This window comes from Cryptomeria japonica, chromosome 1 (genome assembly GCF_030272615.1).
Source record: "Cryptomeria japonica chromosome 1, Sugi_1.0, whole genome shotgun sequence".
Lineage (NCBI taxonomy): Eukaryota > Viridiplantae > Streptophyta > Pinopsida > Cupressales > Cupressaceae > Cryptomeria > Cryptomeria japonica.
In genome coordinates this window covers 608,300,018-608,372,106 of record NC_081405.1, presented here as the reverse complement: position 1 = coordinate 608,372,106, position 72,089 = coordinate 608,300,018, and the positions used below count along the sequence as shown (strand labels likewise).

The following is a 72,089-nucleotide window of genomic DNA, read 5'->3' as shown; positions in this document are numbered from 1 at the left end:
TTCTATTTAGTTCTTCATTCTCTGCTTGTGTCAACCAGTGTGTAACTTTGTTAGGCAAACTAGTTCTAGGAGCCAAGTCCATGCAATGACTAATACTTCTCACAGGTGGAAATCCATCAGTTACATTATCTGAAATGGTGTCCTCATATTCTGTTAGCAAATCTTTTCTCTTTTGGGTGTTCTCCTTCCAGTTCTGGTTTATCAGTTTCTTAGGAATTAAGGAAAAACACACATTCTCATGTCTCAGTCCATCCAGGAATTTCCTTCCATTTACCAAATAGATTCTAGCATTTGTACAGACTTCATTCTTCAAAGTTTCCTCCAAGGGTAAAAAGGATGGCTTCATCCCATTGGCCACAATAGTGTATGTATTCTCCCTCCCATCATGTATTGCCTATCTATCAAACTACCAAGGTCTAGCCAACAAAAGGTGACAAATATCCATAGGCATAATATCACATAAGACTTGATCATGATAATTCCCAATTTTTAATTTCACCAAACATTGTTCACTTACTAACAACTTATGTTCATCCTAAATCCATGATATCTGATAAGGCTTAGGGCATTTCAATCTCTCCAATTTGAACTTATTTACCTCTTCTTCTCAAACAAGATTATCGAAACTACCACTATCAATAACAAATTTACAACACTTATCAGATACCTTACATCTAGTCTTGAAAAGATTCTTCCTCTACAAGGTTTCTTAATCTCCTTCGGTATGACACAAATCTCTCCTCATCACCAATAGTTCTCCATCGTCTAGTTTATTATCTGATCTGGTGGGGTTTTCTTCCACCACTATTGCTCTTCCAGTAGTTTCTGACTTCTTACACTCAAATGCACGATGTTCTTCTCCTCAATACTTGAAGTAGGTTCTTCTAAATGTCTTTTTGTCCTGTCATCCAAAATTCTCATTTTGATAAGCATCCAGTTCTCTCCTTTGGTAGAAATTTCTATCATCCTTTCGGTATGAATTAGCTTCTTTTTTCACTTTCTTGTCCTTGTTTTGATATTTACTAGTTCCTCTTCCTCCTTTGCCTCTCTACCTCTACTCGTGTCTTTTGTTTAGCTTTTCTTCTACCTTTAGGGCATACTGGTAAGCCTCTTCAACACTCTCTAATTTGATCAAACTAAGTTCATCTTGTATAGGCATCCGCAATCCATTCAAATATGTTGCAACTTGTTTAACTTTATCAACAATATGTCTGGATCTGATATTCAACTTGTAAAATGCTTCGGTGTACTCCTTCACACTAGATTCCTTCTATCTCAAATTCTGCAATTTTCGCAACAGATTCAATCGATAATCTGCTGGCATAAACATCAATTTGAACTTAGAAATCATCTAATCCCATGTCTTAATCTTCTCTTTACCTCTTCTCTATTTATTAACTTGCAAATTCTCCCACCAAAGAGATGCATGACCTTTCAACCGAGTACAAGCATATTTCACTTTCCTCTCTTCTGCAGTGTTTTCAAAATAAAAATACTTCTCCATCTTTGAGATCAAATCCATCAATTCATCTGAATCTAATTTCCCATCATATCCAAGTGGGGTAAAATGAGGTCTAGTATTCACCCTACTCAAAACCCTCAAAAACCTTTCCTCATCTAGATCAACCGTTGATACGTTTGCCTGTTCTTTAGGGGATTATTCTCCTTCATCTTCACTTACATCTTCGATATGTCAGCCTCTTCTCTGGGCTATCTCCATGAATTCCAACTGGGCTGCTATACCTTGCAACATCTCCATCACAATAGGGTCTACATTCCGACACGCTCCACCATTCCTAGCTCCTCTTTGTGCCATCATTCATGCTAGTCCTCTGTAGTTGTAGGTTGGATCCGCAATCTTCCACCATACAACAAAATTTTAGTACATGCAACCTCAAAAATGAAACTTTTCTTTGATACCACTTAATGTAGTCGCCAGTGAGGAGGGACCTCAAAGAGATCAATCCGGACCGGTCAGTAAGAGTAAACACAACATAAGCACAAAGATATGATGGAGGCAATGCAGAATAGATTGTTTTATTGCATGAAAATTGATTACAACCAACCAGTAACAACCAAGTTACAACATATCGGATCATAGGCCTAGTAGAATATACATACTAGGTCACAACTGGGACCTTGAATCTCAAGATTTATCTTCTACGCATAGTATAGCTACTTGATTCTCTGATTTATTTCATTCTAATATGCAATTACAATTGTATATCAATCCAAAGGATCCAATTGGCCCAAAAGGGATCAAAACCTAAAGAACAAGACCTAACATGTAAAATAAACAAGGTCGGCCTCTGCCAAGAGATTCTTCTAAAAAATCCAAAGGATGAAATGAAGAATGTAGGAAAAGCTCGGCCACACACTAAGTAACATCAAAATCAATGCCTAAGGCTCCACAAGCTTTGGAAGGGGTTCCAAAAGATCACCAAAATAGGTTCAGGCAACCGGTAACAAGAGCTACCAACCGGTAATAGGAAACTATCAAGGAAACCGATAGTGATATTCTACTAGAAAATGATCTAAAAGTGATGCAGTTTGGAACCAAGAAATATGATCGAGTCTTCAAATAGAATCCAACTCCATAGGATCCGGTGAGCCAAAATTGGGACACATAGAAAGGAAAACTGAAAATGTAAACATAAAGAAAAACATAAAGGAAAATGTTTCTGGTTAATGCAAGATTGCTATGAACCGAGGTTGCTCCTGCATCACATTCTCTTACCTAATATTATTTATAGGTGATCATATAATGGTCTTCTTTTACCTTGTCTAACAAAAGGTGAAATAGCCCTTGCCCTTCAAGAGGCCCATTCTAGCTCTGAAGGTAGACATTTTGGAGGAAGATATTTGATCCATAAATTAATCTATATGGGGTACTACTAGCAAACAATGAAACAAGATTCCTTTTCTTTTGTCAAGAAGTGCCCCCAATGTCAACAACAGAATAATCTGATTCAAGCTCCTCCGCAGGAGCTCCATAGTCAGGTTTCTCCATTGCCTTTCTAGACATGGGGGTTGGATATCATCGGTAAAATATTTCCCCCTTCATCTAAGGGTCATGTCTTCATCATTACCACTATAGATTATTTCATGAAGTGGGTCGAAGTTGTACCACTAAGATCAACTACTGCAGATATGATCTATGGATTTATTATGGACTCTATTATTTCTCACTTTGGTCTACCATTTAAGAACAAATAAGTTATGAAGTTTATTGAAAAAATCCATATCCAAAATCTAACAATACCATTGAGAAAATCTTATGTACAACCATTACTAAACAAGGTAAGGACTGACATGTTCAATTAGTGTATGCATTATGGGCCTATTGCACGAGTGTTTTCTACGACCACTAGAACAATGCCCTACAACCTCATGCATGGTGTTGACACTATCATGCCCCTCGAATTGGGGATTTCATCCTTACGCATCTCCTTAAAAGGGGTTATCGATGACCACCCTTATCACACTCTTCATCTAAATCAGCTTGAGTTGTTAGATGAGCACCAGCTAAAGGCCCTTCAACACCTCCAAGCTTACTAGAAGTATCTCTCTAGACAGTATAACCAAAGTGTGTTACCCTGAACCTTTAAAATAGGTGATCTGGATCTTTATGAGAATCGGAGAAACATCAATGTGGCAATTGATCAAAGAGGGAAGTTTAGCCCAAACTCGTTAGGTTTGTACATCTTTACCTCTGCTTATGGTTCAAGTGCCTATGGTTTATCCTCAATGGATGGTACTCCTCTAAAAATACCTATCAATGTGGCACACCTACATAGGTACTATGCATACAAAATGTGTAGTATGTGTCATACACATGATGCCTAGATCTCTATGGGAGTCATGCCATGATAAATATATCTTCATTAACATGGCATTCATTTTTGTGTTATGTGGTGACTATAAATTTTTACATCCACGTGGCTGTGTGTGCACAAGCATGTGTTCTATCTATGCAAATATAATCATAACATTTAATCATGCATGTGTATATAACAATATGTAACTTAAGTCATGATCTACATCTAATCTATATCATCCATCACATGAGCATACATAATGAACATATAAAATAGCAAAAACATACATTCATGATAACACAAGGAAAAATTAAAAATGGCGAATCTCATGTATATGTAAAATGTACAATATCAATATCAGTGTACATGTATCACATCACTACAAAAACACATGATGTTGTCATATGTGTCTCTAAACTACATAAATGCATCCATGTATATATACATCAAAATAATGCTATACATAAGGTAGATCAAAAATGTCCCATGACCCCTTTGGTGGGTGGGTCCCTGAGGTTGTTGGTGCTAGAGGATCCTTACCTTGGTGAGGGATCTATCTCACTGAGGTGGACTGTGACCCCATGACAGTGGTGCTCTATGATCACATGCCCCTCTACTCCACATGTAGCTCTATTGTGGTCTCTTGTTGCATCATGAGCTACTCTCATACAACCATATCTCACTAACATGACACCTTTAGATCGATCATCAACTGATGCACTCGGGTTTGGTTCAAGTGACCTACGGTACCCTTTTGGGTGGTATCTAGTTGTCGACAAAGGTCATCGACTTGGCTCTCTAGAGTGTCATGTGCCCTCTTAGCACTCTCAGCTCACGTCACTACCTCGTCTCTCTCTCTTTGAGGATAGCACGAACCTCCATCAAGACCTGGTCCCGCTACCCCATCATGGTGATTAGCTACACTACTCCCTACACTAGCTCCACTTAGCCCTCCTTATATGTTGTACACAACCATGCTATAGGCTCAAACAACTGAGCATGTCTCCCTACCATCTGAAGGGGCCAATAGTTGTCCATCATGGGAGCTCGGGTCTGTACATCGAGAACAATCTCTATGAGTGGCTAGTGTATAAAACTTTGCCACTCAATGATCCCCTCTACAAAAAAAAAGTATTTCTACATCAATATCCATAGTATCAAAAATATCTATATCTATACAAGTAGTGTAAATGTATGAGCAAAGAATAAGAAAAAGTACATCAATTAAAATAAAAGCATATATCAGGATCATGTTGATATGTGGTGACTAATCATGCAATTATTGTACACTTGTTATGTATCCTCATCGGGGTTCAGGGGCACATCCCTCGAGGAAAAAAAATTCATTTTTTGTTGAAAAAAAAACATTGAAAAAACCCTAAAATTGTCGACTTTGTATGTTCCCCTAAACCTTGCATGTTATAAACGGCTGGAATGAAATAAGGCATTATAATGGTGTTCTACATGATTTACTGGATAACAATAAAAGATTAAACAACTATGTTCTGTGGATGTAGTCCATCTTGGGTGAACATTAAGTATCTGTGTTATATGTGTTATGCAGTTTTTTTCATCTTTTGTGTTTGTATTTGCATATAATTGTTAATTTGCATTTTCTCTTGGTCTTCCTAAACCCTAACAATTAATATTAGAGCCGTGTATTTCTGTAAATTGTCAAGAACTTTCAAATTTGAGTAGGGAGCAATGAAAGAAACCAAATTAAAGGTTGAGAAGTTCAATGGGTAGAATTATCAGTTATGGAAAATTCCAATGGAGGATTACTTGTATCAAAAGGATCTATGGTGGCCATTGGAAGGAAAGACAAAGAAACTAACCATGATGTTAGATGAAGATTGGGATATTCTGGACATAAAGGCATTGAGAACCATGCAGTTGTTCCTTGCAGCATCTGTAGCATTCAATATATCAAAAGCAACAATGAATGTAGATTTGATGTTGGCACTAGCTAAATTGTATGAGAAACCCTCAGCTTCAAATAAGGTATTTATTATGAAGCATTTTTTTAATATGAAAATGAGCGAGGGAGGATCTGTAGCAGATCATTTAAATGAATTTAATATAGTTACTAGCCAATTATATTTTTTTAAAGTTAACTTTGATGAAGAGGTTAGGACTCTATTAATTTTATGTTCTTTGCCAAAAAGTTGTAATAGCTTGGTTATGGTTGTAACTCTATCTCTGGTACAAACACTTTGAAAGTTAATGATGTTGTTGGTGTTATCCTAAGCAAGGAAATGCAATGGAAAAGCACAAGCTAGACTTCAACATCATCAGGTACTATTTTGAATGTAGAGAACAAGGGAAGATCAAATGAAAGAGGAAAAGACTTTGGGCATGAGAAGTCACGAGGGAAGCCAAACAAAGGATTCTCTCAATGTCGGTAATACAGAAAGCTAGGACATTTATAGAAAGATTACTAGTCTCAGAAAAACAAACAAGGAGATGGAAATGAAGATGACAGTAAGGAAGATAATGTTGCAATTAACACTTTACAAGATTCCTTGATTTGGTGATTAGATAATGTTAATTATTCTTGGGTAATAGATTCAAGCGCTTCATTTGATGCCACACCCCATAAAAATATTTTCTAGATTATGTTCAAGGTTATTTTGGACAGGTATATTTGGGTGATAATGAGCCCTGCTAGATTGTTGGAAAAGGAAAGATAAAGATCAAGTTGCAGAATGGAAATGACTAGTTGTTGTAGGAGGTAAGTCATGTTCCTAATTTAAGAAGGAATTTAATTTTTGCAAGACAACTAGGGAGTGAAGGCTGTATAGTTACCTTTACAAACAATGTCTCGAAGGTCACTAAAGGTGCATTAGTAGTAGCTAAAGGTGCAAAGATCGACACATTGTATTTGTGTACTGATAATACTTATTCTACCTTAGTTGCTACATAAAAATTTGTTGTAGTTATAGCTATAATAGATGTTGTAAGGATAGATTCAAAATTGTGGCACCATACACTTGGGCACATGAGTGAGAAAAGGATGGAAACCATTCACTCTAAAAATTTGTTACCACGATTAAAGCAGATTGATTTAGAATTTTGTGAAAATTGTGTTTATGGTAAACATTAGAAGAGTCAAATTTCTCAAGGTTGGGAAAGAGAAGAAGAGTGAAAAATTAGAGCTTGTGCATTTAGATGTATGGGGAATGGCTCAAGTATCATCTCTTGGTGGCTCTTGTTATTATGTTATTTTTATAGATGATGCAACCTGGAAAACATGGGTATATTTTGGAAAAAAAAATCAAATGTTTTTGAAACTTTTAAGAAATAGAAAGCTTTGGTTGAGAATGAGACAAGAAAAAAGTTGAAGTGTCTTAGATCTAATAATGGAGGCGAGTATTGCAGCAAAGCATTTGAATATTACTGTTCTTTCAATGGAATCTGAAGGCAAAAAACAGTTCCAGGAATCCCACAAGAAAATGGTGTGTCTCACTGAATGAATGGGACCATCATGGAGCATGCAAGGAGCATGAGATTGTATGATGGATTGCCCCTAAAATTTTGGGCAAATGTTGTACATACTATTATTTATTTGATAAATAGAGGAGCTTCAAATACTTTGGATGGTGGGATTTCAAAGGAGGCGTGGACTAGTAAAAAAGTAAACTATTATTTTCTAAAAACCTTTGGTTTTGAAGCTTTTGTCCATGTTGATAAAGAAAACAGAACCAAACTTCATGCTAAATCTAAAAAATGTACCTTCATTGGATGTGGAATGGATGACTTTGGTTATTGGTTATGGGATTTTGAAAATTGGAAAATAATTAGAAGTAAAGATGGTATATTCAATGAGAAGGTCATGTATAAAGAACAAATGCAAGAAAAGAAGCATGAACATGTCAAAAAGGAATATGTGGTGATGGATGAGATTCTTGAAAAATAAAATGCCATTGGTACCTGATGCTCAACAACAACAAAATATCCCACAAAGTCTTGCAAGTGTTAGATATTCTATGCGGTTAAGTAGCCCCCTTGAAATATTCTCTCCTTCTTTGTATTCTATTTCATTAATTGATTCTAGTGAACCAGAAGGATATGAAGAAGCAATGTAGTTGGATGCCAAACAATAATGGGAGCTAGGAATGAAAGAGGAAATGGATTCCTTGATGAAGAATCATACTTGGGACTTAGTCCCATTACCTATAGGAAAAAGAGTCTCACCAAGTAAACGGGTTTATAGGTTGAAGGAGGAGGATGGAGGACATAAAAGATACAAGGACATACTCATGGTTAAAGGTTTTGCACAAAAAAAGGGTATAGATTTTGATGAAATATTTTCTCTAGTTGTAAAAATGACTTCGATTAGAACTATTCTAAGTCTTGTGGCTACATAAGACTTGCATCTTGAACAACTAGATGTTAAAAAAAAATTTATCCATGGGGATTTGGAGGAAGAAATCTATATGCAGCAACCACAGGGATATGAGGTCAAAGGTAAGCAGGAGATAGTGTGCAGGTTGAAGAAGAGTCTATATGGCCTAAAGCAAGCACCCTAATAGTGGTATTTAAAATTTGATAGTTTCATGGCTAGACAAGGTTACCACATATGTCATTCTGATCATTGTGTTTATTTTAAGAGATTGAATAATTCCAGTTATATTATCCTATTACTTTATGTTGATGGCATTCTTATTGCTCCTACTAATTTGCAACATATAAATGAACTTAAATAGAAATTAGGAAAGTCATTTACTATGAAGGATTTTGGGGTAGCTAAATAAATCCTTTGTATGAGGATTTCACAGGATAAAAAGTTACAACATTAACTTTGTCCCAAAGTGATTATATAAAGAAGGTGTTGAAAAGATTCAACATGCAAAATGCAAAAGCAGTTGGTACACCTTTGGCTAGTCATTTCAAAGTGACTAAGGAGATGTTTCCAAAGACACAAGAAGAGGTAAATAAAATATATAACGTCCTATATTCATTAGTTGTTGGCAGTCTGATGTATGTGATGGTATGCACACAACTGGATATTGCACATGCATTAGGAGTTGTGAGCAGGTACATGAGAATTCAGGAATGGAACATTGGAATGTTGTCAAATGGATTCTCAAGTATTTGAGAGGTAATTATATCAAGGCATTATGTTTCAAAGGATCAAAATTTTCTCTACAAGGATATGTTGACTCTAATCTAGTAGGTGATATTAATACAAGGAGGAGTACTACAAGGTATGTTTTTTACATTAGGTGGAACTATAGTTAGTTGGATTTCTCGACTATAAAAGGTTGTTGGAATTTCAATCACTGAGGCTGAGTATGTAGCTGCTACTAAAGCTAGCAAGGAGATGATTTTGTTGCAATATTTTGTAGAGGAACTAGGCCAGATGTAGGAGGATTGCCCATTGTATATTGATAGTTAGACTGCCATTCATCTTGCATAGAATTTTTCTCTTCATTCAAGGATAAAACACATTCGTCTCAGGTACCACTTCATACGGTCTATTTTAGAGGATGGCTAGTTAGGGCTTGAGAAGATTCACACAAGTGAAAATCCTATAGATATATTCACGAAGGTAGTCCCATAGGAGAAGCTGATTTCGTCCTCAGTTTCTCTCAGCCTTCTTGACTAAAAATTGTGGAATTAAAGAACAGTTGTGTCAAGTATTTTTATCTAGTGTGAGCTACAAGTTCAGTAGTGTCATATAGGATTAGTCTCCAAGTGGGAGAATATTGATATGTGGTGATTGATCATACAAGTGTTGTACACTTATTATGTATCCTCACCAAATTTTGGGGATGATAGCCCGTGAGAAAGCTGGGGTTAGGGGGTGCAACCCCCAAGGAAATTTTTTTGCCATTTTTTGTTGAAAAAATCTGACATTAAAAAAACCCTAAGATTGCTGACATTATATGTTTTGCTAAAAATTACAGGTTATAAGTGGCTAAAATAAAAAAGGCATTGTAATCGTGTTGTACTAATTTATTGGATAATAATAAAATATTGGACGACTGTGTTTTGTGGATGTAGCCCATCTTGGGTGAACCACGTTAAATCTCCGTGTTATCTATGTTATGCATTTTCTTCATCTTTTGTATTTTTATCTGCATCTAATTGTTAATTTGTATTTGCTTCAAATATGCCTAAATCCTAACAGACCGCCCCTCTTCTAGTCTGGATCTCACGGAGGCACCATTCTAGTGGGTCCCTCCATGGCCTCTGCTACTATTGTTGGTTGCACTGGTGGCATAAAAAGGTGGTGCAACTGGTGATGGTGGGATCCTCCTAGTAGTAGGAATGGGTCTGTCTAGACTTGGGCTCCCCACCCGCTGTCTCCACCCTAGCCTCTCACCCTCATCTCTCAAGAAGGCTTGATCATCACTATCACCTCTCAAAGCTCCAACATCTCCTCCTACTATGCCCAATAGGAAGATCAATGTCAGACCTACTCTGCCCCACCAGCTTGCAAAACTTACTGTGACACTAACATTGTCAATGTCCAACTGTAGAGCAATGTCATCAGTGTTTCTACCCTTAGGACTACCTTTTTCATCTTCTAGGGTAGGGCGATGCATGCTCTTTGTATGTAGTGCACTCCTGGTAGATCATGCGTATGTGGGTGCGATAGGTAGGATAGTTTGAACCTATCCAAACGGTCGCATGCATCACTACCAATAGTAAGGGATCACAACATGATCCAAGTGGTAGAGTAAGAAGTTGTCCCACTACATCTGAGGGAGCTTTGTATGGTCTATTACCTAAACCCCCATGTCTCAAAATGGTTGGCAGATGATGTCTTTGATCTCGAGATGGTCTAGAGTGACCCTCCAGTATGTTAGGTTTCCTTTTCGCCATCCGCCACACCATAATGGGTATGCATGTGCCTGTGGCATGTCAAATGGCATGGGCACTGGATATCCAACTAGTGATGTAAAAGTGATGTGCTCAAACACCCAAACCTATAAGAGGGTGCTTGCTATGAGACTCTGGTACTTGTAGGGCACGTACCTGGAAAGCTCACAGTAGAGGTGGCTCAACATGCTATGACGCCATGCATACACTATCTATTTGTATTGAGTTGTCATTGATGTCAACTAGTATTGCAGGTAGGCTACCAGTAGAGGTATGTCATTCGGTATGAAGGAGAGTGTAACAGTATGGTGAAAGACAAATAAGGTATTGAGAAGATTAACATGAAGACCTATCAAACTAGTGTGGTGGAAGACAAGTAGTTATTGAGACTATTAGTAACTTCACCGATATGTGGTGAGGTGCATGTGTGTGTTGGCATGTTGAGTGATAACAGGTAGAGCTTAAATCGGTCTAGAGTTTGGCTGCCTAGTTATGATGAAGAGGCAGAATGTTAAAGTAATCACAAATCAATGGAGGTGAAGATGTGCTACCAGTATAGTGTGAACTACCGGTTAGCAAGGGGAGAAGGTCTCACCGTTAAAGGAATGTACTGGTATGAGTTTGTTGAATATTCATGTATGAATTGACTGTGTGTTGGCGAGCTAAGTAATTGACCATTGTGATGCCATGTGGAGCTGAGGTGGCAAACATGCAAATGTTGGTGAAGCCTACGTCGACATGGTTATTGAAACAACTAGTCGACATTAATGAAACAACCAAAAATCATGGGATTGTAGCTAATTGATGCGGCTCGAGGAAGAAAGAATAATAGAGGAAGACTAGGGAGTAGTTGGTGCCTGGATCGAAGCAAAGAAATCAGATTGCAAGAAGATCTCGAGAAGGAAACAACTGAGCTTTTTATGAGTCGACAGATTTCAAGGTAGAAAATCATGTATGAGATTGCCATATTTAGCAAGTATGCATTGGATAATAGAAAAAGTGTACAGTTGCATTCCTCGTGTGTAGGTAATCGATCCAAGACAGACTGGATCATATCTCATGCAGATTTTGTCAGGTGTAGGAGACCCTAACTGCTGTGATTTTGAATTGCTTCTTGACGGGAAAGCTCAAGCTTAAATATGATGACTTGAGACTGTGATTGTTGTTGTTGTAGAGTGAATACAAGTGTTAAATTATTATCCGAGATTTGAAGAGAAAAACACTTGAAGTGTTTATAAGCGAAGTATTGACTGATAAGGAGAAGAAGAGTAAACTGGTATAAGGAACAATTAGTGGAGATTGCATTGAACACAAAGGTGACAATTTGGTAGAAGTTGTGTCTGATTAAGAGTGATCAAGTGTGAGTTGAGAGCAAGAAGATATTGTGAGATGGGATTGAGAAAAGTGATAAAAAAAATCAAGTTGTAGAGTGTGTGGAGAGAATACAGACCGGTTAAGCTAAAACTGAAAGAGGAAAATATTGTAAGGTTACAAAATTTCATTTGCAATAGTGTATATCTGAGTCATATTTTTTTCACTAAGTTGTAGCTTAGTGCAGGGATTATAACTCCTTTAGGTTGTAGCCTATAAATTGTGCAGGGGTTGGTGTTCCTTTGAGTCAGTGCTCATAAATCAAAGGTTGGTGCTCCTTGGGTTGGTGCCCTAGACATTGTAATAAGAGTTTCATTGTGAGGCTGGATTGGAGTAGAAGATCTCCAGCAGCTATTTTCACCAAGGTTTTTCCCACATTAGGTTTTACTTGTATATATCTGGTGTTGTGTGATGTATTTTTGTTAATGTGTGATGTTAATATTTTAGGTTTTCCTTTCACACACTCTACTTGCATTGTTTAAGTTATCGGTTAGCATTCAACTTGTCCTCTATTTTACCTGTATCTCTTTGTTAGATAAAAAGATTTTAAATCACTGGTTCACCCCCCTCTCAGTGATCCATTGTGTCCAACATTGTCTACCTCTCCTCCATCTCTCGTATAAGAGGCATGAACTCTATAGTTAGCTCTGAGCCTTAGCCATCTGTCAGCACCTGCCATGCAATGGTCACCATCATAATCCATCATACCAAGGGAACTAGCAGTTGATCCTAGCCCAACACTCATAGATACACATGCCCCGTGGTGTCAATCCTCCGCACTAGGGCCCACTCATGTTCTCTACCTATCTCTACAATAGATAGTATTGTCGGTGACAACCACTCCCCCCAAATAGGAAGTCGAAGGATGTGATAAACATTCATCAAAGTCATTGCCATCTCCCCTATTGACAGCTGGAATGACATGGTGTATGCATCCCATTTCTCCATCAATTCTCGTAGCATCGGGACATGGAACTAAAACTCGGGTAGAGAAAACGTCCACCATAGACCTACTCTCTAAAGAACTCATCTATTGGCCACCGATAGCTACTCCGCTTGACCACTTAAAGTCTATAAAAGATATGCCAAAGTATGCTCCCCCATCTTGGGCAATGTTTCCATGTAGAAAATAAATTATATCAATCTCTATCTTTATTACTCTATCAATGCCCGTGTACCTATAAGACATACAAACGTCTTATGGATGATATCACTCTAGTCAGACTCTAGGGCATCATCTGGAGGAATGTTCCTATTGGAGACGATAGTGTGTTGCCTAGATGGAAGTGCATCCTTTGGATTCCTGCGCAACCATCCAAACTAAAAAGATCAAAAAATGCATCAAATTAAGGTGTGTTTCAAACTGTACTTGGTCAGGCTCATCTCCCTTCTCTATCACAGTCCAAAACTCCTCAGTCCTGTTGACTCTATCCTCTTGTATGTGTGTATTTTTTGGTTGGCCTCTATTCAAATGCTAGCTACAATGCCCGTAGTGAATGGTGTCAATGACCCTTCTTTGGGCCCACTTTTGAGTATATAGCATAATTTTCACCCAAAATTTTTCTTGCTCCTTTAGGGACGATTTTAGCTTGTTTTCTTTCCCATTTTCTCCACTTTGCTAGGAGAAAAACACGAGGGGACATATACTCACCTTTATCATATTTTTCCTTTCTATCCATACTAATGTTCTATAGCATTCTTCTCTCTAGAGTAGCTTCCTCCAATTTTCATGCTGACAAATTTTGAATTTTAACAGTATGAATTCATTGTGTGAAATATTGTGGTTCATCATGGAGATTTGGGGGTATCATTCTTGATTGCTAAATCGACCTTTGTGACCCCAACAATATCCTTTTTGGGCTAAGTATTTATTGCACTTATTGTATTTATTGCACTGCATGGGCTTAATGAATGAATCCTTTTGAACTACTTTAGTGCGATTGATCCCTTGAGTCGATCAGTCCATATAAGTTAGGACAAAATCTAGTTTCCTAAATTACACCTAGTGCATTTATAACACTTACGCATGGCGCTCGGTGCACTAAAGACAAACTCATGATCAAAAGTTTACTATTTTGGGATCATGGGTTCAAGAGACAAAGTGCCTCTATACTCCTCAAAAACCCATTTGGGCTTATCTTTGGTCAGATACAGATGCGATGCATAGACGTCCTCACACTGCACTAACATCCTGATAAAACTATGAAATCTCAAATCTAGCAGAGACTCAAACATTGGTTGACATGTGTCCTTTAGCTCATGTTTTTCCGTAATGTGTCTCCATGCCTCCTTCGAGTTTTAAAACCCTTCCTAGCTCATTTCGAGGGGTTCCCAACTTGGGTTATTTCCTTTTGGCTCTCATATTGCACTCTCGCTCTCATATTTCTCTTACTATTCTCTTTGACATACTTCTACCAACATTAAGTTGCAATCATATTGTAGCAAAGTCTTACTAACAAGCACATACCAAGGGCTTCGTTATGCTTGTATCTTGAACAACAGGGGTTGGACTGCAAGCCTTGTCTTCTCTTTATCTTGAATCATTTTATGCAACATACATTTTTCATATTTTGACTGTATATATTATCTAGGTGCATTCATATTTCCAATTTATCAATCTTTACATTACATGCAATAGGGGTGTTCTCCCATTAAGCGAAATATAGTTTCTAGTTGGATCTTTCCAATTTTCTAACTTATCAAGTTTCTAGTTTGTTTTTCCAATCTACCTATCTAGATGTTTGTGACCATGGAAACACCTAAATGGGGGTTTGACTGAAGTAGACCCCTATATAGCCCCCAACATTTTTCTCATCTCAGTGTGTGTAGGTGGTGAACAGGTATTGTGCATCTGAAAGTTTGCACAAAGGCATTTTTAAAACATTATGTTTGTGGTATATACAAATGACAATGCACCACGCTCGCGTATATACCTCGTGCTGAAGTCCAAAACCCAAGATCTTGTTGATCTAGAGGTATATGTCACTTTTTCAAGATTTTGTTCTATTCTGTGAAACTAGTTTCTAGTGTGTTACTATTTTTGCATTATAAATCTTTTATTTACTTTCATATAGCTAGTTTAGTTGTTTGTTTTCCCTTGGCTCATCTAAGCATCAATTCGAAGAGGTAGCAGTGGACTTATTTATCTTCTAATATTCATCATCTTGGAGGGGACAAATCTCCTCCCCTACAAACCTAATGATAGATGTGACTATCCAAATCCAAAGCACTAGAGTGCATAGTGTAATACCCTAAAAATGGTCACCAAAACCATGGGCCCCTAATCTTGAGTAAATCACAAAGGTCCTAACCAAAGGAAACTAAATCAATCTTGAGCACCTAATTAATTAATTCCTCAACCATCAATGTCACATGGCAAATAAATCATTCCATATTAATTAAATGTTTATTTAATTAATTAACCATTCCAAGTAAAACATTTTAATCAATTATCCTACTTATTTAATTAAATATCCTAGCATATTTAATTAATAAATAAATTTTCAATTAAATCATCAAAAAGGAATTAATTTGAAATAGAGGAATTAATTTACAAAAAGGAATTAAACTAAGAAAATAAATCAACTTTAGATATTTCTTTTTTCTAAATTTAAGATAACTTGAGAAATCACGGAAAAGCAAGAAAAGCAATTAAATTGAGTAAATCATTTTATCTAAGATTAAAACTCAAAGGAAATATTGAGGAAAGAAGTTTAGTTGCATTGAAGAGGCTTTTTCTAATAAAAATCTTGAGCAAATAAGAAGAATGTAGAAAGAATCAACTAATTTTATTTCAATGTGCATGGAATTAACTAATTTAATCTCCAATGCAAACTAATATTTATAATCTTAATGCATTCAATCAAGCTTTAACTCAATCTAATATTCTCTGAAACTGAATCAAAGCATCCAATTGTTTCAATTAACCTAGATTGTGCTTTTTATTGAGGAATCTCAACTGCTCATCATTAATTGATCTTGATCATTGGTCTCTCTTTGGATTCTCTATAAATTCAGCCTTTCACCTCTCATTCAAGACACTCTGGAGATTTATTGTTATTATGTTGTTTTTGTTCTAGAGCCATTGGGAATATTGTGCTTTGAGATTATTGCATCTTAGCTTTTTTCATATTTAGTTTAATCATATCTAGCTTAATCTTGCATCCAATTAGCTCAATTTTGTGCTCATATAGATTAAATCTTTCGTCTTGGTGTAGTCTAGTCACTGGTATTGCTTAGACAAATCTGAGAGCAATTCTATACTCGCATCTTTTAGAAGGAAATAGATCGAGTTGTTATGGTTTTTATAGTCATGATTATATCTGTCTAGCCATGCATCCAATGATTTATTAAAGTGTTTGTGCCTTATAGCTTACAGATTACTACTTTTCACACACACGCATAGAGTAGTAAACAATTTATTGACATATTCATAAATAAGTATTAAGGGTTTCAACCGAAGATCAAGGGTATAACATCTTCTAGTGGTAACAAATCATAGTCCCATTCAATAACTTCAAGACAGGTTTTGTGAATGAGCAAATCAATAGACAAGAAGGTCTCAAAGGATAGTCCCTATCACAATAACAATGAATTCTCATGAAGTGATACCCTTGAGAGACACTTGCCTATACAAGCCTCACAACCTTACCACATACCTCAAATAGAGAAGATCACAGTAAAAGTTGCAATCATCATGCAGGACAGTCCTAATCACCAAGGTCACAATGAATCACAAAGAATAAGTATAGTCAAATGCTCAATCAAAGGGAGTGCACATGGTAGCATGTAATTAAAGATATTAGTTTAGGTAGTAAAGAAGATATTTTGTGATTCCAAATGGCTTTTTTAACATGAGTTAATGACACCATATGGGTATGCATGAACATTGGGAGCAATTTAGAGAAAAAATAATTCAATTCTGAAGTTTTTAAACGGTTTGATTTGCATAAAAAGAGTTGTATTTGACTCCAAACTATGGGAGTTTTATCAATTAATTTAACAAATATTTAATTTATGTTATTATTTGAAGATCAATAAAATAAAGGGTAGAGTTTCAGTTCCAACTTGAGTTTGGGCCAAAACATTAAGAATTTTGGAGGTGATTAGAGCAGTTCTAGTGCAATTAAGGCTCCCCATCAGTTCAACATAAGTTGAGACTTCTTTTGGGGAAGTCAACTTTCACCTACCAGCAGTTCCACTTCTCTTTTTCCATGATTTATTCTCAAATTCAATGCCAAACAATACAACTCATGTAGGTTGGTGAAGATTTTGAAGAAAGGGACTAGTTTGAAGACAAGTTCTAAAAGGCAGAGGCATTTCATCTCCAACTGAAGCCATCAGTCAGGAATACAACCTCTCTTCTATAAATCTTTCTTCTTTCTTCTTCCTATGGAGTTTTTTCTTCCTTGCATACACACAACAAGAGCTTGTAGCTCATTATTGTTTAGATTCAAAACATTGTAGTAGTAGATTTATTCAGTATTTCAATAAAGATTATTGATATCTTCTCAACATATTCTTGTTTTCTTTATTGTCATATGGGTGATTTGATAGAAGTATTATGATTTTACCTTAAATACATTATTTTTGTCTCATTGATGCTTTTTATAACAAGAAGATTTCATAGTAAATTTAGCTTGTGAGTTGTGTTGATTAGATTTTCAATAAGTTATAGGCTATGAAAGTCATTTTCCTTCAAACAACATTGAAAACTACAAACCTTCTCATGAAATATTTATGAATTTCATGATCTTAGTTAAGTTGTGAATCAAAATTTGTCTTTTTAAGCTGATAGAAGTTTTAGGAAAGAAATTAGTAAGAACCATTTTGATGCATCACCTCATTTTAGTAGTAGAATTTCATTTCTAGCAAGCTTTCTTCCCCTTTTCTCAATCAAAATTTAGTTTTCAAGAGGTTTCATTAGAGAACCAACTCACTCTAGAGGTTTATTTCCATCATAGGCAACTAAAAGGCCTAGAAATAATTCCATGTTTCACAAGATTGTTAAGCTTTTAGCTTAAGCATCATAGGTGAAATCTTGGTGACAACAATTTGACTTTAACAAGACCCCAGAGAGACACATGTTATTATAGTGAAAAGAATTTTTAGATACCTGAAAGGAATAAAACGATATGGTCTATGGTACCCTAGAAGATATAATTTCACTTTTTTTGCCTACACAGATGCATAATGTGTTGGTTGTGTAGATGATAGGAAATCTACTAGTGGGGTGCATTTTTTAGTGGACCCCATTTGTGTGCTTGGTCAAGTAAGAAATGGGATTCAATAACTCTATAAACTATTGAAGCTAAGTATATTGTTATTTCTACTTGTTGTACTCAGGTATTATGGATGAAATAAACCTAGGACATTAGAATATTGTTTGATGAACCCATTTCTATCTTTTGTGACAATACAAGTGCAATAAATATTTATAAGTGTGATGGATGAAAATGGAATCAAGTAAACTAAGACCTAATACCACTATCATGCACACATTGGAATACAAAAGAGCCTAAGGAGATGATTTAATTTTACTACTTCCCACAAGAGAGAGAGAGAGAGAGAGAGAGAGAGAGAGAGAGAGAGAGAGAGTCAAGGAATATATTTAGGGTTTCTATTCCTTTGTTGTTATCATGAGGAGATGTGCAAAATGCAATGCAATGATCAACTATGCTAGGAGATGAGAAAAGATGTAAACATAAAATAAAAATACTAAAATTTGTAGATCTAAAAGTAAGAGATTGAGTACAAAGCAGGGAAAGGAACTCAAAGGTGCACCTGTCACTAAAATTGGAGGCTAAATGAGCAAGACCAAGACGCCATGACCTAGTCCTTGAAACCAGAGAAAGTTATTCTTCTAGAATCTGGATCTTGACACTTTGAAATGTTGAATTGCAAGAAAAAGTTGTAAAAACCATAGGACCAAGGGATACACCTTGGTCATAGAATAGGATGCCTTGCCCTAGTCTCACAAAACTAGGACCTTCTTCAGAGACCGAGTCTGCACCTACGTGTTTTGTCAGTTCCAACTATCGTGTGTTTGTTGGATTTCTATACCTGCACCTGCAAGTTCAAAAATGGTGTCTAGGTGTCTATATAGGGTTTTACCTTAGTAAAACCCCTTGTTTTGGTGATTTTCACCTCTACAAATAGTCGATAATGTACTAAAAATGTGTGTGCAAGAACCTAAATGAACAAGAAAGTAAATCTAGAGTTCTACCCTATGCTTGGAGAGTAAACCCTAACTGAGTTTAAATGTAAATGTAAATACTTCAAATGACAAATGCGACAATGGATCTAATGCATGAATGTAAATCTAAAAACAAGTGTTGTGAAACTTATCAAGAGATATGAAAATAATATGAAACCATACGAAAACCTAAGGGAGAGGTACAAGCCAATCAACGATCAGTGATCTCCTATTATTCTTCAATATCCCAAAGATTCAATTAATGATGAAAATGGTTGATGGAGACTTGATAGATGCTTGATTTTTTGATTGAAGACTCCACATAACTGGCTCTTTTACTTCATAAGAGGATCCTTCAATTGCTTATAGATGGATCATTCAAATGAGGAAAGAAAAGGTTATATGTATGAAACCCTAACTTTATTTTCTATCACAGGCCATCCTAGAATCAATATAATTTTGCAATCCTTTGGATTTAAACATTAAAATACCACCAAAATAAGATCTCAAAATTCAGGGAAAAAAGGTAGCGACTAAGAGGCCACGTCATGGTCCGACCGAATTTTTTCCAAATTTTTAGGGAAGGAAGGTATCATGATTCTAAAGTCAATTCCAAAAGGATGCAGTGATTCAAGGTGTTTAGGTATGCGAAATCGGGTCTTGAAGTTCGATATAGGACATAATTTGGGCTTTTGATGAATTAATTTAATTGAAAGAATAAAATAAAAAGGAGCACACTTAGGGTTAAGGGCCTAGTTTTATGATGTATGGAGGGATAAAATAAGACTTTAGATTTAAATAAATTACTTAATAAATTCTTAAAGATAATTTGAAATGAAACATATAAACACACTAAAGCAGGTGCTAACCTAAGTGTACAATTGTACCACCAAATTAAGGGTGTACAATTTACTATGCTACATTTAGCCCATAGTTTATTGGTCATATGACACTACGTGAATATGCAAGATAAAGTATAGAAAAGTAAACATTTATGGAAAAGGATATATGCATAAGCTATCAAATGAAGCCCCCAACAATATCTCCAGTACACTGTTAGGAACCACATCTTACAAAAACACATTGTTAGATAAGATCATAAAATCACTTAAATACTTACTAAGGAAGTGATGAAATTTGAAGGTAGCTATATGTCCCCCTATTTCAGTTTGTTGATTAGTGAGTTGAAATAGGGTATCATGTTTACCACATTGAATTGTGAAGGAAAATTGATGACAAATTCTCACAACAAGATTTGATACAAGATCAAAACTTAATGGAGAATCAATTGTTAAGAAATAGAACTAAACCACAATTCCAACACAACCAGGAGTGTGAGAATTGGAGATTTCTAATGCAAAATTAGGGTTTGGAAAAGAATTACCTTTTAAAATTGTGAAGGAGGAAGAGATCATTATCCACAGACATCCTCCTTTGAGAATAGAGGGATTCTTTAATAAAGATAACTTCTTTATTAAGAGGGCAATAAAAAGAAGAATATGTGCTTTCTCCAATATTTAGGAAAAAGTAAATTCTTAGTAAAAGATTACACACTTTCACTAAGGAGAGATTGTTCATGGAAGATGTATTATTTCAAACAAAGAATAGATCCTAAATAAGGAAGACTCATATTCTATGCAAGAAATGACATAAAATAAAAATACAACTCAATAAAGGAAAGTTGAATCTTTGGAGAAAATAATAGAGAATTGAAATGTCATCCTTTCCCCCCAAGTATAGAGAGAAAGACATATAGGAGAGATCGTGTATCAAACAAACACTCTTATAAAAGATGGAAAGAGATCCTCATCAAGGATATGCATGTTCACAACATACAAGGGTTAATTATTAAAGATACTACTCAATAAAGAAAGTAATTTGACGAATCATTAAAGACTTCTAGCACCAAGTAAGAGGTCCTACTTAAGGATATGTATTTAAGATCCTCATTAGGGATACTTGTTCCAATATGAGAGAGGGAATTCCCAATAGGAATACACACCTCTATAATCAATAAGAGATCCTTATAGAAGACACTACTTCACAAAGGGAAAAGTTTTAATCTTAGGAAGGAGAGATGTTTTAAATCATTCTTTCCCCTATACATAGAGACAAGAGATGAGACACAAATTGGCTATAATATTTCTTCCAAAGTATATTTGCATGTGAAATTATACTATCATGAATGACAATGAGCCCCCAATAAGTGAGCTACCAATGTCACATAATGATGAGCAACATAATAGCCACTAATATTATTTGTAGATATGACAAATTGGATGAGGAATTTGAATATGACATGTTTAATTCTCTACCATCCGTGAGATTAAAAACTTGTATAAGATGATAAATATTGAAAAGTATTGATCAAGAGAGTAGTTTATAGGATAAGAATAGGCCACTAAGTCATGCTCCTCTTGGACACAAGAGACCTTAGGAAAGGGACAAGTATAACTCATTATGGCCTTATTTATAGAAGAGAGGATATTAGAATGAATAGAAGATAAATCCTCATAAGTGGGATTAGAAATATCTTGGGGAGATTCATAAACAGACTTGTCATTCACCCTAATTTTCTTAGGAGTGGGATGTGTGTTGAGAGATGAAGAGGATGATTTAATTGAGGTGAAGGTGCCATCACTACTAAATATAGTATTCAAATTGAGAGATGGTCTTTTAGATGCTTTGGTAGGCTTTGAAGGATTATATCCAAGTCCAAATGTGGCTTCGAGTATTTTATTTTCTAAAGAAACCTAAATCCCTTGTTCATTTAGGCCACAATAATTCATTATATCCACTTAGCTAAAATGTGAAAACCTGGACCATAAAGGGTTTCCATATCAATAAGAGATGGTGAAGCCTCATAGGTCTCAGTGCCATAATTAAATTAATAAGAAGAAGATTCTGAAGAATTGTTTGAATTAGAAGCAACCGCAAAAATTACTACTAAGTTCTTTAGACAAAGTCAGTTTATTTTTAGTTTCCACCACATCATCTTCCTATTTAGTCTTAGGTTCTGTTGGTGGGACTTTGTATTCTCTTACAGAGGTAGGTGTAAAATCTAAGGACCCACAATTGTCTTCCAAGAGCACCTGTTTTGGTGAAAATGTATCTTAAGGAGGAGATGATGATTTAGTGTGAGTGGAAGGAGAATCGAGAGTATTAAAGGAAATGGGCATACTTGAATATGTAGGAGTGTTTTCAGAAGAATTGGAAGTAGTTTAATAAGAAATGGTTTAAAACAGATCTTGTAAATTGGTATCAACAAACAAAGTATACATCTTATTGTTGTAGATGAACTTAAGTTGCCTATGCAAAGTAAAAGGGACAACTTGCATACAATGAAGCCAAGGTTGCCCTAATAGAAGGTTATAATTAAGATCATCATGCATGACATGAATAGGTGTAGGTAAAATATCAGGTCCCACCTTGATAGGCAAGGGTATAGTACCTAAAGAATGTGTAGCAACATTATCAAAGCCACAAATAGGAAGAGGATCGGGTTTAATAAGAGATGTATCTACCTTGATTTTATGTAGTAATTTAATGCTACAAAAATTAAGTCCAGAGCCATTGTCAACAAGGGTTCTTCTTATAACATTACCATTGATAAGTACAATAATCATAAGAGGACAATGTTGATGTTGGATCTCATGGGATGATGACTCATCTTGTGTGAATACAATTTGAGTGTTGGTTTCGTTTATAGGGTCAATCAAAGAAGCCATATTATTAGGTGTCACTACTAGTGGAACATATAAGTTATTTAAAGAATCTTGTAACATTCCATGATATATGGATGAAGTTTGAATCAAATCCCAAAGATAAATTTTGGCAGGAGCAGCTTTAAGTTGTTCAATAAGATTATACTCCTTACTAAGAGTTTTTGATATACGAGGTACTTGTGGAAGAATAGGTTGAGAGGTAGGAAGTGAAGAAGGAATAACTAGAGGAGGATTACGTTTCCTATTTTTTTATGTATTATATGTGTGAGCAACCAAATTGTAGCTCTCTAGGGTGATTTGTTTAGCATACTCATAAGGGCTCTTAGTAGGATAACCTCCTTGCACAATAATAATTGGTTTGTTAGGAGTGAAAAAGGAATCATTAGTATAACCATCTTGAACCACAAAGAGAGGATTGTTTAGAGGTTGAGAATTTGGAGAAGGACTAGCTCCTTGAACTATGAAGAGGGGTTTATTAGGTGTTCCATTACCATTCACATGTATCATATTGATCAAAGATGGTTTAGGAATATAAAACCCTTGTGACCTAAGATCATTATTTTTCTCCAAGGTAGCCTTATGAATTTTAGAAGAAGGATGAGCATAATTCGTATGATAAATATTATTGAAAGAAGTGTTGATAGTCTCTTCTTTCACCAAAATGTTATCATGGATACAATTAATTTTGGGAGATAGACTAGAAGTAGGCATGAATGTTTCATCCCTATAGGTAAATTTATTGAAAGAGGGTATTATCTCCCTAGGAAGTGTAGCCACCATATCATCATCTATCGTAAAATGATCCATATAGGGGAGAGACTCTTTAGGAGAAGGATCAACATTACCCTTCAAAGTTTCATCCTTGAGAGGGAGATCTTTGAAAGAGATATTACCAATCTCTTCTTGGACTAGGGTATCCTTATGAGTAGATCCAAGGGGAGGAGAGGGAAATGCTTCATGTTTAAAGGAAAAATTATTGAAATGAATAGAAGGTGAAGTGTTATTAAGGAAATTGTCAATCATATCACTCTTTTTCATCATAAACCCATCTTCTTTGACCAATGTACTCTTACGGGGGAGGGACATAGTAAGAGAGTAATCAACATCATTCTCAAAAGTTTCATCCCAAAAAGGGAGATCATTGAGAGAGGTGTTAAAAATGTGTTTTTGCACCATGATGTCTCCATTGTTAAGGCCATTTTTGGGAGAGGGAATAACATTATTTATTAATGCTTCATCCTTAGAAGGGAGAGGGTGAACTCACAATACTAGTTCCCACTTTTTGACCAACTTTAACACTTAGATGAATATTTTTAAAAAAACCTTCACTTTCTGATACCTATAACTTTTAAACCGTTAAGAATTTGAAGATGATGTAGACTAGTGATTTGTAAAATTTTGTTTGCAGATTCTAAATATATTTTTGTTCAATTTTTTTTGAATAAAAGTTTATTGATTTTTTTATTTTAAATAATACCTGGTAAAAATTTTAACATGATTTGTGATGCTAGCATGACACGCCCTCCAGCTCCATGTGAAACACTTTCAACTCAGAGCTATGAATCGATGAGACCACAACTGGGGGACCTCATCCCCACACTTCGCTTGTTAAAACTCGCGCGCACAACAGCCCAGTGAAGACATGAGGCTTGCAAACACAATGGCCCAGGAGGGGTTTGAACCTTGGTGGTTGTTGCACCAATGAATTTTTTTAACCACAACACTGATAGACTTATAAATCACTGAGAGGGGGGGTGAATCAGTGACACAAAAAACAATACTAGTTTAAACACTCATCGGTAGATATACTTAGTAAGTTTACCAAACACTATGCATGCAATCCAAAATGATATTAAAGAATCCATAATAAGTAAAACATCCACCATAACACAAGTGTTTATACATGGAAAACCCAAATGAGAAAAACCATGGTGAGATGGGACTCACAAGTTAACTATCTACAGTAATAGGTAACTGACCAGTTAAGGTCTACAAAAGTGTTTTTCTAGGAGTGAATCTTATTAAGGATCCCAATGTTGTGTTAGGAGCTATACCATGTTAGGAGTAACCTCAGTAGAGGATTTCAGAATCCAAACTAATGGATTACCTTGTTAAAGGATATGAACAATGAAGCTTGTTAGAGCTTACCCGATTAGGAGATTTGACTATTGTAGTGATTAGAAAACAATAGGTGGTGTGATCTAGAAGTAGCACAACTTGCTTGAATAGATCCTCTTCTGCGCACTCAAAACTACATCACCAACATATTTTGAAATGCCTTCAACAACTTAACACTTCTATCTTTGCATCAAATTATCTCATAAGAAATAGTTCATCATAATGTCATTATATAGACATTTATATTTCATGTCGGCTTAGAAATCATATCACAATTTCCTAGGTGTAGTGTATCTGGACAATCAAACATAACTCAGCACAAATTACCACCAAAATTTGTTAGTTAGGGTAACTCATCATGACCAGTGATAACTCATCACATAATCAATGAATACCGATTGGAACATCGATATTGGTTAGAGTTAGCCATTTAAACATGTAAACTGATTGTCCTCCATTTTCTTCTTTGATGGTCTCTATTTAATCTTCAAGTAGGTGCCAAGTCATTCCTGCATACACCGGTTGTCTCCATGTACCAGTTTGACAATCTCCAAACCATCATAAACAAATCTTCCAATACCAGTTGCAATACAAGTAACTTCAAAAGTAATACCGGTAGACAATGTGAACATATGTATGTGTGTACATGTTCCATCAATGACAACATATAAAGTCATTCATTACAATCATCATTAAGGCAACAATCTCCCCCTTTGACATTAATGGCAACACTTAGAAGATTTTACAATTTTACAACTAAGTATGCTTACAAAAAGTGTACACATATTTCAACTTCCCCTTAAAAATACATACAAAATTTTCACAACACACATACATATTTCTACTCCCCCTTTAACAAAAATGCCAAATTGAAAAGTAAAATACATATATATATAGCAAAATTTGCATCAAAAGTTTACATATACAAAAACATAAAAGTCTGTATTAAGGAGTGTTCAGTTCAATTTTCAAGAAAATATTACTAAAAGTAAGCTTCATTTGGGAAAAATCATTTTCCCATTTTTCCAATAAAGTTTCAATAATCTTTATGGTAGTCATGATCTATGCAGAAAATTCTTCCATGGCATCAACTATACTCATCTCTAGAGTAGCGAAAACTGCTTCTGCATTCTTATAAGCTTGCTGCAAGATGTCCACCTTCAGTCTCAATAAGTTCTTTAAATCCTTCAAGGATCAGAGTCACTTTTCATGTTCAAAATCATAGACATCTAGCCGATTTTACAAATCATCAACATATTTTCCAAAAGATAAGATTGAATCCTATAAAGGTATGTAGGCATTACATATCTTTTCCAATTCTAGTTTTGTCTCTCTTTACTGCTTAACTAAATCAGCATAGAAAAATGAAACATTATATGTGTAGGCTAGAATTCTACCTCTTGTCTGAATAGCTTTCCTCAAAAGATCTTTATTCACGCATAAAGAAATATTCAGAAGAATTCTACCTCTTGTCTCAATAGCTTTCCTCAAAAGATTTGATTATTTGTTCTCCTCTTTTCTTCCTGTAGTCTTCCTAAGCCATAGTCTAAGTTGCTTCCTCAAGGGACTTGAGTTGGTCAGAAGCATAACAACAACCAATTGGCCTAGCTTACCAATAGGAGTTGACAAGTTCCCTATAGCAGTCTCCGGTAGAAGACTTGACAAAATGTCCACATCATTTTGGATGGTTTTTGCTTCCTTCCTCTATTCCTTAAGCCTCTTCTTTTGTGCTCTAGATTGCATCAAAGTTGGAATATCCAATAATTATGATGCACTCATATTGTCAACATCTATAGGATCTTTGATGCCAAATGAGTTATCATCATCATCATTTTTTTGCTTGACTAATGCCTTTTATGGTTCACCAAATTTATCCTCCTCATTTTTCTCTTCCTCTTGTTCTTTCTCCTTCTCTTGTTTAGAGGACTTCTCTGATACTTTTGCAACAGGTTTCTCCTAAGTAGCTTGTGGAACTGGTGGGAGTTGTGATTTCACTAGTTGATCTTTTACTAGTGAGGGTGGAATATCCACACTTGGTTGAGTTGTCAACATATCCACTGCATTAACCTATGAATCAATTTTAACAGGTGGCTACATGTATCTAGTTCAATAATATTCCTAGATAGATCAATGGTATCCTGTATGTCATCAACAAAGATAATCAGTTGGGAAGTAGTGTCACCATCTTTCTTGTCAATCTCTGGTGAAACAATTTCTTCTTCAATTGAATCTGGTTTTCCTCCAATCTTTGTTTGATAAGCATAATGAGACCTTGAATGCTCATGCATCCGTTGAACATTTCTGGCTATCTGATGAGTTCCTACTTCAATAGATTTCACCTTTTCATTCATTAACATCAATCTTCTTGTCTTAAAATGAAATTGTCCTTTATAATTATCAAGAAATGCTACTAATTCATCTTTAGACAAATCAGGAAAATATTGAATAAAAGTACTATCAATAATTTCTTGATCTTTCTTCATAGCTTCTTCCCATTTATTCAAAATAATAGAATATAAAGAATAAAAAATATCCTTCTTAAGATCCTCAAGTAGTCGATTGTATTGACATAAGTAGCTGATTACTTGTTGAACAATTTGTTCCTTTTGATCTCCATTAAATGAATCAAAATATTCTTTAACATTTTCAAATCTATTCCTTCCTAATGTCTTTACCATTCTCTCAAAATTAGTCATAGGCTTATAAGACAAAGCTTTAATGGGAATACTCTACTGAGAGGTGGCTTCAACTGGCTTGGCCTTCTTACTAGTTTCCTTTACCTTATTTGGCTCCTCCTTAGTGTCGGTATCATTAGATTCTGCTTGAAGAATCAGTTGTGAGCCTCTTTTTTGTTACAGTCTACTTCTTTATGTACACCTTTGGGTGCCAGTTCCTTTTTAACTTGGACACTTCATGGCACTCTAGTACTTGTTGATAGCGGAGGTGCTTTCTCAACCTTCTTCTTCTTCCCTTTCCCACTACTAGTTGGAGCACTACTAGTTTCGACTTTTGCAATTTGCTCCTCAATAGTATCCAATCTTTTCTTCTTCTTGTCCACTGGAGATGCCAACAGGTTATTGGCATAACCAAACAGTAAGTCATAATTGAATACATAGCTCATGTCTTCCATTTCATCTTCTCTTGCTTCAATAGCTTTTATCAGACAAAAATCAATGGTGACCGTGAAAATGATGTTCTTAGCAAATTTTTTCACTGCATCATCAAGTAGCCTTACCCTCATACTCATTTTCTTCTAAAATTCATTGAAATACTTGTTCATTGCAGCAAAGAAAGTGTTCTTAACAACCTTAATATTTTTATTGATCTGAGAAATTACTGGTAGGTCTTTAGACCATTCAATATCACCAATTCCCGGTAGAAAATTCTGAAAGTAAAAGAATAAACCAATCAATAACTAACTAAATTTGAACTTTTAATTGCTATCCTTTTTAATTGACTATATATTCAACATCAATTGACTCCTTATGGCCTCACATAGGTCATAATCTGCATTCTTAGCAATCATTTTATAGGTTGTATGCACTGCTGTAGATCACACATTGTTCAATCTACTGGAATAGAATATCCTATAACCATAGTAGCCAGTTAACCATTGGGTCCTTAATGTTATTAACATAAAATGCATGCCCATCAGAGGTAGACAAGGTTAAAGTGGTTACAGTATCTTTATAAATTCACCTCAACTTGGGAACTTCATCGATTGACCAAAAACCAGTCATAGTATGGATAGCTTCCTTGGTTATAGTGTGTGTCCTTTCCAGATACATGTTTTCACCATTAACAAAACTAACAATGATTCTGATGTGTTCCTCTTCAAAATCCTCAAGAAAATAAGCTAGACTATGAAAACCCTTCTCATAAACCCTAATATACTCAGGTTGAATCTTTCCACTCTTATCACAAAGGGATTTCAATTGAGAATAAACTCATAATGATCCTAAATCTTTGATTTTACAATCAATATAGCTAGACAAATCACCTTTTACAATGACACTATCAGGAACTTGAGATAAAGCATTGTATGACACTATTCATTCCAATTCCACAACCTCCATAGGTTATGATGTGATCATTAGTCTCTCTACTTTCTTAGATGATGAAGTCATTCAAATAAACTTGATTCGAAAAGGGATTTACAAAGAAATACCTTAATTCTCGCACATTGCCTTGATTACTGGTTGATTACTCAAATACACATTAGTTCCACATTCACTAATCTTCGAATCAGCTTCAATCACATAGTTCATGGTACATATTCGTCAAAGACCAACTAGCAAAACATTAAATAGTAAATTTTTCTTTTATCCTTTTTACCTACTACATTAATTGCTTGATCACTAGGGTTACAAACCCTAATACACCTCTTCATGATACATTCAATATTAACAGGTGTAAAAATTTGTTGATAAACTTTTGAAAAACTGATTGACCAAGATATCAAGATTTCACACATAATAACTCAAAATACAAACTCTCTTACCACTCATCTTTCAATGGGTTTAGAAGTAGATTTATCGCTATGCTCCCCTTAGCCCTGTTGAAAGGCTCAATTCACTAGTGTAGGATTCTCCACACTGGGTGAAGGATTAGGTTCTGTTACAAGTATATCATCACTCTTGTTTTTCTGAATTTGGTTCATCTCTTCTTTGGTTTCCTTAATATTTACCTTCTTCTTAACTTTCTGATCTACAAAATGATTAATCGGTTTGTGCTTCCTGGTTCTACAGAACTTCGCCATGTGTCCCAATTTATGACAATGATAGCAGACCATTCCAGATGATCTCTAAGGTCTTGCATTGCCTCTTCCAGTTCTCCTTCTACAATTCATAACCACATGACCATAATTGTTACAAATGTTGCAAATGACATTAGTTACCTTTTCCATCTCAAATGGACTAAACCAGTTGACATAGGGTTTTTTCTAGTTCATGTTACCTCGGTTGTCCTAAATTCTCCTCCAGTTACCATTAGGTCTTGGATTCATGTGAGGTACTAGATTATTTTCTCCATATTTTCATTCAATTGATCTATGTCCATACATGTTGCATGTAAAACAATGACCTTCAAATATCTTAGATGCATACCTAGTAGTTGTAATTTTTTGAAGAATCCAACAGCATGGGCTAATAGTTTTGTATATGAACTTTGTCCTTGATGGCAAAGGGGGGAGAATGAGATGATGAGATGTCTGGAAAACTGAATGGACTAATTTTTTATTTTTGAGAACTTTTTATTTTTTAGTTACCTAGCCAACCTTAGGAGATTTTTCATATGTGAGAATGATATAAATAAAGGTTAGTTGGTTGAGGATGAGAAGAGAGAATGTGTTAATAAATGTGAAAGAAAGTGAATTGTGAAGAAGGTGTTTGAAAGATTATCTATCTTCTTGATATTTTGATAATTAATGTTGAGTTGGTGAAAAGTGTTGAGTTGTGTGACCTTTCATGTGCTAGCTATCAAAATTAATGAGCCAAAGGTATCCATAGATCATGTGCTTGCAGAAGTGCATATGTGGTGGATTCTTTCTCATTTATTCTACTTATTTCTAGTAGTGATTGGCAATGATCCTTTCTTTGTAAGAATTACCATAATTGGTGTCACCCTAATAGATGTTTATGTCTTGAGAATAGATTATCCACGTCTTTTCACCTAATAGGGTTTTCCAGGTAAAATCAAGTGTCTGATTGTGTATGGTGTATTCAGATGTTTCATGCCCTTATCTTTTTGTGGATTAGGTGTTAAGGTTAAGTTATTTAAAAATAAATTAAACATTGTATACAACCTAGTCAGACCCCCTCATAGTTATCTTATGCATTAGTATATTCAACACCTAACACTCCAAGTTATAGTCTTCATTGCATCTAGGGAAGGAGAAAGTCATTCCTTGATCTTAATTTCCTTTGTCTCGAGGCTCTAGCTACTATTGCCAACTTGGCTTTGTTTGATTTTTCTCCACCTTTTCCTTTTTCCTTGATTTTAGGTTCTCTAATTATAGATTGACTCTATTCCAAAATTCTTTCTTCTATGGCCTTTGGTTCATCAAAATATTCTCTTCCCAATTCTTCCATTTCAATTTCTCACTTTGCATCCTCCTCAACTGACTTCCAATCTATGTACTTTAACATCTCCATCCTTTCATGTTCTAATATTCTCTCAAAACCTATAGCCACATCAAAATCTATGATTTTGTTCTCATCGTTAAGGTCTAGATTGGACATTGAAACTCAAAATACCATTTTGTTTTCCTCCTTCCTGAGTTTTTGTTTCATATACTGCTATATCTCTTTCTACTTTTATAACATCATAATATTCCTCACATGTGATATCTTCATAGATCTCCTCATTTTATACGATATCCTCCCCTATTATATGGTCCTTCAATTTGTACATATCTTGTTTAATGACATCACACTTGTGGAGATCTATCTTGTCTCCTTCAAAAGTTTTTTCCTCGACCAAGGGAGCTTCTATTATCTTTTGATTAGAGTCCACTCCTAAAATCTTATTTGAAGAGTTTATTTTCTTGATGCAATTTTGTTACTTCTATGTAGGCTTCCACCTAGTTAACTTTACTTTCCAACCAACATTCCAATTTTTCATGTCCCTTAGATTTGCACATTGGAAAAACTAAAAAGATCTGTTCTATTTTAAACTTTTGGTTCTAGATATCCCGATCTATATAAATTAATATTTCTTGTGGGAGTGGTGAGAATTAAGTTAGATTGAGGCAAATTCTGGCATAGGTTCCATATCTTCTATCTTCCATTTTCATATCTACTCGAATTAGTGTCCTAAGTTTTTTCCCTATTTCCTACTCCTAGTTTTTTGATGGAAGGTTATAGAGTAGAATTCAAACTCATCTAGCATCCATATTATGCTTCCATGTGTCAAAATTTGTAGTCCATTCGATTAATATATATTCTAGATCCATCCATAATATAAGGTCCATGATTAAGTATTGCCCATGTTTCTTCTTTCAATGAGAATTCAATAAGGAAGTATCCATTGGGTAATGCAATTATTTTAAGTTGAATTCTCTAATTTATTTATATTCAACATTTCATCTTTCCATAAGATAGCCATCACCCTCTCAATCTAATGAATAATCCAACTTCTTTTAATCTATCTATTGATTTATTAATTTTATTCCTTTCTAAAAAAATTTAAAAAATGTTTCTACTGCATGAAGTACATGGGATGTTTTGCTTACATTTTTTATGCTCATAATTTGATTTAGGCACAACTCTAAGATGAATCAATTCTTTGTTTCTCCCTAGTGCACTCCTATTCTCTGCTCTTCATTTTTCTGAGTTTGAATCATGCCACTTATCCATAACCTCTTTTGATTTCCCATTTCTTTCCCAGAGCCATCCATAAATGGGATATGTTTCATTTCCTTGGGGTTTAAGGTTTCTTCTAATTTTAGGGTTTTCCTTATTTCTCCTTTCAAAACTCCCTATCCTTCCTATTCTAGATTATCTCTATTCCAAGACCTTTTTTATTTGTTAATATTGGAAAACAGACCTATCACTGCTCCACCATTCCACTCTCTCATTCCCTTTGAAATTTTTGTCACCCCAACCTTCCATTTGTTTTTTAGGCAAATATTTGGCAATCCACCTTCCTCCTTCAAACACCCATTAGGGAATATATCTTCTCTCCATTGCACTACATGTTTCCCATTTTTCTTTCTTTCAAATGGTCCAACTCCTCTATGTCTCCCCAACAATGACCCTCCAAAACATCTAAAAGTTTGCTTTCCCTATTGAAGCTACTCACCATATATTGCACCATTAATATTAGAATTCAAGTGCATGCATTGTTGAGTTGTATTATATATTTAGTATTTCATACTAATTAGCCACATATACAAATTGATGATCATAATAATTCTAATGTACTTTTCTAGATTCGATTGTGTGTATTTTTTCCATCAACGTTTCGAATCACACTCCGTGATTCATCATCAAGATGAAAATAATTCCAAAGACATTAGAATACAAAATGGATTGTGGAAATCTCATAGTTTTAATTTGATTGTAATAATGTTAAAAATATAAGTGAATGTGTTGTTGTGGTTGTCATTGATGTCAAACTTGTCATTCTCGTTTGGTCCAAAATGTTTGTGGTGCATAGTTATCTTGTGTTGGTTGTTCTAGAAGTGCTTGGATCCAGAATTTGTTGTTTGTCTTGAACATTATTATTCTCTTCATTGGATATAGTTTCTATATGGTGGATATGTGGGTTTTAAGGTATAAAAAACATCATTATGTTCTCTTGGTGTAGTGGTACTATTTATTTCTTGTTGTGATTATATGCCTGACCTATCATTAAGTACGAATATAATTTGTGGAAGTGTGAGTGGTGTTTTATGGGTCTCACTGTAGTGTGTCAAAATTTAGATTTGAGTTATTTTATTTGGAGAGCATGTTTTGATTAGTAATTGATTATATGGCTATGTAGCATGTGGCTATGAAATTGGTTAAGTTCTGGTGATTGTTGACCAATAAATTAATATTTGGATGATGTGTTTTAGTCCTCTCTTTCTCCTAGAGTATATTAGCATGTGTGTTTTTAGTTCACAAAGTATATTTTGATTCAAGCTGACTTTTTTTATGCTTTGATGATCTATCTAATATATAAATAATTCAAATATTTGAGTTAGCGACAATCAAAATGAGTATGTAGATGATGTGGTGAAGTGAAAATATTACAAAAAGTGTGAGCAATGAAGAAGAGTTGTGTTTGAATGGTATGCAAGCTATGTTGTGACTGTGGCAAAGAGTTGAGATAGAGTATTAGCAGTTGAGATCAAAGTTGTGAGTGTTGATGTTGGTTTCTTGATGTAGAGTTCAAGGACAACTTCATGATTAGGAGATCCTTTTTTTAAGATTATTTTTGTACCTTGGCCTGAGTGTACTTAGCTTCAAGTTTTGGAAGTAGTCTTTGTGTCTTTTGCCATGAGTAGTTAGCCTTGGTGTAAAAGTCTATAACAGTGAGCTCTATCTTTGTAATCATTTTATATATAGTGAATACATTTTTTTGGGTTGAATCCCATGATGATTTATCCCTATTCAGGTTTTCCATGTATAAAGATTGGTGTTCCTATGTATTTCTCATTAATTATTCACTTGCTATTGTAACTGTTTGTTTGGACTGATTCACCCCCCCTCTCAATCTTGTATTGGTTTCAATAATTGGTATCAAAGTGTGGTTACTCTTGAGTAAGCTTAACATCTTGAGGTAGATCTGATATGGCATAGGACATTCATTACATAGTTCCTACCTATGATGGTACAAATTTTCTATACTAAAAGAGAGAATGGAGTCACATTTGGAGATATTACATAATGAAATTTGGCAGAGATCATTTAGACTAGATATACAGAGTCGTAAGGTGGTGCTAAGACTTTTAATGAGATAAATTTGAAGAAATCTAATGCAAAAGCTAGAGATATTAAGTTTCATAAGTGATTTGGTGTTCCAAATAGTAAAAGGATTGAAGGAAGCTAAACTTGTGTGGAACAAGTTTTGTTTAGCATACGAAGGTGATGCAAAGATAATGCAGGCTACGCTGATGAATATGAATTAGAAGTATGGGTATCTAAGAATGTTTGAATATTAAGGAGTTGAGAATTATATTCATAGAATGACTGATCTTGCTGATGGTATTAGAGTTGCCAAAGGATATTTGGCAAAATCTAACATTGTGCATAAGATCTTGTTGACTATGCCTAAATCCTACAAGCCACAAAGATTCTCTATATACAAGAGTAATTATGTGAGAAAGTATTCTATTGATAAGCTTATTAGTACCTTAGAAGTCTATAAGATTTCAGAAATGGAGGAAGAGAAAAGAGAAAAAAGAGAAGCAAAATTTAGTTTTTCAAGGTTTGATGATCCAAAAAGTAGTGGAGACCTAGATGAATTTGAAGCAAATTTTGCGAGAATATTACAACGAGGCATTGGGAAATAAAAAGGTAAGTTACTTTTGAAATATATTTCTTGTGGTCTAATTGGAGATTATGCTTCTAATTGCAAGTACAGAGAATATTATAAGAAATCAGATGATGATTAGAAGAAGAACAAGTTTAGAAGACACAATTTCAACAGAAAAGTGAAGACGAGATTCTGCTCTATTGGAAAATATACATCTAAAGATGAAGTTGATGATGACTCTAATGAAGAATCTTTGTTTTTAGCAATTGAGGATAGTGCTCTGGAGAAACCGAAATATGGGAAGACTATTAAGACTACATTACATGCTAAGATAGAACCAAATACATGGATTATAGACTTTGAATGTTCAAATCCTATGACTGGTGACAAAGACAAGTTTAATAATTTAAAGAAATATGATGGAGGATCTGTGATGTTTGATAGAAAATATGTTGTAGCTATTTGAGGTATTGGAAGCATTTCAATTGATGGTAAGATTAAAAATGATGATGTTTATTATGTTGAAGGATTGAGACATAGTTTGTTAAGTGTTAGTCAGATGTGTAGAAAACGGTATGAATTTTTCTTTAAATGTATTGGATGTGTGATTAGAAAAGAGAAAACTGGTAAAAGAGTTGTAGACAGAATTAGAACAGGTGGAAATGTTTACTGATATAGTTTCAGTATTGTGAATATGTTGGTTTTGATGTTTGGAAACATCTTTGTGCTCTCTAGGTGTTGTGGTATTGTTCATTGTTGGTTGTGAGATTCTATGCTTGACCTATCCTTAGGTCTAGATATTATTTGTGGAAGTGTCTTTGATATTTTATGGGTCTCACCTTAGTGTGTGGAGATCTAGATTTGATTTATTTTCTTAGGAGTATGTTTTGATTGCTATGCTTATATGGTTGTGTAGCATGTGCATATATTGTTGGTTAGGTTCTAGTGATTGTAGATTGGTGAATTAATCTTTGGAAGATATGTTTTGGTCCTCTCTCTTTCCTTGAGTGGATTAGTGTGTGTTTTTTCAGATCAAATTTTTATTCAAACCCACTTGTTTTATGCTTTGATGATCTATCTTGTATATAAGGCATTTAAATAATTGCTAGTGGCAATCAGAATGACATATTGTAGAGGATGTGGTGAAGTGTAAAGATTAGAAGAAGTGTGAGCAGCGAGGAAGAGTTGTGTTTGAATGATATGCAAGCTATACTCTAATTGTGATATAGAGTTGAGACAAAGTATTTGCAGTTGAGATCAGAGTTGTGTGTGTTGACATTGGTCGCTTGATGTAGAGTTCAAGGACAAATTCATGATCAAGAGATCCTTCTTTTCAGATTACTTTTGTATATTGCCCTAAGTGTAATTAGATTCAGGTTTTGAGGGTCCCCCTTGTATCTTTTCTCATAAGCCATTAGCTTTGGTGTACAAGTTCGGAGTAGTAAGCTATATTTTTGTCATCATTTTATATATAGTGGATATATTATAGTGGGTTTACTCCCATTATGGCTTTCCCTTGTTCATGTTTTTCATGTATAAATATTGGTGTTCTTATTTGTTTCTCATTAATTGTTTATGTGTTTTTGTAATTGTTTGTTTGGATTGATTCACCTCCCCCCGCCCCCCACATCTCAGTCATATCTTGGATTCAACAAATAATATTTATACACATTTATAGTTTAGGTGACATGTTAATTAGCCCAATTGTTTGATAAGAGTCTCGATTATAGATTAAACATCTCAAATCTAAGAAGGACCATGCAAAAATAGTGTTCAACATAGATAGAGTTTAATATATTTCTATAAGTTAATTAGATTTACATAATTGTATATAAGACTATAATATCGATGTATTTATAATGTTTATAAGATGGTTTTTTCCTAAGATTGAAGTGCATGTGGCTTTGGTCTAGGGAAATTTTGTGCCATCTAAAACATATCTAAATTATAAATTTGGTATTAAATAGCCACATATGCAAAATGACGATTCCAAATGTGTTTGACATTGTAATCTAGGTGGAAAATTATTCATCCAAGCAATCGGAAACTAGTTACCTAGTAATTTATATCAACCGCATTAAATCTAAATATACGATCATGCAAAAATATAGTTTAATTTAAATTTTTTAGGTGATCTAGGTAGAACTATAAAATATAGAGAAGAAATAGTAAATCTAATGTAGTAAATTTTATGTATGGGAAAGAGATCTAGAAGCTATGTTGAAATTCTAGAAATGAAGTAGGGGAAAGAGATCTACACACCCTAGAAACTAAATCTAAATTGAATTTAGTGAAATTATTTGAAATCTATATAGAATTTAATATTAATATAATTCTAAAACATGAATAAGTCAATTGTTTTATTAAAAAATCTTAGAGTTGAAGAAATCGTACTAAATACAAATCTAATTTTTTTAAAATATTTTAATACAAATTATAAAATATATACTTTAAGTCTTTGTGAGATAAATATTTGGGTCATTTATTAGATTACTCTTTATCCCTTTATCGTAAACATTTTCTTATTTAATTACTTTTTATTATGGTCTTATTTCTCTTTTCCTCATTTACAATTTTTTTCTCCATTGCAAAATCTTTCTAGATGATTTCTTTGTCAATTATTTCCTCCCTCCAAAAAGCTAATAACTAAAAATAGTTCTTTGAAGAATTCTTCAAAAATTTCACCTACAAAATTGATTATTGGGATATATTTCATTTTTTATCTACAAAAATTATCTTGTTTATATTTATAATTAGTTCTTAGTAGTTTAATAGCTTTTAAATTATTGGCCTAAATACCTTCATTCAAAGGTTGCTTTTATTAATCTTTCTATCATTCGATGCTTGTCCAATGGTCTTTTATTTTAATTTTTTTATTGGTTCCCACAATTATTCAAGTACCTTTGAATGAAGTTACTTGCGAATGAAGGCCCTTCAATGGCCTTCCAACAATTCCATTTTTTAGTATATTTAATTTAGCTATTATATTTATTTTTAATTTCTAGGGAAGATAGATATTACAATAATTGTTAAGTTCTTTGTTCCACACACATGGAAAAATTGTAAAATAGATAATAAAAAAATTGGTGCACAAGGTGATGATCTTTTTATTTCAATAAAAAGGAATTTAATTTATATTAATAGGCAAACTATTATGCATTATTGAAGTAAAATATGTTTGAATTATAATTTTTTATTACTTACATAGGGAAAGGGCCTAGATACCTCACAAAAAGACAAAAAGAACAAAACTGAGAAGCAATAGAACAAAAATTGACATATCATAGGCCTCATTAATCAAATTGTCCAAATAATTAAACTTATAAATACAATAGCTATTAAAAATAAGACCTAATAGGCTCATAACGCTATCAAAACCATCCATATTTGTAAGTTGCAAATAGATATAAAAAAGGTGAAACATCTAGCACTATGTCACAAACCTTTACATTATTTACTATTTTGGAAATCCCAATTCATTGCAAGCATCCTCATATGTTGTTGACAAGCCTCCCAGTCCATGTCTTCATCAGCTTGCTCCTCCTCCAAAAAGTTACTCATGCCCTCCTATTCGTTGGTCGTCTTAAGTTTTCTCTGGCCCAAGACGAACCCAATTGTAACTTTTCTCATGATTTTGTCAGTAATTACATAGAGAAACCTCAGAGTCATGCCCATCTTCCTTTTTCATTGTCGATAATCCTTAGCTTTGGTTTCTAGGTTCATAACACAAACCTATAGGTTTGCAATTTGACCCTTTAATTTTGCAATGGTTTCATCTTTCTTCACATAGGGGCAATCTAGAGAAATAGGCCCAATATCTTCCTCCCCAAAATAAGCAGGGGAAGGGGTTCTTTGAGAAAACCTCAAGCCTTCTTCCTTAGGCACATTAGTGGATTCAAAATTTTCATTACTCTTGTCCTCTTGGTCCTCCTCAATATCCTAAAAATCCTCATCTTTAAAATCTTCAAAAGAGATTTCCACATCTTCTGTCAGTAAATAAACTTCAACAGAAACAAGAGTTTCCTCAATTTTATTCTTTCTCTTTTTGTCTTAAGAAATTAGACACACAGAGCATCTCTCACCCAACTTACCATCTTGTTTATCAATTTACTTCTTGGCTTCTTCCTCATCTTCAAACCCCAACTCATCTAAGTCAATGGTTATGCTTTTTATCAAGGGTTTTTGTTCAGTTTTCCTAACCTTAGAAGGGTTTCTCTTCAGAGTAGAATCTTTCTTTTTATCTAGGGTACTTTTAATAAGCACTAACTCCAAAGCTTCACTAACAGGGGGATTTTTAGATTTTTACCTTTAGGGGTAGTAGCAGGCTTGCTACTTTTAGAAGGTAGTAGATTAGATTCAATAAGCTCTATACAAACTAGGCTACAAGTTGTTTCCTCAAAGCCACTAGGGTTTCTAAGATATGTTAACAGGAAACTTTGGTGAGGGTAGTGGTCAAAGGTAAATTGGTAAAGGGCATAAATTAACCCTTGATATAAAGGGGGAAAGACCCCTTTATAGATACTAGTAAATAAAGAAGTGAATAGATAAAATGACAAGTCAATTTTATCCACGTGATGAATATGATTTAAAATTGTAAAATGATAGCCATGAACTATAGAATAATGTCATTCCAAGGTAAAATATTTCATTACATGAAAACTTACCATTGCACATGGGGTAAGTAAGATGGAATGATCATAGTCTTTCTACAAAACCTTCGGCCTTTCACTTTTTTCAAAGAATTTCTTGAGAAACCTTTGTAGGCCCCTAAAAATTTCCTCTTCACATTTTAGACCAATGGTTTTCACAATAAGCTCTAGGGTAACCATGAAATTGATGCTACCAATGGTAACATTTCAGGGCACCCCCCATTACAATTTTTAACCCAACAACCATTGGTAGAGACAAAAAGGAAGAGAACAAATTAGGCCCACAAAGATATCCACAGTTGAAAAGGGAAAAAAAGAAAGAGTAACTAAAGTTAGGAGTGTCTAAAAACTCAGTTTTTCTCACACATCTGAAGTGACCCTTTCATAAATAGCCAACCTTACAAGGATACAAATGCAAGGCGTCATCATCCACACAAATATTTTCACCACTCATGGCAATGAAAGCTAAATAAATGCAAGGTTTATTCATAACATTCAACTCTTTAAAATCATCAAACTTCCCTATGCAAAGAAGAGTAATAACTATCATCCAGCCTAGCCCACAATCAAGAAGCCACATCAACATAACATACTTTATCCAAATTTGAATTTGAAAAATATTACAGCCTTTCCACCCACTTTGTCTAATATTCATTTTAATTACCATGGTTAGCATTACTAACAAATTAATTAGTATCCGTTAGGTAAATCTACACCCTTTCTGAAGAGAGAATCTCTTTAAGACTAGGAGGACACTGAGGGAATGATAGGAAGATCTAGTCATCATACCTAAGGCCATGATTAGCCAAATCTTCAGTAGCCCTATTACCTTCCATAAAAGAATGCTAAACTATAAATTGAGGGAAGCCCCTAGTCATATCCTTGCTATCTTCCATAATACTTCTAATTTCCCATGGGTATTTTTTTCATATTCTTTTATTAAGAGATGTTAATTGTTAGATCAAATCTTTTACATTCATATAGTCATAGTCACCCATCGGTTTTGGTATCAATATTAAATAATTACATTAATATTTTTTATTAGATATGCCTATGATTTTGTCACATTGACAACAAAATTGAAATATTATTAAATAACCAACAAAATTCACTTTATTAGTGGCAAGATTGCACATACACATTAGCTAAAGAGAGATGGGCAGAGAGCATGTGGGATTATTCAAAATTAGCCAAAGCTTATTTTGTGACCAATATATTCTAAATTATTCAAAGTAAATTTTCCACAATCAGCTTTGAATAATTAAATCTATGCGAGTCAAGTCAAAAGATTTGTATGTATAAAGTATAATTGTTAGAAATATTTAAACTCGTGAAAGTAAGCTTAACTAAGAAAAGTCGGTGATATTATGTTCGTATATGATAATTACGTTGATGGAAAGAAGAAAGTGAAAGAGTTTAGCCTTATTTGCTAAGTATAAATTTGCTTTTCTGTAGAAAACGACGTCGGAAGTGCGCTCCTGTATGTTAACATATTGTCGACTGACAAGTTAAGATAATATATTTGACTACACCTTTTTTTTCTAAAAATTCGAATATTTTTTTTTCTTGCCAGAGTATTTTTATGGACTTTCGCTATCCGAGTCAATGAATTCTTTACCCTTCTATTGATTGATAGGAATGCTTGTGCTTTAAAATATTTTGGAGGACATTATCAGACGGTATTGTCATTTGTTTCAGTTTGACTTTCTTTATGATACACATGTCAATATATCAATATGTTTACCAGCAAGGAAATAGCTGAAGATAAGATTCTGATTCATGTCAACATGTTTGGATGATTTGACATAAACATTGTGGACATGTTTTCAAATAACATTCTGAGTCATGGGAATATTCTTAAATGATTTGCTGTAAACACTGTGGACATGTTTCCTTAGGTTGATCTTTTTTATTAGATACAGCTTGCACAACTATATTGTTTAATTATGCAAATGTTTTAGCATAATTTGAAGTCAAGGTTATAAACTTAGCATGGGTGCTTTTATACAAATTAAATTGTGATAAGAGCGCAAAATCAACATGACATTAGCAATTATACACCATTCTTTAGTGTTTTTTATCTTTAATCTATACTATGGAATATGTAACAAGCTTTTGACCAAAGGAGAACAATTCTAACCTAATGATTTTCCTAACACTCAAGTTATGTAATAAAAATTATCATTTCTCATTGAGATCAAATATGATAATATCTACACTAAATGAAATTTAATAGATAATGAATGATTTAAACATATACCTTTTTTACAATAAAATCAATATCAATTCTAATAATTTAAATACAAATCATAGGTCACATTTGAAAGATTTAGTATTGAAGGGCTAGGGTAACTCAATGTTACTGGGTTTACCCTAATTCTTGGACCAATGCGACTAACACTGAATCTCTTGCATGCCTAGATAATTAGTGTACAAATTTATTTTATAGTGTTTATGGATACATGCTTTGGGGGTATCAACATCGACTTTTGATTGAGCTATAAAGTTTACTTATAAGAATATGTTATATGTGCCACACACAAATCATAATATTTATCAAAGCTAACTAAAAATGTGACACCTTTGTTCATCTTTTTATATTAGTTATATATCAAAATCACCAACAAAATAATGTATTATCCATCTACAGCTAAAACTAATCTTGAGGATGAATGCGAACCACTTAGTTTCATACCTTCATGTATTGGGAATATAAATTGACAAGGATTATAAGATTTATAAGTTCCCATCAAATTCCTACCGTGTCTTTTATAGGGTGTAAATCTGCAATTTTGTGTTCTCCCATTTTAAAAAGTTGTAGAATTTTTATATTAAAGTTTTTCTATATGTCTTCTTTTACCTAGCTTTGAATTTGTTCCTTCGTCTACTTGAACATCTCCATATCTACTAGGTAGATTCAAATCTTATTTTTTTAAGATGGGCAAGGAAACATTTTATTACATTATTTTAGATATTGAGATAGACCTATAAATTTTCCATATGAACTTTTGAAGTAGTCACCAGCTAGGAGGGACCTCAAAGAGATCAATCTAGACTGGTCAGCAAGAGTAAACACAATAGAAACATAAGGACATGATGGAGGCAATGCAAAATAGATTGAATTATATCATGAAAATTGATTTCAACCAACCGATAATAACCAAGTTACAGTAACCAGCTCACACACCTGCTAAAACATGCTCAAAATATAGAACAGGCCACAACTGAGACCTAAAATCTTAAGATCTATCTTCTATGCTCAGTTTAACTTCTTGATTACATTCTAATTCTCTATTGAAATTATTTATACAATCCAAGGGGATCTGGTCGGCCCAAAAAGGGATCAAAACCTGAAGAACAAGACCTAACGTGCAAAACCAACAAAGTCAGCCTCCGCCAGAGAGATTCCTTTGGAAAATCCAAAGGATGAAATGTAGATCATGGGAAAAGGTCATCCACATGCTAAGGAACATCAAAATCAATTCTCAGGGCTTTGCAAGCTACGGAAGGGATCTGGTACATCGCCAATGCAAATAGGTCCAAGAAACCGGTAACAAAAAACTGTCTTAGAAACTAGTAGTGATAACTTGCCGGAAAATGATCCAAATACTCCATGGTTTGGGAATAAGGAAGATGATTAGGTCTTCAAGAAAAATCCAACTACATAGGTTTCGGTGAGCCAAATATAGGACACATAGAAAGAAATGCTAAAACTACAAACAAAAAGGAAATATTTTTGGTTGATGGAAGATTTCTATGAACTAGGGACGCTCCTGCATCAACTTTCAATATTTTATAATTAAATTACACTCTTCTTTTGAATAATAAAATTGTTCAAGAGAGCCATAAACTCTTCAATAATTATCCTTCTTCAAAAGGGTTTCTAGGTTGGTGGGTAGGATGATCACTCTTGAGATTGTATCTTAGGTGCTTGATCGCAATGAGCTTGAAAAGGGGCTATTTCTACAAGGTGGGCTAGCAGGATCATCCTTTAAAATTATTTTCCTCTTATTAACTAGTGGAATATTTTGTTTTTTATTATATTATGCAGGGAAGAGCCCCAACCCATTACAAATCCATATCAAAAAATTATCTAAAATAATGTAACAAAATGGTTCCTTGCCCATCTTCAAAATAGCCATAAGCATAGCCAGTTGTACAGACCTTTATTTCAAGAGAGGAAGTGGTATATTCATCATTATCACACTCACCATCAAATATCTCAATTGTAGGGGAATATTAAGGAGAGACAACAAAGTTGTTCTTCGGTGATTTAATAAAAGACTTGCCTTTTCCACCCATGTTCTTAGTTTTTGAGCTATCAAAAGTGTTGGTAAATTTTTTACCTTTGTCAAGTGTATTTTGCGGTCTAATATCCACAACTAGTGGTGGGGTGTCATAAATAAGGGATACCTTTTGTATTTTATGAGAGAAAATAAGGGGACTCCTAAGGGAAATGGGTTTGGATGATGAAGGGTTTTCTCATGATCAAGGTGGATTGTTGGGTATAGTAGGATTTAGGAATAGGGTAGTCTCTTGGCAAATTATAGATAGCCTAAATAAGACCCTAATGCAATATTCAATAAACATTATCTACTACACATATTTCCATTTAGTAAAATAGAAAATAAATAAAGCTAAGTAATTGGTATCTTAAATGGTTGAAAAGAGGAAAGTGATACCCATGAACCATGGTGAAGTAGCCCTACAAGATGAAGTAATTAATCAGATGGTAACTAACAACTCCCTGAAGTGGTGGTAGGTCCTCTCTACTAAAACCATTTTGATATTTTTTAGCTCTTCTCCATCCTTTAGAAACATAGAGATATAGTTCTCATAAGCATGTTACTAGATTAGATAAGGAACTTTTTTCACCCTTGCATTTTAATCAAGTCACTTGAGCTATTGATTCTTTTGAAACCTCTTTTTTTATTCCACCCTCCTTCATCTTGTCATTTCTCCAACTATTCATGAACTTAGAAAAAAATATCTTCATGCTTTCGCTTCATGATTTTGAAAAATGGATTAATTCCACCTCTTTCAAATATATCCCACACCTAGTTATTCTTATTTAATGAGAGTAAAGTCATAAGATCCTCTCTTAGACATTGTCCAGTAGTGCAGTCACAGATAGAGGATTTAGATAAAATAGTCCAATCATGTAGCATAGATCTCAACACAATAGAAACAACATCATAAATTTATTAAAAATTATGATGGTCATTAATTTCCCCATTAGAAAAATTACATACACAAAATGCCTTCATATGCTAAATGTCTATGGGATCATAAGCCTACCACAAGGTATTACATAATATTATAATGGGTGCAGTCTCGTAAATTGGTGGAGTGGAATGATCTATCTATTATGCACTTCACAACTATCTAATTAATTAAGAGTTTATATATTTATAAAAAAATGATCCTATATATGTTTCTATAGCTTTAGAAAAGGTTTGCATTGGTCTCAAGGGTCACAAAAACCTAGAGAATGATGAAACATGTAGATCTGCCTCAAAACATAAGATGATACTTTGCAGAGGATGATAACATGTTGTGGATCATCGGGAAGGTTTTCCATCTGACCCAAATTATTTGAATGATGTTCCATTAAGATACATAGACAACAAGAAAGTTTCATAACTAGAAAGACTCAAATAGACCAAAATGCTCTAATAGAGAAAATGATAGGAACTTTATGTAGTGATAACTTGGCAATGACAAATGAAAATCAATTTTTTTTTGCATATGATCTAGAAGAACTTGTGCTCAGTGTAAATCTATCTCTACAAGACATAAAGAGAAAGATGTGGTAAAATGAAAAGAAAGTGTTGAGGCAACTACATATTAATAAGGAGAAAAGAAACTAGTTCTAGTTGACATGGGATTTATTTATAGTTAGAGATGCTCATACATTAGACATGTGAGGTTGAAAAGAAAGTGAGACTCTCACTTTGTTGGGGCTAAATGAAAATCAAGCATGTCTACCTCAACCTGAGAAATCCCTGTTTAATCTTTTGTTGATTTTCCTTTCCACTTGACTAAATACTCATGATATTATTTGCTCCTAGTTCTTCTACCAGCTCTAGTGTCTAATATCTACTCCATCTATTCTAGTCATTGATGTTGTAAGTAATTTTCCAAACAAAATTCACTACTACTATTATCTAACTATCATCCATAGTACTCATAGATGTCTTTAATATTGAGAATAGGTGATATACCCAGTACTTTTGGTATCTCTACTTCATATACATTTCTTGAACCAAAATTCCTTAGAATCTTACATGGTCCATATTTTCTCTCCTTCAGTTTGTTATATGTGTCTATTGCAAATATTTTATTTTTAATAAATATCATTATTTCATCCCCAACAACAAATTCCTTATGTCTCCTCTTCTCTTTTCCATGCTCTTTAAACTTACTATTCATATCCTCTAGATGTTTTTGGAGCTATTTATATACCATTTCCATGTATCCTACAAATTATTCTACTTTTGTACTCCTCTTATTCCCCATATTGATGCCTCTAAGCTCTGTAACTCTTCTAGGATCTACTTTAATAACAACCTCAAATGGTGTATTCCCTATGATTCAATTTACAATTTATTGTATACAAACTTTGGTTAAGGTAGAACTATATCCCAATTTCCTACTTTTTCTCCTACTAAACACATCGATAGGTTACCCAAACTTATATTTACTAATTATGTCTATCTAGATAAGTCTATGAATGATATGCTAAACTATATTTTAAGTCTCTCATCATTTTTTTTTGCAAGTTCTCAAAAATTATACAATGAATTTTGTATCTCTATATGAAATTATACTCTTTGGTAAATCATGCAATTTGACAATCTCTTTAAAAAATGGGTCTACAACATGTAATATGTCATTTGTCTTCTTACAATAAATGAAATGTGCCAATTTAGAAAAAATTTCCACTTCTATCAATATTGAATCATATCTTCTTTGTGTCCAAGTTGGTAACCCCAATATGAAAACCATGTTGATCTCTTCCCAAGGTCTTTCCAATATTGTCAAAGGTTTGTATAATCTAGTATTTTGATTGTTCCCTTTTGTGGCTTGGCAATTTTTTCAAATTTGAACATACTTCCTAATATCATTATATATTTACAACCAAACTTAATTTTGACTCACCAAATCAACCATCTTGTCAACACCAAAATGACCTACTAACCCACTGTGCTTTTCTTTGATAAAATTCTCTCTCATTTAACTTCTTAGAATACATAACCAATTTTCCTTTAGTAACATACCTTTTTGAATGAGTTAATCCAACCATTAGCTCATTTGTTACTACTGGTTTCTTACATGTTTTCCATGTTTCTACAAAATCAAGATCATCCTCATATAAGTGCTTAAGTTCTTAAAAATCCAATACTTCCACTCTCATTTTTGTAAATAGATACCTCCTTCAACTCAATGCATCTACAAATCTATTTAACTTATCACTCTAATGTTTCAACATAAATGTATAGCTCTATAATAATTCAACCCATCTCATATGTTTTTTATTCAATTTGTTCTAACTATTCAAATACTATAAGGTTTGATGACTAGTGTATAACACAACTTCTGTAGGCAAGAAGTATTGTCTCCATTTCTTCAAGGCTTGAATTATGACATTGAATTCCTAATCATAGATTGAATATCTCTTTCTTCCATCATTTAGCTCTTCACTAAAATATGCTTATATTCTTCCTTCTTGACTCAACACTACTCCTATTGCATTTTCACTAATGTCATAATCAACTTAAAATACTTTGTCAAAATTAGGCAATTCTAACACTATTTATTCTATCATCTTTTGTTTCAGTAGTTAAAAGATCCTACATGCTCTAGATGTTGACTTGGACTCTCTCCTATCTCCCCACATTGCCTTAGTCACTTGTGTACAATTGTTACCAAAATTATAGATGAACTTTCTCAAAAAATGTAGCTAATGCATGAAATGACCTTGCAACACTTATTGGTTTTGGCCCTTCAATAAATTTTATAACCTTCTCTTGATCCATATTTAATCCTTCTATAGAAATGAAAAATCCTAAATATACCAACTCTATCTTCATGAGACTACACTTTATGATGTTAATCAAAAACTTTTCTTTCCTCAACCTCTAAAATACTTTTTGGATATGTGACAAATTTTCTTTTCTAATCTTACTAGAAACTAAAATTTCATCCAAGTAAACAATTAAAAACTTGCCCAATAAATTCTTTAATACCTCATTCATTAGTCTCATGAAAGTGCTTGTTGTATTCTTTAATCGAAAGAGCACAACCAACCATTCACACATTCCCTCATTTGTCCTAAATATAGCCTTCCATTCATCTGCTCTGATTCTAATATGATTGTAGCCACTCTTCGAGTCAATATATACTTCACTATGATCTTGTTGATTTCCCTTGAATTAGGACACATCCTCCATTCTCCATATTTCTTCGGTTAAATTATAGTAGGTACCACACATGGGATTAAGATTTCTCTAATCAATCCTTCATTTAGTAACTCTTCTACTTATCTATTTACCTCCATATTTTTTGTTGGTGTCATTCTAATTCCCACTTTGTTTGGCAAACTTTCTCCATGTATGACATCCATATGATAACTAATACATTAGATCTATGATAATACATCTAGACTATACTACTACATGATGTCCAGATACTTTTCCAACATCTCTGCTATTTCTCTCTATTGTTTTCATTATTCTTTTCAATGAGATTCTTTAGTTTTGGACTACTACACTTCTTCAAAATCAATTTAAAGCACATGTTTTCATGTCTTAGACCTCCCCAAAAAATATTGTCATCTACTAAACAAATTCTAGCGTTATTTCACACTTCCTTTTAATCCTCTTCTTCCTCCCAAGGTATCAATATGTGTCTCTTTCCATTTGATATGAGAATGTTAGTATTCCTTCTTCCATCATGAATTTCCTTCCTATCATATTGATATGGATTTCCCAATAATATATGATATATATCCATTGGCATAATATCAAACAATACTTCATCATGATAAGATCCTATATGAAATTGCACCCAACATTGTTCAGTTACATGTACTTTTAGTTCATCCTAAATGCATGATATCTTGTCGGATCTTAGATGTTTCAACCTATTTAAGTTCACCTTTCTCACCATTTCCTATAAAACTAAATTGCCTATGCTACCACTATCAATAATGACTTTGTAATATTTACCTCTTGATTTGCATCTTGTTTTGAACAAAATCTTTCTTTGTGTTATCTCCTTGGTTGTTTATTCATGCAGCAAAACTCTCCTCATCACCAGTGATTCACCTTTATCTAGTATTCTTATGAACTAGGAGATCCAGTAGGTTATTCCTCTACATATGCTTCTCTAGTATTGTTCTTAGTTCTCTTAGGTCTATACTACCTTGATAACACTCAAAATTCTCTATGTCCTTCACCTCCACACTTGAAACAAGTTTCTCTAAATGGTCTTCTATCAGATATAATTCCATCTCTCCAATATTCATGATTATGAAAGGAATTATAGCCTCCTATGTCACTCCGGTAGGAGTTTCTATCATCCCTCCCTTTGTAGTTACCTTTTCATTCTCTTTGGTAGGGCTTGTCTTCTTTATTCTACTCAATATAATATCTTCCTTTTCTAGACTATATTTTTCCTCTCTAAAATCTACCTCTTTAGGACCTTTGTCTCTTCTCATACTTGTTATTAAATTTCTCTTCCACTTTCAATGTAAATTGATATGCTTCTTTAACTTTGGATGTCATTAATAAACTCAATTCTTCTTGAATTTTTGTCCTTATTCCATTGATGTACCATGCAAACTTTTCTTTACTTGCTTCACTATATCTATCTCTAATGATCACTTTGTAGAATTCTTTAGTGTACTCTTCCACATATTTCAAATTTTGTCTTAGGTTTTGTAGTTTCTCCAATAATTCAAGTTCATAATCTATAGGTATGAATTGATTCTTCCATTTTATCACCATCCTATCCCATTTTTTAATTTTATCCTTTCCTCTCCTATTCTTATCCATTCAAACTTCTTTCCACCATAAAGCAGCATAACCTTCCATCTTACTTATTGTGAATCTTACTCTTTTTGGATCTTCAATTTTGTTATATTCAAACATTGCTCCATATCATTTATCCTGTCAATTAACTCCTCAAGGTTTAAGTTTCTTGCGTAATTTTGAATTTCACTTCCAGGTCTTTTGCTGATATTTGAAATAGCCTTCAACATCTTTAATTGATCTAATTCTTCTTCCCCTTCTACAAAATTATTTTCTTGATCTAATTCATCATCACTTTCACTATCCTATCTAGGGTTTAAACCTCTCTTTTTATATGCTTCTACAACATCCAATTAGGCTCTCATTGATCTCATTATCTCCATCATTGCATCCATTCTATCAGTGACATTTTCTAAAATAGGTATTCACCTTGGCGACATCTCTTCCTTAGATCTAATACAATGGCCTGAATTCAGTGATCTGGCTATAAGGTGTCAAGTGCTTCACAATCAACAATCTATTGAAAATACTTGTAAACCACCTTAGCTTATCTATCTATTCACCACCATGAATCAAAACTCACTCTGATACCACTTGGTACAATCATGGATGGAGGGTTCAAATATGATTGTCCAACCATGCAACATAGAGTTCAACATAGTGGAAACAACACAAAAAATATCTCAACAAAATTAAAGATAATTAACTTCACCATCAACAATATCAAATACATGATATGCCTTCATATGTGGATTTTTTATAGGCCCATCGGCCTACTGTAAGGTGTTACATGATATTAAAATGGGTGCAAAGGTATGATCATAGTCATCTCAATTGGTGGATTGAAAAGATATATCTATTATGAACTTTCCAACTATATAATTACTTTGCTACCTATAGATTTATTACAAAATGATCTTATATGTTTCTCAAGATCTAGAAAAGGTTTGCATCATCCTTAAGGGTCACACAACCCAAAGAATGATGAAACATGTAGATCAGCCTCAAAACGTAAGATCTTCATGCCCAAATACCTTGAATAATGTTATATTAAGATCTTCATGCAATAGGAAATATTCTCAAGAATGAAGTCTCAAATAAACTAGAGTACTCTAATAGAGAAAATGATAGCAACTTCAGGAAGTGATAACTTAGTGATGATAAATAAAAATCACAATATTTCTAGATATGGTGTAAATGACATTATGCTAAGTGTAGATCTATATTTGAAAGGTGTGAAGAGAAAGATGTGGTAAAATGCAAAAGAATGTGTTGTGATTGCTATAGACTAAAAACAAAAGAAAAGAAAAGAAACTATTTTTGGTTTATGTAAGATCACCTTACAACCAAGGATGCTCCTACATCAACCACTCTTTATAGCTTCTCCCTCACTATCAAAAATAGAAACTAGTAAACTTCTAAGACCCAAAGAAGAAAAGTAGAAAATACTTTTGGTAGGTCTTTCTAAAAAATGATATTTAATTGAGTAGCCACCATAAAGGCTCTCCCTTCTTCTCCATGAGAGAGAGATAATAAAAAATCTATGCTTTCATTTAGGTTTCTTATCCCCCAATTTTCATTAATGTCATAGTAATTAGGAGCAGTAATTATACATATACTTAATGTGGGAAAAAGAAGAGTTAAATCAAATAGATCTATACACAATTTGATTGGGAAACGGGATAAGAATACTCCTTCCACCCCTTATCACAACATATTTTAAAGTATTAATTAAAATCATTTCCTACATCATTATAGGTTGTAGTTGTTTATCATTGATCAAAATATTTTTGATTTGATTGGGAATATCCCCTTAATTACCTCAATATTTCCATCCTTGAACCTTATACCTTAAAACTTCATTAACTAAAGCATTCACTAGTTTCTAACCTTATATTTTTAATTTCCCAGTAAGGTATAAAAGTAAGCATATGTCTACTGTCTTTAATATAATTTCTTATCTTCCAAGGTCAAGAAGTTATCAACTTGATGAGACCCATCACTAAATTTAGAATCCCCCTCAATAATGACATCTTGGAATGCATGAGTGATATCACTCTTCAGTCCCCACCAAAAGGTTGTAGCCTTAGCCTCGTTGTTGGTTTTAGTTCCAATATTCTTGGCATATCCTTCATCATTTTAGCCTTTTCATCTCATATTATTTCCAATATTCCTGCCATTCCAAGATTCCTTTTACTATATCCATCAATGTTTAGCTTGACCCAATATTTTTAGGTATTATCTATCTAACATGTTGCCTTAAGATTATTTTATTGATTTTATTTTTTTGTCAAGTAGTTCATATGCCTTGTCCATGCTTCCACATTTTGCATACATGTCTACCAAGGTAGTTGCAACTTTCTAATAAACACTCTATTTTAGGCTCACCCTCCATCAACGTATACCTTATCCCATAAAAGGTCATTTTTTTGTGAAATCACAATGTAAGTACATTTGATGCTAATTCATTTGAATCTTTTTAAATCAAGTGTATGAATGTAATATTTCATCCCATAAAAAATATGGCCTAAAAAAAATCAAAATAGGAAAGTAGAGATTGCTTTTAGCCACATATTGATAATTTTGAAAATGTATATTTTATTTAATATAAATTTATTTTGAATTAAGTTTTACAATTATTTAAGCAAATATATCTGCTTTTTTTAATTTTTTAATTTAAATTCATATTTCAAAAATTACATTCAAATGAAATTGGATTTGTCAATATAATGATTACAACCATTTTTCCTATGGCCGTGAGACCTTTTTTCCACTTTATGTGATAAAAATTCATTGTCATATTCACTCGCATTTTAATAATAACATTAAAATAATATATAGATAAGTTTTAAAGAAAATTAGTCCATACACTTTTATGTTGTCATCTTGCGTTAAATGTAGTTTTCACTATATGGCTTTAGCATTCAATTTATTTTATTTGGTTTACTAAGATTATCTTTAATCTTAAATTTTTCTTATGATATACTAAATCTAACCTTATAGATTAATGTTAGATCAATTCTTTAGGGTTTAAGGTTCTATTTTGTAGATAGAACTAGACACATAGTCTAATCCTCTAGTTTAAGAACCTTTCTTTTTAGGTTGACTTTCTAGGAATATGGTTTTTATCAATTGACTTATACCTCAAGAGTTGTGAATTGTGTATATAGTGATTGCTTTTTTAAAACATCATCCAAATGAGTCATTTTAATGTTTAAGAGATATCAATTGTTAGGAAAAACCCTTCACATTCACATAGTCATAGTCATGCATTAGTTTCAGTATCAATATTAAATAATTACATCAATATTTTTTACAAGAAGATTGAAATATTAGAAAGCAGTAAATGATATTCCTTTTATTAGTAGGACCACGACAAACCTCTTATAATCAAATAAGAAATGAACAAGCTCTACAAATTTTGAAGGTGAATTTTAAAAGTGGACAAACAGTACTTGAATAAAGTGACCTAGAACAAAATTGTAAAATTTTGCAACTATAGCTGCAGGGTACAGGATAGATCTAGCTAGAGGAAAAAAAAGCTTGCAGAGATTTAATGGACAGAAGAACAGAAAGAGCAACTAAGAAAATGAAATTGTATTAATTCATTTTACAAATTACATTATGCCAAAGCATAATTTTATGCAAATAGAATGACTGCACAAAATATGAAAATAACAGTGAAAGAGGCGAAGAAACCAAGATCAACTTCTTGTTTGCTTGTTGTTCACCTTGGTTTGGTCACTAGTTTATCATCATAAACAAAGGAGAAGACTGGAGTCAAATCCGTGAACTCCAGAGGTAACAGAAGTTGTTACGCTAACAAAAAATTACATCGCATGTTCAACCTAACCACATATCTAGAAATTTAGAATACCTCTCTAAATTCCTTGAAAATCCTAAAACGTTATTGTTAAATCCTTATGTAAAACTCATTTTATTTCGCTAACAAAATTTAAGTAACGAACTTCCAGCGGAGCGAGGATAAATCTACACAAAAGTTATGGCACAATTTTATCTTATTTATATAAAAAGGGATTGATTCGCTCTACCAAATCGAGCTATTTATTACAATCAAATTATATGACTATTGTCACAAGTTTCTTTGTTTTTCTGCTTTGGCTGAGATTTCCCTCTCCCAATAAGCTCTGCAACACTCGTTGCGATTTTCTCCAGCAGCTCTCCTTGGTCTCTGCAATATACGCACTAAATTTCCTTTAAAATTCTCTCACATTCAATTTTATATACCAAATATCAAGCCTAATCTCAAATTGAACAATTAATCTCGTGAACACCAGCATGAACTGATAAAAGTAACGTTGTAAAATCCACAGCAAACTAAGAGAGTGTCAACTTACTGTCCATACATTTGAGATATCAAATGAAATTCATAGCAACATGGTATATGCTGTTTTCATAGAGTTAGATTACATCAACTCTTCGTTTACTCATTGCATCTAAATAAACTTAAAAGCCGGAACGTTAACTGAAACAAACAAGGAATAAATAACTATACCCTGTAAAAATATAGCCCTTAATATATGAAACCTCACGAAATGCCTTCCTCCATTCCTCAACTGCATGGGGCTCAAAATTCCCAGACTGCTTATGCTTTTGGAAGGCTCGAGCATACACACCATCTTTATCTTTCATTCGAAGCTCCGAAGGCTCAACTCCACAAAATACTGGTATAATGGGAGCCCCAGTCTTGAAGATCAGGGTCAGCTCTTTCAAACACCAACTTGACTCTGCATAATTAGCAGAAATAATGACAACATGTATAGATGCGGAATAAATAGCGTCCCCTATTACCTGAGGTATATTGCTTCCAACTTGGATTGAATTCTTGTCAAGGAAGACCTTCAATCCCTTATTTTTAAGATTATGAAATATCAGGCTTGCTACGGTTTCCTTCACATCTTTACCACGATGGTTAAGAAATACATCATAGTTTGGAACCCACGAAGAATGCACACACTCGTTATTTTCAGAACATTCATAGGGCTGATTATTTTCCATGGGTGGAAGACAAAGAGCGATGGGCACAGAACATTTGGGATTAATGTAAGAATGCATGGACGTTGGAGCAAGGCACAGAGATGGGCAATACATTGTAAGAAGACAAAGAGGATTGATTATCTCCATGATAGTAAGGAGAACACATCTAGGGTTATTGTAAGCACACCCACCGGGCTGATTACTTTCACAAAGAGAGATGGGCAAAGAACATGTTGGACGTGGCATTAAGGCACAGAGATGGGCAATACATTGTAAGAGAGCTACAGCGACGAGGTGTAATACAGTTATTAAATTTGTGACCAATATATTTTAAATTATTCAAACAAAAAATTTCCACAATCAGCTTGAAAAAGATTTATACGTATGTAGACCCTTTAAAGTTTGTTTGACTAACAAATGTATCTGATAATTATGTTCGTATATGATTATACGGTTCATCGAAAAAAGAGTGTGAAAGATTTCAGCTGCATTTCCAAAATATCAATTTTCTTTCTTTCAGCTACATTTGAAAAGTATCAATTATATATATATTTTTTTTTAATTTATGTAGAAAACGACGTCAGAAGTGCGCTCCTGTCTGTAAACACATTGTCGACTTACAAGATACGAAATTTGAAGATAATATATTTGACTACACTGTACAAAAATTCCAGTATTTTTTTGCTTCCCGCCAAAATTATCGACTTTTTCTATCCGATTCAGTAAAATTATTTACTCTTTCATTGATTGATAGGACTGCTTGTATTTTAAAATGTTTTGAGGAGATTATCAGACAGTATCTTCATTTTTTTTTATTTGACTTTCTTTATTAGCCATACGTTTTACTATCATGGAAATAGTTGAACATGGCTATCTGATTCATGCGTTATTTTAGAATGATTTTGATGCAAACATTGTCGACGTGTTCTCTTATGTTGATTTTTTTTTTACAAGGTATCATTCTTACAATTACAAAAATAATTTGAAAATAATATTATTTAATTATTTTAATGTTTTAGTAAGTTTTGATGTAAAAGATATGAACATAACACATGAGAATTTTGTTATACAAAAAATTATGATAAGAGTGCAACGTCAACATGACATTAACAATTTAAACCATTATTTATTGTCTTTGATCTTTATTTCATATTATTAAATATGTTAAAAATATTTGATCAAATGAGAAGAATCCTAATCTCATGAGTTACCTAACATTCAAGTTATTGAATAAAAAGTACCCCTTCTCATTAAATTAAATATGATAATATCCACACAAAAAAGAATTTAATAGATAATGGATGATTTGGACATTAAAACTTTTGTTAGCTAACTAGGAATGTGATACCTTTGTTCATCCTAATAATTATTTATATAGTGAAATCACCAACAAAATAAAAACATTCTCTATCTACACCTAGAATTAATCTTGTGGGTGATTGTCATTCACTTAATTTTGTACCTTCATGTATTGGGAATATAAATTGATAAAGATTATAAAATAGTTGCTTTATATATTAGTGTCCTTTTTGTTTGTTGTCCACCACCTTTATTTTATATATATATATATATATATATAAAATGACTTTTTAAATTACTTAGCCCTTTTATAATGAGAGAACAACCAAAAGCAAGTACTATGGAATATAGGAGTAGGAAAATAAACTTAAGAATATGAATAGACAAAATTACAGGAATAGTAATAACATTATTCAAACAAATACCTAGTTTTTGTTAGCCATTTTTTGTCATTTATTGGTAGCTTGTCATTGTTTGGTGAGAAGATTAACCTAAACAATGAAGGAGACCTCTAAAAGTTATACTTCAATAATATTGGTTAACTAAATTCTTGAATTTGTGGCCTTGACCTTGATTCTTCTAGAAATGCCCTCCTATTTACCCACTCTTCTCCATTTTGAAGTTTAACTTTCAAAAAAAATATGTAGGTAGCCATGTTTTTATATTTTGATCGTTGAGATTGATATTTTAGGATAAGTTCCAATCTACTTCATCCTATATCTTTTATATGGTGAAAACATTCAACTTTGGGTTCCCTCAATTTTATAAAGTGGTAGGAATTTTTTTTAGAAAAAAAATTCACATGTCTTTGTTCACCTTGGTTTTTATTTGTTCCATGATCTAGTTGAACATCTTCATATCCATCTCCTAGGTTATCATCCTATATTTTTTATATGGGCAAGGAACCATTTTATTACATTATTATATATATTGAGACAATCTTATATATTGTCCATATGAGCTTTCAATATTTTACAGTTAGAAATAACCCTTTTCTTTTTAATAATACAGTGGTGTGAGAGAGCTCTAAACTCTTCAATAATTGTCCCTTCTTTAGAATGGTTTATGGGTTGGTCGGTAGGATGATCACTCTTAAGAATTTAGCTTAGGTGCTTGATCACAATGAACTTAGCAAGGAGATATACTATAAGCTGGGTTAATAGAAGGACCTTCCTCCAAAATTGTTTCCCTCTTATCAATGAGTAGAATATTTTGTTATATATGATGTTATAGTTTTTTTCCAATAATAGTGTAATTTATATTGTCAAATCTAAGTCTATAATTAATAATAGTTATTTCTTAGGTTTTTCCAAAATCAATAATAATCATGATAAAATATCTATTTACACATTCATAATTATAGAAATAAAGATTGTGCATTACATGAACAATTTATTCTAAAATGTCTTTTAGTGCAATAACAATGCATCACTAAAGGTTTTTGATTAAGGTAAACAGGTTTTACAAGGACCCGAAACCCAAAAGTTATACAGAAATCCTAGAAATAAGCATTATACTCCAAAACCAACAGCAAAAGAAAAATGAAATTGGGCCAAGCCCACAAAATAGTCTAAAAAACACCAATGATAAAGACCAACACAAACAGAGACCTACTGATAAGAATGCACCAAATCTGCATTCTTCTGAATGAGTTTCCTATTGATATCCTCCAACTCGTCCATTATAAATTTGGAGTTGCCTTGCTCCTGGTTCTTGCTCCTGGTATGGGTACATTGACTAGTCGTAGTTTGGGATCGAGGTGTCTAACCACTTGCACCCTTCACTTTCATCTTCTTCTTAGAGTCTGAAGGTGTCACACTGGCAATGGGATCAACCCTGTAATCCATAATCATGTTTTTGACCCATCAATAAATATTTTAAACTATTATTCATTGCAAGCTTGCTAATCTCAACCAGATTTTTCAGACTGTCTTTTATTTCTACAACACTCACCTCCAAATTCGGTATCCTACTTTCATGATTCGATTTTATCTTGTCCACATCCTCACTCATTTTCTGGGTCATTTGAAGGATTTTTTTTAATTTATTTGGTCCCAGATTGTCCATAGAAGTATCAACAATACCCTTAATATCCTCTTTAAGGAATTCGATCTCCATACCCATTTTCCGGAGACACTCCATCTGATTGGTGGCCACAAGGTAAATAAGAATCACTAAAGGTTTTGTTCTATATTTGTTGTATTAATTATGATCTAAACTATAAACACTATTCAAATTTATATTGTCAGCCTAATTTTGTATTTTCTCTTTTAGTGCATGTGTTCTCTTAGTGTTATGTATTCACCATGGTTTGTAATTCCCTTTTAAACATATCACTTCATATTATCAAACAAATTCAAAGTTAATTTTCTTACTTTAGCATTTTATTTAAATAAATACTTCACATCAAGGATTTTTCTCTCTAATTCTTATTCTCATGCATTTCTCATTGTGGCTTTATGTTCTCCTTGCTCTATAGATAAAATTTATAGGTATCATTTTTTTGGTGAGATCATTTTGTGGAGATATATATTTTTATTCTTGATCGTAGATTTCTAATATTTGTGTCTACATGTCCTTTGTGACATTCCATGAGGTTATAGATCTATCCTTGTCTCTAGTTATTTCATTTCAATGTCTTTAACATTTTCTGCAATCTCCTTCCACAGTTTTTTCTATGTATTATTATCACAAATTAATCCATGTTTCTTTTTCTATACCCTTATTATAAACCAATTTATAATTCCTTAACACCAAAGGATCCCTATACTTTTATAATATTAACTAATTTATCCATTGTCATTAATTTCCATGTGTCTTAAAGAATGTGTGTAACTATTTTTATTTTTTTTGTTATATTTTCTAATATGGTTATTTACCCCTACTTATTTGTTTCTACTTATATTTCCTTTAGTAGCTCATATGCTCCAACTTTACTCAAATTTAAGAAGCAATTCATAATATTTATTAATTCCCCACAACATCTCATTACCTCATTATTAGTACATAGTAGATAAATAGTCGATGCACGGTTTCTCTTTGAGAAAATTTTTACTCACCATTAGGTCCCCACTCCTCACCTTGATTACCACAAGCTCTTTTACTTGAAGCTCTTAAAATACTTAATCCATTTTCAAGAGTATTTTCTAAATCATAATATGTGTATTCTTTACACTTTATGTGGTGCATCCTCATTGCTTCACATGTAACTTTGTAAAAAAATAAGTCTACTCCAATCCTCATTGGATGGTATGTGGACCCAACACCTTTAAATGTTGTATATGGTAAATTTGATAACTTATTTTTCCTAACTTTGTTTTGAAAGATAAATTTAAGTAAGTTCTTAAGGATTTTGGGTCTTCACTATGGAAAATTACTCTCTCTCTTTAAAAAAAATAAATAGGGATAGTTAGGTTCTTCTATTAAGGCTAGTAAAAGAATGTTATAATTAAATTTTGGGATGATAATTTTGATATTTAATTCAAGTTCAAATCAAGAGAGTGATACCTTGAAGGATTCATATGTCTATGCAAGAAAATGATAGAGAAGGAATTTTAGCTTAGCCAAATCCTTCTATTTTGTTCATTATAAAGGGGAAGGTCATGATGAGTAGGGTGATGTTCATAATATTGAGCTTATGCATGACACAATTTTCATTCACTTATTGAGAATGAATATCAATGTAAGGATTGTGAGACATCCCAACTATCTATTGATCATCTTAATGACTTAGGCAATAATATTTATTACTCCATTAATAAGTATTTTAAGATGGATCATTAGGAATTGGACAAGCATAATCTAGATTTTGGGGATGCTAATAGTGGTGATGAATGTGGTGAGGGTTAGGAAAATAAAAACCCAAAAAATAATGAATGATATGCTTACAAATCTATATAAGTGTAAGGACATTATTATTAAAAACCATATTGTTATATATTCAATAATAGATGGAAAGATATGTGTGAAATCATGAAGATCCATAAAAGAGGACCAATAAACATAAAGAGCATCATGAATGATATAATTGAATCTCATTAAAAATAACATGATAAAATTTATCTCAAATGTGCTAACTCTTCAACAAGACTTCAACAATCTAAGAAATTTTAAGAGGAGAAAATTTAGTCCTCAAAAAAGAAGATAAAAGGATGACGATTATCTCATCATAGATGTTTCCAATTGGGATAATATTGTAAAAACAGATGGTGAAGGACTTGGATATATTGGTCTTGAACTATATAGGATAATTTGTTTCTATTTGTGTATTGGTATTTTATTTTGAGATTTTTTTTACTATTTCTAACCTAGGAGGGTCATTTTTTTGTTGTTAGCTACTGTTTCATACTAATTTTTTTATTTTGATATTTATTTTATTTTTTTTAAAATACATTGCTATGTAGATGAACGGAAACTATTTTCCCAACATATTTAATAAATATCAATTTATACTTATTAAATTATAATTATAGCTTTTGTAGTATTTAGGTAAAGAATAAACTAAAATAGGGCACTTAATCTTATCTTATAATTTATAATTTATTGAAATTAGCTAACTTGAGATTAAATTAAATGAATTGAGATGATCACTACAAAGTTCCAATCCACTTTTTAATTATTACAAATTAGTTCTTAAAAAACCATAACTCACTATACGTGTAGATGAATATTATGTTGAGCCATTTTTTCATAAATAATATAGTTTTTTCTTGTAATACATTCATTGAGATATATGTAAAAGAGATAAATAGACAGTATTTATATATTTATTATCTAGTATAATTAATGTTATCAAAGATACCCAATTTGTTGTTGATAATGAATTTCAATTCATTGATCCCTTAATTTTCATAGAATTGAAAAAAGTTCTTACTACAATAATAAACACAAAAAATAACAAATATGATGAAAATATTTGACAATGATCATAATAGAATATTAAATTATATGATTAAAGTAGATATTATTTTATTGTATCAAAATGTCTAGTAATTAAATTATGCAAAATATATTCAAATAATATCCAGATAGCTAATGAAACACAATGTTTAACCGAAGAACCATTTTGAGAAAAAAAATATTGAACAAAAAGAAAGTAAATTTTTTTATTAATTTAAATAACATATATTAAAATAAAATAAGTTGTTCCTTTAGGTCACTTCTTCAATCTATACACTTTCAATGAAAAACCTCTTCATACATTCATCTCACTTATCCAAATATTTTTTCTCTACAGTATCCCTCAACTTAAGACTTATTAAAAATTCTTACATCAAATACCAATCAATTATATCAACCATTAAAAAATAAACTAAGATTATGTAACGATTTCATCACTACCATATGTCACTTTTGCAAGATTTTTCTACCTAACAAAAGATCATGAATCTAGAAACTACCACAATTGATCATTTTTATTTTTTATTTTTTAAATGTCAGTACTGCTACTCCTTTTTATTTCTCATGCATCCCAAGTTGCTACCCCTTGTTTTTTTTTGGTTGTTCCCTTACATGTAATGACTTTAATTTATGTTTTACGTGTGTGGGATGATGAAACTTCTAAAAGTGCAATGGTTTTTGTCCTCATTTGGGAGTGGTTTTTGGTGATTTTTCCTATGCTCCTCTTCATTTTCATGAGTTTTTAATTGTGTTGTTCTCTTCTCTTCTAGGTGTGAGGCATTTTTTTAAACTTTTTCATGGATTTGGACTGGGTTGTGCTAGGGCATATGTTTATTTATTTGTGCTTGATAGTCCCTCTAGTGCTAGGCTTGTGGCATTTATTCCCTTGGTTCCTAGTAAAGATACTAAGGGTTTCATCTATATCTATCAATCTATTATTTTTCCTCCTCCTCATGGTTTTCACCATCCTCTTCTTTGTGGTAAGTCCCCCCTATGGTGTTATCTAGCAATGATGTGGTGGAAAATGAGCAGTTCGACTTGAAAAATGCTATGGTTTGCAAATTTTTAAGAGGAATTTGGTGCTAGACAAAGTGTTTAGTTGCGAAGAACATCCTCCTCTTTCCTTTAAGCCTTGGTCTCCTTCGTTTAACCCTCTTTTTGAGTGGCTTAATGTATGTCTAATATGGGTTAAGCTTCTTAATCTTCCCCTCTAGTTTTTAGAGATGTCTTTTTACAAAACAATTGGTAACACTCTTGGTTGCTTTTTGAAGGTTGATGAGTCGACTTCTAAAATAGGGAACTTTACATATGCTCATTTCTTGGTGGATTTTCATATCTCTTTGCCTCTTCTTAGCGAGGTGGTTTTGATTGTTGGTGATTGGCCTTGATATCAACCTTTAGACTATGAGGAATGTGTCCCTTTCCACTCTCACTATTGCTTTTGCATTAGACATTTGGCTTCAGCTTTCTCTTTGGGTCATCAGAAGGGACCTTCTACTTGGTGGAAGAATTATTCCCATGATTTCTTAATGGTTGACAATCTATTTGTGTATGTTTCTTCCTAGGATTCTAAGGAGTTATTTAATGGAGAGCCAAATGTCCCCTCGTTGGTTCCGCCTATGGCTCCTTGCTTTGAGTGATCTCTCTTAGTTTCTCTCCTAGATTTTTCTCCTTCTTTGGGGGTTGCTAACATTCTCTACCTCTCCTTATTTATTTCCCCATTTTGGTTGGTCTCCCAAAGTGGGGACACCCTCCTCTTATTTCCCTTCTTCATGGGATTTTTAAAGATACTATATCTTGGACTATTGTCAACATACAAAGGAAAGATAATATTTCCTCTTCTCCCTCTTTTTCATCTTTTTTGAAATTGTATTTCTTTTTCTAGGGTATGGACCCTTGTTTCTCATTGGTTCTTAGCTTTGGTTAAAAGTTATGTTTTTTGTTGTTTCACTCCTTATGAAACTTCTCCATTGCCTTGATGCCTATTATGTTTACATAATCGGACCCTTACTAATTTACTTAATGAAAACTATCACCATTGATCTATTTTATAAATAGTTATTCTATTAGAAGAATATTATGAAAAAATACTTCAATAATGAATCTTTAATTATTCTTAAGACCATTTACATGGCTTTAAATGATTATGTTAACACTAGCATGGCGTATGTTACCCCAAATAATCTTCTAGACCATCGACTTGTGTTCTATATATCCTAAACTCCAATAATATCACACATACTGTAAAAATATAATGAGAAACTTTAGATGAGATGCAATAAATATCTATTAGATAATTTTATTTTATTTTGGTATTAAGTATAAGGGATAAACTATTTACAATTAAAATTTGTAGTAGAGAGGACTCATTTCCTCATAACCATATTCCTAGTACTAGAGATATCATTCTAAAAAAGATACAAGAGTACATACAAAGATAATCTTGTGAATGAGTCAAATATTAAATTTACCTCATGTATTATACAAGATGGACCCTATGTTGTGGACATATAAACAAGAGTGAACTATAACTGAAAACAAACTAAAAAAGACTGCTACGACCATGACTAAGAACAAAAAGAACTACCAAAGGCTTCTACAGATCAATCCAGGAGGTCGAACCAACATGACCCTCCATTCATATAATGGTCATATTACTATTCACTAGTATTTCTCCCATTGCCACTAATTGGGCCTGCTATTTCCTTTCAATAGTCCTTCCTTCATTAATCTTGTTTATGAAAGTTTCCAATGCATTAACAAATGAGGTTATCTCGATGTTAAATTTGGATCAAGTGTATCCATGTGATAGTTTAGACATATATACTCTAGTTGTCCTATCTTCAACGAACCTCTCAAACTTCCTTCTTGTGAGCCTCATAACAATGGAAACCTACAAGTCAACATTGTGAAAAATGAGTCTTCTTATAGACCTAGTAAGAAACCTATCCTTACCATGATCCTTTTCATCATTCCCAATATTTCAAATAATTTGAAGCATTGCAAAAGATAAAAGGAACCAAATAAATTGTAGTCCTTTTTTAAGCCTCTAAATGTGACCAGTAATAACATCATGATACATTATAATGAAATGAGCTGGAGCTGGAGTGATAGTAGAAGTGGTTCAAGGGTTAGGGTTTCGGGAAAGGAAGATGTTGTAGGAGAGGAAAATAAGGATGATGAAGATGGCTATGAGGATGAGGTGGGTTTGGCCTGCCTCCTCTCTTTTGGTGTGAACTAGTTGAGGGATTTTCTTGATGTTAACTCTTCCTTTGGTCTCCTATTTGGCGATGGATGCTCATCGCTCTCGCCTCCTATTTTTATATTTGGTCATTAATTTTTCTTTAGAGCCATTTCTTCTATTATTTTCTAGTGTTATGATCTAACCCATACTTTCTTATGGATACAGATATGATGTCATGTTGGATTTGTAGAATGATTCTTTGGATTCTTCACTCCAATGTGAGCCCCATTTCAAGTGGTATGTTTGTCTTCCATCTATTGTCTCTAGCCCTCCTTCCACCTTTATACCTCCACACTAAGTATTGTCTGGTGTGGTGTGGTCTTCTTGATCTATTAGAGCTTTTTGGTCTTTTTCAACACAATTTGTTGGAGGGATTGTTCTGGGGTTTCTTCATGGTGCGGTTTCCCTTTGACCCCCATGCTTCTTTTCTTAGGAATCATAGTTTAGTTCCCGTGTCCATTTTCACACAAGATTTTTTTCTCATGTCTTTGCTTCTTTAGCTCTTCTCAAAAGCCCTATGGAGGTCAACTCTTCTTGATGGTGTTCCATCTTAAAAGGGGGCTTGATTTTCCATTTGTGTAGTCTTTGATTTGGTCTCTTGTATTGATGTGGAGACTGCCTGACTGGGCTAGTTTGTTTATCAATATCAACATCTTTGGTCTTTTTTAAATCTTCCTATTGAGGTGGAGCTATCTTCTATTGAGATAAAGATGGTTATTGTTGGAGAAGATAGGAAGTGCTTCTTGGTGAGGTTGAAGTGTACTTGGTTGGTCTAGCTAGTGGTCTGTTTCCATTCAATTCCTATTCAGGTGGATTTTCTTCATATTGAGGTGGAAAGGAATTGTGATGGTAGGGAGCTAAGTTTCAACTGGATTGTCTTTGTTGGTTTCAAATTGATGGTTTTGGGAGTCTTTCAAAACCCTCTGGTTCTAGATTGGTTCCTTATGCTTCTCTTCAAGACTCTAGATGGTATGGTTTTAGGATCCTTGTTAAAACCCAAAGTTAAAGTTATGGGTGCCTAGAAAACCCCTTGGTATCTGGTGAAGGTTAAGGGAGCCTTGATAAAACCCTTGGATTTTATTTTATAGGCATCTTTTGGTTTTGTATTAGTTTTTTATAGGATGGCTTTCGCCTCATTTTCTTAGTTGGTTCTTCAATGATCATTCTTAATTATTAGGATGACTTTGATCTGTTGGTAATCTATGTTGAATCTTTTGGAAACGCTCTTCTTTGGGTTCTAGAACTGTGCAAAATCCAAGGATTTTAGGTACCTTCAAAACTTGTTGTAAGGGGGTTTCCAAAACTTGTTTGATCCTTAATCAAAAAATTGTTTGATCCATAATGAAAAGTTAATCCCAAATAAGTTCTAGAATTCTTAAGCAGTAATGCAATAAAAAAAGATATGCAGGTTAGATTTAGCTACCCTACATATATTACAAATATCAACATCATGCTGCTTATTCTTAAATGGGAGCCTATGAAGAATAAAGAGCCAATGAAGCCTTTATTCTTAGGAGCAATATCACTACCCCATAACCAAGTAATTAATTTTTTCTAGTCCTTATTACTGCAATCTAATTACCATGTAAGCTTAACATTCATAATCAAATCAAAATTATAGCATAAATAATCATAGATCATCTTAGCTTTGGTAGTCATGAGCAGAGTGACATCCACCGAGGTGGACAAACAATATCTATCTACATCCACAGCACATGGCTTAGGGAGATGGAGAGTGAGAGAAAGCTCCTTTAACATGGAGTATGTCCTCCAATTGGATGTAGGAAACTAAAATTTCTAAGAGATCTCAAAGCAAGAGGTTAATTGAATATTACAAATGATATTATTGAAACAACAAAAAATTTAACTTTTGGTTGAGAATCCTTAGTGGGAGCTAGAGGTCTACCCTTGTAAAATAAATTCCAATAGATAGATCTTTCACTACAAATATTTACATCATTTCTAAGAATCCTACTATTAGAGATTAATTGTCTAGTGAGTTCCCAAGCATTCCATATTGCCTTGAAAATATTAGAACCAATCGGGGAGATAAGGAATTTGCCATTCATGAGGTCACTAAATGGGATCATTTTCTAGGTCTTGTCTTTCTTAGGAACAATAAGCTTTATGTTATTTTTTATTAAAACCTTACATGGTTCTTTCCCTTCAAGATCATTAAAGATCCATTTGGTAGCTAGATAAATCCCTTATATTTTGAGGTTCTTCAACCCCGTTTTTCCCTTCTTACTAAGACAACACTAGCTCCATTTAATTGAGTGCCACTTCCTATTACCTTTCACATCAAACCTTAGGAAATTCCTAATGGTCTTTTGAATATCAACAATTTGTTAGTTACTAAACATCCAAATTAAGGCCTAATAAAAGCTCTAGGAAGATAGCATCTTTTGACAAAGCTAAATTATGCTAGCAAGAGACGAATAAATTGCTTATTCTATTTGCCAAGCTTGTTGTCTAATTTTCCTTTAATCTACAACCACATTTCTTTTAGACATGGGTTAACATAGAAGGAGATGCCCAAGTATCTAAATTGCTTGGAGGGGCATCCCCATTAATAATTATACTTATTAAGCCATGTGGGACAGACATCATCCCATCCACGAAGTGTGGATTTGGCTATTGATATTTTGGCCCCGAAGGACTCACAAAACACATTAATTTTTAACATTAAGGAATCCATATTGACCTCCTCAAGCTGTAGAAAAAGGGTTGTATCATCTGCAAATTGGATATTAATCAGATCCACTTTATTAGGTAAAGAAATGCCTTTAATCCTTCTCAACAAGGAAGATTCTTTAAGCGGATAGAAAATAGCATCAGAGGCAATAGAAAATTAGCTAGGAGCCAGTGAGCATCCTTTCCTAATAGATCTTCTCATCTTGAGGGATTTAGTATGGGAAGAATTAACCTCAACTTGTCCAGAGGTGTCATTATGAGGAACATCACAAAATTCTTGTTGGCTAACTTTTTACAATTCATGGCTTTCCAACTTCTAATAAGGTTCTAAATAATATATCTTCCCTTAATAAAACAAGTTTGAGTATTTCTTACAAAGTTGGCACCTAAGGTACCTCTGGCTAGAGCTTCCTCATATATCTGCAACAAGTCCTTGTTAAAAAAATCCTTAACTCCTTTGTAAAACTCAATAGGAAATCCATCAAAGCTCAGGGTCTTATCATTGTTAAGGGAACTAATGGCCTTATGAATTTCTTCAATTGAAAGATGTTTATTGAGAGATCCAACCTCTTTATCTGAGATCCTTTATGGGATGAAAGCCTTACATTTATCACCAGTAGAGAGACTAGAGGGGGAATTATCTTAAGAGGTGAATACCTTCTAGTAGTAGAGAAAAAAAATGGCTTTAATATCCTCAACATCCACCAACTACTTACCATCTTCCCTGATTCTTTCAATTATTTCATTGTATTCCTTCTATCTCAACATATTAAAGAAGAATTTGGAGCCTTTATCTCCATGGTGCAACTAATTTATTCTAGTTGTCACTTTAATTATTTGTATTTTTTTATGTTGAATATTTCTTACAATGTCCATGGTATGAGATAGAGAATGAAAAATATTTGGATTGGCGAGGTCATTTTGGATTTGGCTTGCATCACTTGAAGATTATCCCCTAAATCCCTTTCTAGTTTCCTACCATCTTTGGCTTTTTTCTTACCAGGTGTTTGTATAAGGTTCTTCTAACTCTCAACATTTATGTTCCATTTATCAATGGAAAATAGGGTGTGACAATCCCATTTATTTATTTTCCTAATCATGTAGATATCATTCCTAATATGCCAATCCTTTGATAAATTGATATTAAGGATAAATTTTCCCTCCCTCACAAAAGGTGAGGTAGAATTATATTGTAATATAATCTATGCAATAATTAGATGGTGATCTAAGCAGGTGAACGGACATACCTTCACTATAGTTCTATTATCCTCTTGCTTGAAGGAGAAGAAAACTTTATTCGCATAAAACCTATCCAACCTACAATGTATTACTCTCCCCCCTTGTTGGAAGTTGCACCATATATACCATTTATCAGCATACTCCTTTAGACCTTCTAGAGGATCAAATAACCCGAGTTTATTCTTCAACCTAGCCTAGTGAAATTTCTCCCCACCCTTCCATTTTAGGTTAAGGCCACCTAGCTTGTCTTTTGGGCATTCAATCATGTTAAAATCACCCCCAACAATCCAGGGAACATCCATGAGGGTATAGATATTTGCAAAATATTGAATAATTAATATTAGAAATATTGTTATTATTATCTATTGTGACAATTATTATTATATACATTCATTATCTATTGTTGTTATTTGAGAATTCTATTTTATATATTTACAACACATTCACTTGTAAAATATACTTAATGTGACAAATTTTAGAAAACCATGTGTATGAAAAATAATATTAAAAAATATATTTTCTATGAAAGATAAATAATAATAGTTTTGCATAGTTTTATTTATTAGTAAAATTAAATATCTTATCCTTACGTAATACAAACTTTTGTTTTCAAATATACATCCATGTCCTTTGAACTACAAAAAAATTCAATATTTAAGAATTATTAAAGGCCGCCCAAGAAGTAACTAAATGAACAATACTTTATTGTAATGATGTAAATACATAAAAAATTCTTCACTGATGAGGATGGATTCTTCACTGATGAGGATGGTATTTTGATCCTTGTTCTCATAATGATCACAATATATTTCTTTTAAACAATCTGGAAATTTTGATGCTATTGTGCAAACTTAACTTTTTTCACAACATCTTCTATTAATATTTCCAATTCTTCAACATCATCAATCATTAAGGCTATGTTTTCATATCCTTTGACAATTTTGTTGCAACACTCCAAAACTATTCTCACACATTTCTCAATATGGTTCTCAATGAATTCATTTGAATTCACAGATACATCTAGGCTTGCAACAACAATTTTTGATGCATTTTTAGAAACATCCATGGTTTTGATTATTTTCTAAATATAAATAAAATTAAATTAAAGTTAGTATTTTAGAATTATGAGAATGAAAATATCCATAAATAGTTACAACATAAAATTAAAAAATATTAACATTAGTAATATAAAATATGCATAAAATAAACTATCAAACACTTAATAGTCATAGTAAAGTATGTAATAATAATTGAGAAAAATTTGAACACAATTTAATAAAACATTTCATATGCATTGAATAAAATTCAAACATAATTCATTAAAGCATTTAATAGAAATTAAACGGAAATCTGAACACAACATTTTGCATCAAGTAGCAATGTATTACTTAATATTTTAACTAAATTAAGAATCAATTTTTTTAACTATTTGTCATCAAAAAATTATTCATAGTCTTGAGAATCTCGTAAATTATTTGTGGAATTGTTCATGTCATGGATGTTTTTCCTATTTGAAAAAAAATAATTTAAGCTTATTAGATCCATTCCAACTTTTACTTATATATACATATATAATAAGAGCGTATTTCAAAAATAGAGTTTACAATCCAAAACTGATTACAATCATAATAGTTACAAATTTTTGTAGACTCTCATTTAGGAGTCACTATCACTTCGTCTGATGGATTCATCTTAATAATGGAGAGAAGTTACATGGTGTTTGATAGGCTCAATAGTGGTTTCACCCTTCTCAGGTGGTTTCTTAAGCTCAGGTTTAGTTTCAATTTCCAAGTTTCTTAAAAATGGATGCCTTGAATGTTGCTTTGTTGGTAGTTGGCCAATCACATCTTTCTCTTCGAAGCCATTCAATCACCTCAACCATTGTCTATGTATTCAAGGGAAATGAAAAAAATCTATAGTCATGCTTTAGCCAAAGTTTCCAAAGGTGAACCCATAAGGGGTTTCGAACTTTCTTCCAAGTTGTTCATCACAACTGCACCCTGTGAAGCACAATAGTGTATGTTAAGTTTCTACTAAATTTTTTTTGTGGTGAGACTAAGGTTCACTATCAAACTTGGTAGCTCTAATAGCATATGTAACATCCCAAAACACTTAGTGGAAATTTAAAAAACAACTGATATGTATCTTTAAGAAAATATTTTTCAGCTAATATTCATTTTTTTATTGAAATAAATAACAATTAAGCAATGCAGGAGTTTTCTAAAATATTTAATAGGAATTGAAGAAAAGTTGAACACAATGTATTACATAAACAAATAATATGTTACTCAATTTTCATTGAAGCAAATTTGAACACAACATTTTGCATCAACTTATAATGATTTGTTTGATAGTCATTAAAGAAAATTTTAACAAAAACATATTACATCAAATTTTCTTCTAAACATTCCAATATATTTTCTTTAACCATTGGCTTCCTATTTTCTTAAGGTCTCTTTACTTAAAGATTTGTTGAAGGTCCCATTGTAGTTATTTCCATTACCCTCCAATCCATTCTTGAGCAGGGTGTAGGTCAATGTTAGGATAAGCTTTCATAGTACAAGTACCAGGAAAGTATATTTGAAAGGTCTCCCCATCAAAAGGTGATATAAATTTGTTCTGAATAATACCCCTCCACCAACAATCAGTGCCAAATGCTTCGACTGTGAAGCCAAGTGAGAAGTTGATGGGAATCTTCTTGTATGGTGGAATGGGTCATATTCTTCAAATATAGCTCCTCCACTAGTGCCTCCCCATTTGAATCATTTGTAATAAATTTTTCATATTGAAAAAATAATGTATTCTTGTCATGACTGTCATTTCCAAATGCAATGATAGCTCCTTCAAACCATGCTCCTCTGAATCCCTCCTCTTCACTACACACCTCCACTTTCATTCCTACACTCACCTCCATTTTGTGAACAAGTATCACTAACCAAATTGAGTCCAAAAAAACCATGATTACAAAAGCTATATAAGAGAAGCTTATGCATATAATGTACTAATTTTGATATATAATATTAATTTAAAATAACTATGATGTCAAATATTCATAAAGTTAAAACTAAAGAAAATTAGTATTGTTAGCCAAAAAAATCTGTGACTTCCCAGATGCGAGATAAAATCAACCTTCTTCTTCAAATAATCAAAGTGATTAAGGAATTTACTACATGAAGTACAATGAAATGTAGATTGAACCTTTAGAATAAGGTATAGATATTTATCTAATATAACATATTGAATAGGACAATCTCGTTATTTTTAATCTAATTAAAATAAAAAAGGAGGTGACATAAGAAAATCCTAATGTAAGGAGATATGGTTTTTATGTCTATAAATTTTCAATTCCAACTTTAATAAAAATGTAGAGTTCAATTAATTTTACAATAAATTTATTTTCATTGTATAAATTATAAAAAAATGAAATCATTTTTCAAATATCAAAACAATTTTCATAATTTTATTTAATATGAACTATGTTTATATATGTTATATAATTATCATTATATTGATCTATGAACATACTTGATATTAAATAAAATTAAATACAATGACATATTTTAAACTAAATGAATTGTAAAGTTAACTTAAATAAATCTGAAGTAAAAATAATAACTAACGATAAAGAGTTAAAAGGTTCCATACTTCAGGCAACTATATACATTGATATTATTTTAGTTTGATGATATGAAATATGAACTGTTATCCACTCACTTGATAGTTATTTTTTATTGTAATTTTAGCATTGTCAAAAAAAAGTCTTCTTATTCAAACTATAATGATGCTCCAACTTATGAAATTCTATCTAGATCATTTACAGATGCATGTAATGGTTATTCATATTTGGTTGGAAAAATAGAAGAAATAATAGGCATGAAGATATATTTATTTATGATACTCATTCATATTCCTTATTTTGAAAGATAACATAAGTCTTGGAAATATTTGGGATGACAAAACTTCATTAAAAAAATCCAAAATATGTAAAGACTTGTTCAAATCTTTATTATTATTATTA

General features: G+C 33.0%; 1 protein-coding gene across 1 annotated transcript; it reads right to left on the bottom strand.

The window, feature by feature from the left end:
* Positions 1 to 53,772: 53,772 nt before the first annotated feature.
* LOC131060095 (toll/interleukin-1 receptor-like protein) lies at positions 53,773 to 54,843 on the bottom strand. The gene is made up of 2 exons (XM_057993199.2): positions 54,215 to 54,843; positions 53,773 to 53,890 (listed from the first exon to the last, which is right to left on the bottom strand). The coding sequence occupies exons 1-2, from the start codon at positions 54,841 to 54,843 to the stop codon at positions 53,773 to 53,775; spliced, it is 747 nt and encodes a 248-aa protein (XP_057849182.2).
* Positions 54,844 to 72,089: the final 17,246 nt, after the last annotated feature.

Excerpts from the sequence above, each read along its gene's own strand:
- LOC131060095 (XM_057993199.2), bottom strand. The coding sequence starts at position 54,843 with ATGGAGATAATCAATCCTCTTTGTCTTCTTACAATGTATTGCCCATCT. Across the intron at positions 53,891-54,214 it reads AAGGGCTATATTTTTACAGG|AGACCAAGGAGAGCTGCTGG; the intron begins GTATAGTTATTT and ends CGTATATTGCAG.